Source organism: Myotis nattereri (genome assembly GCF_964212035.1).
Source record: "Myotis nattereri genome assembly, chromosome: 13".
NCBI lineage: Eukaryota > Metazoa > Chordata > Mammalia > Chiroptera > Vespertilionidae > Myotis > Myotis nattereri.
The window spans coordinates 54416174-54488262 of NC_138088.1; the positions used below are offsets into that span (position 1 = coordinate 54416174).

General features: G+C 40.9%; 1 protein-coding gene across 1 annotated transcript; it reads right to left on the reverse strand.

Annotated features, from left to right (window-relative positions):
- Window positions 1–421: 421 nt before the first annotated feature.
- Window positions 422–60345, reverse strand: PDZD8 (PDZ domain containing 8). Its single transcript, XM_081104800.1, has 5 exons — window positions 59252–60345; window positions 39937–40062; window positions 31560–31662; window positions 6380–6542; window positions 422–2979 (listed from the first exon to the last, which is right to left on the reverse strand). The coding sequence occupies exons 1-5, from the start codon at window positions 60121–60123 to the stop codon at window positions 782–784; spliced, it is 3462 nt and encodes a 1153-aa protein (XP_080960926.1). The 5' UTR covers window positions 60124–60345; the 3' UTR covers window positions 422–781.
- Between the last annotated feature and the right edge of the window lie 11744 nt (window positions 60346–72089).

A 72089-nucleotide genomic window follows, 5' to 3' on the forward strand; every position in this document is an offset into this window, starting at 1 on the left:
TCTCCACAAAATTCTTTACCAACTGCGTTCTATATTTACTCTTTGTTACATTTTGTTTGCAGTGCAAGCTCTTCAAATCAACCACTATATTCTCACTCTACTTCATCTACACAAAAGCTTTAGAAAAAAATTTCACAGAGGCATTGGAAGCAAGCAATATATGTAAAGGTTTTTTTTTTTTTTTTTTTTTTTTTTTACTAAATCAGCGTAACTGACTAAAGCCATAGTGTCTGCTTTCGTGTTACATTTGGCAAAAACAAAAAGCACCCCCCAGGACCCCAAAATAATAAAAATCTCAAGTAGGATGACAAACTTCATAACACAAAGATTCAAAAACTGTTCCCTCAATGATTGCTGCTGTCAATTTGGGCATGCAACAATCTGTTACAACCGTGATAGAAATAAAAACATTACAAGAATCTGGACAGTATCCAATTTAACACTAATTCAAAAAAGAGAAAGAAAAATAGCACAATGAGACAACAAACATAAACATGAAAAGTCAGCTTACATAATTCCATAATTAGAAAAAGTTAAAAATAAATTAGTAAAAATAAATTCCAAGTATAAACCCAAAAAGCAGAGCTATAAATGCAATCTGAAACAACCAATTTAGTGAGCTGGTCATGTTTTCGCTGGAACAACCTTTTCATTCTTATTAACACAAGCAAGTAACTGTGGAGAAGCAGGCCGAAGTGCATTATAAGGGGGTTTAAACATGGTTTTATCTGTGGTACTTTAGATACTTTTCCCCAATTGCTTGAAAGATTAGACGGGTCTGTTACACAGACTCAGATGGGCCGAATAAGTCATCTGAAATGCTGCTGAATGGCTGAGCGTCTATTAGTTGGGTTATTTCATTATCAAAGTCTTCTTCTGGGTCATCTGTGTACTTGCCTATTTTTTTGGGGTGCTGGTCTAAGGTCAGACTTTCTAAAGATTCGATATCTTCGATGCCTGCTCTGTAGTGGATCATCAGAAGTGTCAAAGCTTGTAGTCTTTCACCTGATTTACCTAAAGCAGCAGAAAGAAGAGATTTTTTCCTCGTATCGGTTGTCTCTTTTTCTTCTCTAACAAGGGAATTGTTATGTTCCAGCTCTTGATCAATTTCATTCTGCAGTTTATCCAGCATGAACTCGAGTTTCTGGATCCTCTCCTCTGTCGGCAAGCCCCTGTACAGATCACGGCCAATTTCTTTAACTGCAATGAAGACGCTGTCATCCAGACCACCCTCCTTCCTTACTAACTTTATTCCTGTGCTGTTTCCCCGTTTAGAAGGACTGTTTGGACCACACACCTCTGTGTCGCTGCCTTCATTGTCCGACGTGTTGGGGGTGTGTTTTGGTGAAGGTTCTACTAGATCGGTTCCTGGTTCAGAGAGGCGAGTTTTAGAGACTTGACGCAGGTTCAACAGACGAGAGCTAGTATTGATGATGTGCCTCGTCAAGCCTGTGGTTCTAGTGACGGACTTGCTAACTTCAGCGTCAGTACGGGCAGACAGGCCCAGGAGGGTCTCCTGTCCTTCCAGCCTGAGGTTTTTCAGGGTCCGGTCTATCCGCCTCTCAGTCGCTCCACAGAGAGGAATCTCGGCGAGACACTTTTCCTGGCATTTCTTATGGCAAACATAAGCACAGATCATACACTGGGAAGCGGCTTTAGTCCAGACTTTTTTCTTGCAGTAATCACACCACGTTGGGTTCTGGAACTGAGTGTCCTGGAAACTGTGTTTATTTTCTGTTAAGCCCATCTGTCCCACTAAGGGCTCCTCTTTCGGCAGGGCAGAAACCTCTTCGACCAAATGAAATTCTTTTTCTTTTTCCAAGTTAGTAACTAGGTGGTGGTCCACTTCTCCTTCTTTCAAATATTTGAAGTGAATAGTAATGTCACCAAAGCAAAATTTGTCATTGAATCCCTTTTGCATACTCAGATTGCGGAGTGCGGTTCTCGTGACCATGGCCTTGGGTGTTGGGGCTTCCAGTCTGAACTTGGAAAGGTACTCCATGTTTGATGTAGTGAGGCATCCTAAAGCCACCTCTTCAAGTTTCAGGCTCACATGCCCCAAACAGATGAGCCCCCCCAACTTGAAAGGATCCCTGCACCACAGGGCGAGGTTTAAGTACCGGTGGCAGGCTTCTATGTCGAAGAAGCAGGTGGCTCTGGCTCTTGTCCATTTCCCTAGCTTATTACGATAGTGAATTTCTGAAGACTCCCACGTTTGAGGGTCATCCGAACTGTCCTTAGGAGGGCAGGAACTTTCTGCGGGCAAGTCTTTCCCCACTTCCTGCTTCGCTGAAGACTGCTTAGATGCAGCTGCATCTTCCATGTGATCCACATTTTTCGCTTGCTTTTCAGCAGGTTTATCTGCAGGAGGAGGTGGCAGTGCCTTTTCTGGCTTTTCAAGAACATCTGGTTCCGCCTGACCTGGGGCATCTGCAGAAGGCAAAGGAGCTTTCACTTGCGGTCGTGGTGGCACGGGTGGTTTGAGAGTGGATCCCTGGGTGGGTTTTGACACTTGTGCTGGGTCTGTTGTCTCAGAAGGTTTTGGGGCTAAAGGTTTGTTTCCTTCTTTGGATGGGAGTTTGGGTGGTGGTGGGTGACTTCCTGTAGCTAATTTACGATTTAAAACTGGTGATATCGTTCCAAGGGGTCTAACAGAAGGTGTCGTTGGAGTACGTTTGGGACTAAGACTTGCTGACTGTGCCTCATCTTTGAACTCATTTTGTGCTCTGACATCACTCGCCAAGTCTTCAAATTCCAAATCCAGGTCTCTGCTTTCAGTGTCTACTGCCAACCCAGTGTCCTCTTCATAATGTGGTTGGCATGAGCCTGACAGAAAGTTTTCTTCCAGTTGACTGAAATGATCCTGCAGCGCTGCACTGTGGTGGCCCTGGCCCACAGGCCTCTCATAGTACACCAGGACGCGGTCGCCGGCCTGCTTGATCAGCTTCAGCACCTGCAGTGTAGATGTGATTTTCACACCTGTTTTAAAATTTTGAAAGGGAAATACAAATTACTGCAATGAGAATGACCTAAATTGCTATATATAATTGCCATTAACTCATGATATTTAACGAAAAGTAATAGGGAAACCTCCAAAATATATGATTGGCTTTTGGATGCATCTGTGTGCCGATTCTCAAACCCTGGATATTCTAGAAATGTTTACTTATTCAAACCAAATGATGACACGAAAATCCTTAGAAGGGTGCCAAGCTGGCAACTCCCAACTGCTTCCCATTCCTTCCTACGTTCAAATGACACTATTTCTCAGTTTAAAGTGAGCAGAGTGACACCTAATAAGGATTTTATTAATGGTTAAACCAGACTTAGAATGATGGGAAACTGATTTTATTGCAGGAAATCCCAAAATATACCAGGGATTACAAGCAATTGGGTCAAAGTAAGAGACTGATGTTTGAAATAAACTGCAAAATACTATATTATGAATAATGTACTCTTTTACAGATTCTTTTTAGTAGCTTTACCCATTAAACTAATCCTTTTCAGGACCAGAAAGAATAAGGCAGGCATAAGTTGCTTTACAGTTAAACAAGTTGGTTACTATCTACACCTACATTGATAATACCTATCTTAAGTTTTCATTTTACTATTTTCTAATAGGTGCTACATTAACATAATTCAAAATTCAAAGGGTACAAAAGATGTATACTAGAAGAGATCTCCCTTCGACCTCTATCTCCAGCAATACTCTTCCTTCCCCAAGACAATCAGAGCCAGCAGCTTCTAGTATGTTCTTCCAGCTAGCCATCTTCTAGGTGTATCATTACAGGCTCTATTTGTTTCCTGCCCTTTCACTACCCTCCCCCAAACAGTACTTACCCAAGCTATCCCTTTCTGTAGGACTTAGAGAAAGGTGAGACAGGTCTTTGCTTTCCAAAGGTCTTAGGGCCATCCTAAATAAATCAAAGTAACATCAGCCCCATCTAATAACCTGACTATAGAGTTCCTCAGCCTATATCCTCTCCTACTTCAGCTGCCCAGGAAGTAAGACCTTGCTTTAGACCTGGTTATCACTGGGAACTTGACCACAGCAAATATCTTTCACTTGGAAATTAATTTCTGGTCACAATCTCTTATTTCCCACCTGTGACAATTCTGTCTGCTCACTGAACTGTTTCAAGGTAATTTCCAGACCTAATCATTCCTCCTTCGCTCTCCTGACCCAGATGGTTCTCCTGATAGCACTTGCTTTTCTCCTTGACCTCAGTCTCAAGATTTCAGTGATGTTCACATCAAGATTTTCTATTCTCTTGCCCTGGACTTTTCCTCTTCTACATCTACTTGTCTTTCTGATTCCCAGCTCTGTTAGCCCCGCCACCTCCCTTTTCTCCTGAGATGACTACCTGATCCAGCCCAAAGTTATCGTCTCTGTCTTCAGCATAGTGTTCAGTGCTGCCTTAGCATTCTGTTGAATGGTCTCCAAACAACTGAGTTTCTAAAACACCAGCTTCAAACCTCCCCCAATCCCCTGAAGTCCACCCTTCCTGCTTTTTCTTCTGTGGATGACATCACCTAGTTTACTGAAAAGATCAACAAGAGGTCACCTTTTCTTCCTGCCAGTCATTTTTACTATTAAGCTATCTCAGAGAAGGGAGTATTCCTTTCGTTGTACTCTGAATCCTACTCGCCCCCTAACCATCTCCTTCAGCCCTTTGCTCCATCAATTATCCTTGCTCATACTTTTATTCCCTTCCTCCTGCTTTAAAACCATTTTCATGACACTGTACTAACTGGGCTCAGATGATCCCTCCTCTGCTTTTTCTCCACCTAATCTGCCCCTTGTATGCAAACATTCCCATGGTTTTTTCTATCATTAGTTTTCTCTGTCTTTCTGCTCTCTTCCTGGATTATATCCATTTCAGGAGTTTTAGCTATCGACTTTTCCTTGTTCCCTTTTGTCCTACATTCCCAACTACCTCTGGGTATCACCACCTTGATGTTTCTTTGACACTACAAAGTCAGTGTAGTTAAAAACCCTCTTTGACCTTCTCATGCTCCTGTCCTCACTACTACGTGAGAATCAATGTGCCACCCTCTGTTCACCTGACACAGATCCAGATAGTGGACTCCCTACTCATCTGTCAGTTCTGTCAAAGTTCCAGTTCACTTGGTTAATCCACCTGAGGATATTTTTTTCCGTTGATTTTTAGAGAAAGTGGAGGGGGCGGGGGTGGGGGGTGGGGGGGGGGAGAGGAGAGAGAGAGAGAGAGAGAGAGAGAGAGAGAGAGAGAGAGAGAGAGAGAGAAAGGAACATCCATGTGAGAGACACATTGATCAGTTACCTCCTGCACACGCCCGGACCCAGGCCAGAATGAGGTCTGCAACCCAGGTACATGCCCTTGACCAGGAATCAAACTTGGACCTTTGAGTACGAGGGCCAACACTCTAACTACCAAGCCAAACTGGCCAGGGTGGGATTCCTTTTCTTTTGGAATATTTCTAATATATGCAAATATAGAGGAAATAGTAAAATGAACTCCATTATTGAGTTTCAAATATAGCAACCATTTTGTTAATCTTCTTTCAACTGCCACCAATCCCATTACTAAATACTTAAAAAATTATTATAGAACCACATAAATGAATTATAGCTATAAAAAATTAATGTATATCACACCTGCCCCTTATCTCAATAAATATATTTTTACAAATGGTAGATATATTTTTCCACTCAGCATACATTTATATTGCTTAGATTTATTTTTGATAATATTTACTACTTGTGTAATTAAAAACAAAAACCTTTCAAAAAAGTACATAAGAAAAAAATTAATTTTACACCCTAGCCAGTGTATTCTAATGGTTAGAGCATCAGTCTGCTCACCGAAAGGTTGCAGGTTTGATTCCCAGTCAAGGGCATGTACCTGGGTTGTAGGTTTGATCCCCAGTTCAATTGGGGCATGTGTGGGAGGCAACCAATCTGTGTGTCTCTCTCACATCGATCTGCCCCCCCCCCCCACCTCTTCTTTCCTTCTACTTTCTCTAAAAAATCACTGGAAAAAATGTCCTTGGGTGAGAATTAAAAAAAAAATTAATTTTATCCTGTAGGCAAAACAAAAACAGGGTGTGTGAATATTAAAAAATGTATACTGAATTGTGGTTTTCAGATGGGAAAGAGTAACTGTTATGTCAAACAAGTAACAGCTGAGGTTTATTTTATAGCTTTGTATCCTAAGTGTCATATGGCATGTGTGTTTTAAATTAAATTTTAAGGCTTTTTTCAGATTTTTATAATAAAGTTACTACTTTCTATTATAAAAGTAATGTGCTTATGAAAATAAAGGAGAGAGGAGAACTCCCACAGCTACTCTCTACTTTCTCTGTAAATGTAAACTATACTGCATATTAGCATAATTACCTCCAATAGCAATCAGTCGATCTCCTCGCTGAAGATCAGCAAGTGCAGCAGGTGAGTTTGGGGCCACAGTCTCAATGATGACGTGCCCGGCATACCCGTCAGTTGACTGGACAAGACGAAGAGTAAGTCCAACACTTTGTAAATTCCCTTTAATTAATTCAACCTTTGATAAAGAGAAAAAAATGAAGATATTTAATGGATTCAGAGTAGAGAGTGAGAAAACATGAATGCAGAGCACTACGGTTGATGCTGACTTTTGTACCACAATGACTAGTACAGACAAATAGGAGGAGGAAAATCTTTGTTGTGACAGTACACACAACACAGATACACCTCAGAGGTGTACTGAATGAAACGAGTCAAACATAAAAGACGCTATACGCTAGGATTCAATTTGTAGTAAATTCTAGAAAAGCAAAATTAAAGTGACAGAAAGTAGATGCATACTTACCAAGGACAAGAGGTTGGGGGGCTGAATATTGAAGGCAAGTAGCACAAAGTTTTCAAGATGAAAGAAACATTCTATACCTTGATTGGGGTGAAGGTTATGTAACTGTATACAATTACCGAAATTCACCAATTGCAGTTAGTGAACTTACTGTATTTAAATTATATCTTATTAAAGCTATTAACAATAAAGCAGCAAAACCTTGACTATGCCATTTTTTGTCTAAAGATACATAAACATACAGGCCACTGTTGAGCCATTCAGACAGCCCTTGGTTTTCCAGTGTACTTGAACCCTCCACCCCGATGCCGGAGCGGCCACCTTTAAACTTCGTTTGTTTTTAACTGTTGCAGGGATTAACTTTTTCCCTCTGGATAACGCATCAGTTCTGAATATATGAAATTTCAGAGTGTTTGTTGACTTCTTACCATAACAGATCAGGACGTCAGCCCATTTTCCTTCCCCCAATTATAGTAGTTACATCGCTGTTTTTAGTTGCTCAGTGTCGCTATAACTTTAGTACCTGTACATCCCTGTGTCTTATTTCATCAACTATAGACAATATCCCTCTTGATATTAGGACTTCTATCCTTCCCTTGTTACATCTTCTCTTTGTACACTTCTACCTTCTAAACGCTACCATCAAAGTTGATAGCTATTTTACTCATGTTCTAATTCTAATAAAGCCATCAAGGTAGGTGCTTCTAAAGGCTAAAAATGACTAAATATTATTTATAGCTCATTTTCTGTCTTATATAGCCTTTTGTTTTTCTTGGAGGTTTTGTTTTCTTTCAACAATATAGCTTTCACTTTAAATGCAAAATTTACATAAGTACTGCTTCTGCAGTTAGCTCTCAAATTCATCCATCCATTTGTTTGCATATTAAGCACCCAGTTGAAGGGAAGTTTTCCCCAACCCCACTCTACCAAAAAGAAGCCAGTTAATAAATGTACAAGGATCAGATTAGAGAAATTGCCCCGCCCCCAAAGTTAGAGGGTCTGGTTTAGATTTTTTTAAAAAGGCAAAAAACCCAATGTAGTGTTTGCATTTTGATGAGATCCTAGTTTAGGGGAAAAGCTACAAAAAACATTTGTGGGACATTGGGGGTGTTTTAATAGAAACTGAAAATTAGTGACATTAGGGAAATTTTAATTTTGTAATGTGTGGTAACGATTATGTAAAAGTCCTATACTTAGAAGGTCCATACTGAAATATTTAGGGGTGACACATAATTTCTACAATAATCCTTGCCTATGATTTTAGGCAAATGTTAACTTCTCTAAATGTGACCGGTAAAATGAGATATCCATAGTAAATGTGGAGCTATGAAAAGCTTCAGTGTTTATTACTATTTAGTAAGACTAAGCACTAGTCAAAAATGGGGATGCAAAAGGAAATTTAAAAAGCAATGAATGAAAATATACAGCTAAAGACATGAGGCAAACATGAAATAAACATAAATTAAGGACATTAGAATACTTAAACTATCATGTCATTCAAGTATTAATTTACTTTTATAGGATCAAGATTGGAGAGAAGCTAAAATAATTTTATGATTAAAAAACTATCTTATTAGAAAAGACAAAGAAGGTGACTAATGTCAACATTTAGTTCAAACACACTAGAACAGCTGTGGGCAAACTACGGCCCGCGGGCCGGATCCGGCCTGTTTGAAATGAATAAAACTAAAAAAAAAAAAGACCGCATCCTTTTATGTAATGATGTTTAGTTCACACAAACACTCCATCCATGCTTTTGTTCCGGCCCTCCCGTCCAGTTTAAGAACCCATTGTGGCCCTCGAGTCAAAAAGTTTGCCCACCCCTGCACTAGAAGGATAATGAACTCAAACATGGTATTTACGTCCAAATAGTAGAGATGATACTGATATTGTTAAATATCTACTTTTTTCACAAAATTATAAGTTTTCATCCCTTTAGAAAGTTTCTCCTGTGCAGTAGACTAAAGACATATCAAATGAAAGGAAAAAGAAGGGGCCATAAAAGGAGAGAAAACATTTTTTTATGGACAAATAAAAGCATAGTAAAGAAAAGATGAACATGAAACAATACTGTCCTTTGGGTTGCTGATCATGAAATCTTTAATAAAAGAGAGAAGAGGTGGGGGAGGGGAATGAAAGTGAAAACAAAATGTGGTAACAAATAGTGGAATAGAGTATGGATGGGAGGCTTTCAGTTAAATCATCATGCAAACCAACAATCATCATGCAATAGCTTCCTTTTTCATAAGTCGATTGGATGTTTTTAGGTTCTACAGAAATCTGGGGGCTCCCCTGTTCCAAAAGGTAAATGAGGATTAAGGAAAAATTAACGTCTATAGAACTTGTCACTCCAAATCTTATTGTTTCTGTTAGAGAATGAAGAAAACCTGGTTCCTCTGTGTCCCAAGGAAGGATAGAGATTTCTGTCGCAGAGGAGGTAATAAATGGGCTCACAACACCCCTCCCCTTTGAAACAACTATTGGGCGGCTATGTCCATGGAATTTGCCTGGAAGTTTTAGGCCAAGTCCTTCAAGTCCAGATCTATGGCTATTTAAGTTATATAAACTCCAGGGTCCTGAGGCTGCTCAGAGCACAAGGACCCTACTTTTGTCAGAGGGTTGGAAGCATCATGGCCAGTATCTAAATATTAGTTAGAATTGTTTCAAAGAATAAACTATATTCTAAGACTGAAGCACAATGTACCACAGGCATGTATGGATAACAAACAATGTAATGGGAATTCGGGGGAGTGAAGACTGCCTCTGGGTGAGTGGTCTGGGAAAGGCTTCATCTAAAGGAGACACATATAGGTTATATCTTAAAGCATGAGAAGAATTTGAACAAATAATCTTGGAGTTGGGCAAAGTGTGGGATGGGTTAGGAGCAGCTATCATTTGTAGGCCATGGTAACACTGTTAGAGCAAAGAGATGGAGACAAGAGTTCAGGGCACATTTGAAAGATAAAACCATCATGATGATACCAGTTGAAAGTTAATGGGAGAGAAAATTCTTATCAAGATTATGAGAGAACATCACTTTCACCGAACATATCAGAGTCATACATACTGATTAGCTAATAGATAAAAGTTCCCACAATGTTTTCTTGCAATAAATGTATAGAGTTTACAAACATCTATTAATATCTATTTGCAATAAACATGTTCCTTAAATTTGTATTTTGTGACATGACTGATATTTTATAAAAGACACTAGTGGCCCGGTGCATGGATTCATGCACATTGAAAGGAAATTAATTAGAAGAAATATTTTAATATTGCTATTCGCCCTTTCTCTATAATAGAAGTGTCAGAGATGAAAGAAAATTAGTAAAATGTATATGAAAATATATATTGATTAATAAATAAACTATAACAAAGACATGATATAACAATAAAGACCTGATATAAAAACAACATTGATAAAAACAATGACTGATAAATTGATTAAACTTACTTTAATATCTCCCTGTATACCACATTAAGAGTAAAAACACTTTCAGAGCACTTGACCAATTTCCCTTGCAACGAAGTATTTACAACTTTAACGTCACATACTGTTCGAACTCGAGAGAGAAAGCAACATATAACTGACCATGTCCGAAAACGGGTTCAGGTAGGAATATTCCTACTCTGTGTAAAGTTTGTCCTTGTGATTCATTAATAGTCATCGCAATGCTGGCATCATGGGAAACTGTCTTCGAATTAATTTAAGTGGGAGGCTAGTGTCAGACAGGGACAAATATTGTGCATGTGCGAGTCAATGTTTATTTTTAAATTGTCAGTGCGCATCATATGTACTGGTTGGCCGGTCGGTCAGTCGGATATATGTCCAGTCGGTCACTTAGCCTTTTATATATATAGATGAAATTGATAATACTTATTCAACACTTACTATAAGCTTACTAAACCAGGCACTGTTTGCTAAGCTCTCCCCCTTTAATCTTCAGTAGGGTATAGTGGGAATAGCCTTGCTTATATAATACTAGAGGCCCAGTACACAACATCTGTGCACCTGGTGGTGGGGGGGTCCCCCTCAGTACCGCCTATGCCCTTTTGCAGTCTGGGAGCCCTCGGGGAATGTCTGACTGACAGCTTAGGCCCACTCCCCATCAGTTGGACATCCTTACCACTGCTGCAGAGGTGGGCTGCTGTGCTCACCAGCCATCAACCCGGCTTGTGGCTGAGCAGTGCTCCCCCAGTGTGGGGGCACACTGACCATCAGGAGGCAGCTTCTGCGTTGAGTGCCTGCCCCCTGGTGGTCAGTGCGTGTCATAGCGACCGGTCATTCGCTGTTTGGTCAATTTGCTTATTACCCTTTTATTATATAGGACTAGAGGCCCAGTGCACAAAATTCGTGCACAGGTAGGGTCCCTAGGCCTGGCTGGTGATCAGGGATGATCTGTGGGGCAACTGGTGGGGTGATCAAGGGGCCCCCACTGGCACCCACCTTGGCCAGCCTGGTGCTACCTGCTCGCTGGCCCCGTCCCGCATTGCTGCCGCCAGTCGCCTCCTTCTGTGGAGCGACCTGCAGGGCAATCGGGGGCCCCCCACTGGCAACTGCCTTGGCTGGCCTGGGGCCTGTTCCCGAGTGTCTGCCCCTGGTGGTCAGTGCACATCATAGCGACTGGTTCCATCAGTCGTTCTGCAGTTCGGTCAATTTGCATATTAGGCTTTTATTATATAAGATGGTTCTGCTCTGCCTCATGAGACGGTCCAGGGGCATACACCTGAGCCAAGCTGGTTAATCAGACTTCCTTCCCACATGGTGGGGATTTAGATTTAAAGATTCCTTAAATGGAATAGATAAACGTAGCTGTAGGCATCTTCTTACAAACTGGGAAGTGGAGAAAGGCATCTGCAGATGAATAAAGCACATAAACAGCTAGGAGCAGAAAGGAAAGAGGCCTGACAGGGATTTGGTCTCTGGTTCCGGTTTGTTTCTAAGGACTGGCTACACACCTGCTAAAGGCTATGCAGAGCCTAATCCACACAACCTTGAACAGTGGCCCTGACACCACCCATGGTGCCCATGAAACTACCATGGTACCCTCAGAATAAATATCCCTTTTTTGCTTAAGCTAGTTTTAGTTGGTATCTGTTTCAAACAGGTTCTAGCTTACCAGGCACTGTGTTACAGACTGTTACATACAAACTCTCATTAAACTCAAATTGCTGTATTTGTCAAACTAGAAAGCTACCAAAACATTATAAAGGTAAAATACACTATAAAGGATGTAAAGTATTTTCTCTGTGGCTTTGCCTGTGTCAACTGGCCTGAATTTTGTTGAAACCAAAAGGCAGCTTTCTATTGGAGTAAAAATACCATTTCTAGCATTTTTTGATACAACAAAGTTTATCAATTGTGAAGAATTTCTGACACATACTAAGCAGCAATTACAAGAGCCGAATCATGAGTCAATACACACAAGATTGCAGACCCTGCATTTAACTTTACCAATAACGTCAGTCACAGGTTAAAAACTTCTAGCTGTATATGCACATCTATCTTGTGGAGAGCAATTTAGTAAAAACACCAAGATTGCCTTTAAGAGCTCTCACACACTCTGACATCCCTTCCAGTCTTTCTTGGGCCCAGGTGGGATACCTTATTTTCACCTGGGAAAAAAACAACATCGATTTTTCAATCCCTTCCTAACATGAACACAATTTTATACAACAGACAAAAAGAGGATGTATTTTAATAACATATCAATAGAACTCTTTTACAAACTATTCTCTCCTATACAAGCTTGTTACATTGAGCAAAAAAAGAAAAACCCACAGCAACACACAAAAACAACAAAACATAAAGAGCCATTAAGTGAAAGACCTGAAATTACTGTGTCCAGGTATACTTTTGAGCATTCTTTCATTAAATAAGTTTCTGAAAAAGACATTATGAGGACTATTTTGGTAAAGTAGTAGGGCAGGGAAGGGAGAAATAACACACTAATTTGAATACATATGTACCTGATGCCAGTATAAAACTGAACTTTTAACAGCAGGCTTTTAAATGCAGATAACCATTCCCAGTCTTCCTGGCCCATAATGTAAATCAATATCTCTCCTATCAGAATTCTCTCTCTCTCTCTCTCTCTCTCTCTCTCTCTCTCTCCATATATATATATATAATTATAAAAAAAGATGCCCATAACCTTCAGACACATCGGTGTATTCTCTAACATCTATCCACAAACTGATAGCATAGCAACATTTTCAGAAAGATCAATGTTGACCTAAGAAACACTTTAACGTAACCCATAGCAAAGCTACCGAGAGAGAAAAGTTATGGACAGAAATGCACTACTTGATCCACTCATTCAAATGCTTAAGGCACTGTGTGCTGGGTGTGGGAAGTAGAGCTGTGAACATCACAGATGAGCTTCCCTGGCTTCAGCAGGAAAGCTAGGCATGAACAAATAATTACGATAATACTTGTGTGACTGTATAGAGCAGAGAAGACATTCCTAAAAAACATATTTAACACTGAAGGATGCGTACAAGAGCTAATACAGCTCTTTTCAGGTGGCCAGGACTGGATGACTTCAGGGCAGTGATGGCCTGGAATAACAGAAGAGCTTCCTATAGGAGTTTCCTTTTTTGAAAGCATGGTGACACATTTTTGAAAAGAGCTGTGTTAGTGTAGTTTCTCTTCCCTGTTTAACCTTGTTATCCTGGGTCTTAGGTCAAAATAACCAAAACTCTACATGCTAAGTATTTCCAGGTGACTAAAAATCAACGTTCTGATGGGCCACTGTACAGATCATCTTTACTTAGCTTGCTTTGGGACATGGCAATTACATTCTGAATATTAAGAACCTAGGCAATTATGGTTAGTGCAGTTAAAGATTTATCCCCAAACTCTGAATTACAATGGACAGATTAAGATTTCTAAAACTAGAACAACTTTTATATTAAACTAGAGGCCTGGTGCATGAAATTCGTGCATGGTAGGGTCCCTAGGCCTGGTTGGTGATCAGGGCCGACTGGGGCCTCCCAGCTGCCGGCCGGGGCCTCTCTTCCCTGGCAGCTGGCCAGGGCCTTCCTTCGTTCTGTGCTGCCCCCAGGTGGTCAGCACATGTCATAGTGAGCGACAGAACTGGTCTCCATGTCAAATTCCCATGGGAACACTTCACATATTAGTCTTTTATATATACAGATTTGTACATATTTAGATCAAGATCAAACATAATAAAGCATGACATAAATTCTTTACATTGGCTAATGGATGGACATTAAATGCTAGAATAGTAAGTCTCATTTTTATGAAAACATTAAATAAGATTTAATTATATTTCAAATGTTAAAGTGAGCTTTATTTAAATGTGCTTATTTGACAGTTATTGACAAGTTAATTGGAATTCATTTATTATACTTTAATTTTGACAAATATTTTGAATATTTTAGAAATTACTTAGGAAAATATAAAAAATATTTACTTTTATAGTTTCAAAATTAACTTTAATTTACATTTTGAATGAAAATATACTCATTATACATATAAAGTATACATTAACATATTTTTACTAAAGTATGCATTGATTACAATCACATTTTATACCTAGCCTTTTAAATTATTGAAAATAAATGAAAACCGTATTTTATTTTCCAGTTACAAAAAAACCATAGCACTAAACATTTTTAAAAATTTTATCATTATGACAGAATATTGGTCAAGGTAGATGGCTACAACATACTTTATTTAACCACTAGAGGCCCGGTGCATGAATTTGTACACCAGTGGAGTCCCTCAGCCTGGCCTGTGGGACGGGGCCAAAACCAGCTCTTCGACATCCCCCGAGGGGTCCCGGATGCGAGAGGGTGCAGGCCAGGCTGAGGGACCCCACTGGTGCACGATCAGGGCTGGGAAGGGCTGTAAGAGGCTGGCCAGCAGGGAGGGACCGCGGGAGGGCTCCAGGGCATGTCCAGGTCTCGCTCAGTCCTGATCGGCCGGACCCCAGCAGTAAGCTAACCTAACAGTCGGAGCGTCTGCCCCCTGGTGGTCAGTACACATCATAGCAAGCGGTTGAGCAGCCTTAGCATATCATTAGCATATTATGTTTCATTGGTTGAATGGATGACTGGACACTTAGCGTATTAGGCTTTTATTACATAGGATAAATTATCAAGCTGTTGCAAGGGGAACTTCTATGCACAACAAGCTCAGCACAGAATGTGTAAGAGATGTAATTTTCTGGCCATTTTATTGAACACCAGATATTGGATCAATGTGATTATGGTTACAGGGCACAAATTACTGCCAGGCTAGGGACCAACAGCTTACTGTCCATCTCAACTGGAAGCAGCAACAAGGCTATTGAAGATCCAGGGCCAGATTTCATATATTACAATCAATCACCTTTAAAAATTAGAACCCAAATTGATGATCATACTAACTCCATTAGTGCCATGATAAACACTGACAAGGAGATGCATATGTCCTTGTTCATATTCATTTTCTCCCCTGCTCGACCTCCTCCTCTCTTCCTTTCTCTCTCCACAAACAAGCTTGAGTATGAAATAACCTTTAGCTCAATTCTGAAGTGAAGGAGTTAGAATTCTAGTACTATTACTCGATTTCTGTGTACAAAGCACATTTTGGTAAGTTCTAATTCTGAGAGCATTTAAAATCTTGCTTCCTAGCAATGCCATCGGTTTGGCTAAAAAAAATAAAACTTCAAAAAATATTTATAATTCTAAAATGTTAAAACAATTTCTAGGTTCTAGAATGAAAAAAGAAAACACTTATGAAAAGAAAGAAAATACTGCGTCTCTGAAGGGTCACTCTGTATCAATCTAACCTACTTTTCATTAAAAGCAGTTTTAACAGCGCAGAAGAAGCAAACTGAAATATTTCATGGGACCTTCAACTAGTGGGTACCTATGTACTGTTGCTTCCATAGATGCAGCTAAGTTCTTAATCATCTTCCATTTGGTCCGTCACTCTAACAGAAAAAAGGAAATACTATATTTATTAGCTATCTTCTTGGAAACTGCCCCTTATCAGCAGACTCAATTCGGATGTACATGGCTGTCCAGGTTCTCCCCCCTGCCCCACAGGAAGTATAACTCTTGAAACAGACATATGGTATCTCTTGGTCTAAAAATTACTATCAACTCCCACAGAACTTTTCAAAGACCTGCCATTAAAGTTTAATTCAAAAAGGTTTAAGTCAGAACAGTTCTTAAACTCATAAGCCAGATAAATGAAAAAGAATCTGTTAGGTAAAGAGAAGTGCTGCTATAGGATACATTTTCATGCCCCTGTCCTAAATAATGGCAAAAATTATATTTTTAAAAAAGAAATCTTTAAGGGACATATTTAAACAGTACATACTAAATATATCTTAAATTCTCTCACATGGACTTTACATGTAAACATTTTTTTTGTTAGCAGAATAATTCAATTTTCAGTAATCACCTCTTAGTGGATAGTTAAAAAAACAAAAACAAAAATACTGAAATCAGCCCCTCCTCGGGAGTAGGGAAGATTCGAAATTCCGTTTTACAGAAAATCAGCAATGTCTGGGATGGCTTGTATTTAGCGCTGGGTTTGCATTCTGGCTCTAACGTTGGCTACTTTTGTGTGGTTGCAGGCAAGTGATTTAGCCTCTGTGAGCCTTATTTGTAAAAAGAGGGTACTAATATCCCACCACACCAGGTTGTTGTCAGATTAAAGGAACTATGGGCCTAGCTGGCGTGGCTCAGTGGGTGAGCACTGACCAATGCACCAAGATGTCGCTGGTTCAATTCCCAGTCAGAGCACATGCCCAGGTTGTGGGCTCAATCCCCAGTAGGGGGCATGCAGGAGGCAGCCAATCAATGATACTTCTATCTCTCTATCCTTCTTCCCTTGCTCTCTAAAATCAATAAAAACCTTTATGAAACTATGGGAATGAATATCTAACCCAATCCAGGCCCTTCCATGATCTCTCTTCAGGTGAACTAGGAAGACTTCTTTCTGTGTGAAAACACAAATGAGGCCCCTCAATCTTCAAAACAGAATGCCAGCTTAGCCACCCGAGTGAGCACCTGGTCTCTAAAGCAACAGGGTGATAATTAGGACTGCATCCTTTGGTCGCTTCATCTGAGAGATAATAAAGACATAGAAATATACTGAAAGGTCAAGTCCATTATACAAATATTGCTGACTTAAGAAGTCTAAAGAATAAAAACGATCCTCTGCCCAGGTTCAAAGGCTGTTAGGAAAGTAATCACATCCAAATGATTACCCTGCAATACACTTAGGTTTCTCCTTTTCTCTTTTTAAATCTGATTGAAGTCTCCACTAATGTTTTGATTTAAAACTAATTTAAATTTTATACAACCATTTCATGAAATATAAAGCTCTGAAAAGTATGCAAAGTCTGAGGTTGTTATGGAAACAACAGGGTCGAACACTCGCCCTTTTCAATTCCTTTGTCAAGTAGAAACAGCTCTGATTCTGAATCACCAAGTCAATCTTCAGTTTCATACATTATTATCACTGTATTTCTACAGGGTGATTTACATCTTACTAAGGAAGTGTGAGGGCCTTAGGGACAGACTATTTACTTTCAAGATATAACTTTTTATAACTTTTTGTCTTGAAATAATTTCAAACTTACAGAAAGTTGCAAAAATAGTACAAAGGATTTCTTTTGATACTGAATCCAGATTTCCCAATTGTTAACAAATTGTTACATTTGCTTCTCTCTCTCTCTCTCTGCATTGTTTTCTGAACCATTTGAAAATAAGTTACAGACATGATGCCTCCTTACCCCTAAATATTTAAGTGTGTATTTCCTAAAATGGGACATTTGCTTATATAATCACAGTACGATTATCAAAGTCAGAAAATTAACATTGATACAATACTATTACCTACTCTGAAGACTTATTCTAGCTGGAATTCAATTTAAAATTATATACGCATTATTTTTTTGCAAAATCTTTGACCAAGGAATAACTTAGATCAGGGGCTGACAAACTATAGCCTATGGGCTGTTTTCATTTAAAAAATTTATTTATTTATTTAATCCTCACCCAAGGGTATGTTTTTACTGATTTGTAGAGCGTGAAGAAGGGAGAGAGAGAGAGAAAAAAACATGAATCAGTTTTTTTCCAGTACATGCTCCAACTGAGGATCAAACCCACAACCTAGTTGTGTGCCCTGACAGGGAATCGAACCGCAATCTCTTGGTGTACAGGACAACACTCCAACTAACCGAGCCACCCAGCCAGGGCTGTGCGCTCTTTTTAAAGAAGTTTTATTGGAAAACACCCACACTCATTTGTTTGTCTGTTGTTTCTGGCTACTTTAGAAGTTAAAACAGCTAAGTTAAGTAATTGTGACAGTGACTGGCCCACAAAGTCTAAAATATTTAATATAACCTTACTAATGTCACCCCAATAAATCAAAGTGTGCCAAACCACAACTAAAAAATAAATATGCATGAATATACATACACTGACATTACAGATTTCTTTACAACACATAAAAATTGCAAAAAGTCTAAATGTTCATCAATGAGTGATTGGTTAAATAAATTGTTATACACAATGGGATATAATGCAGACATAAAAACAATGACACATGTATATAGAGACAGAACATAAACATACCCTGTGAACAGTGTGTATGGTTAGATTTACAAAGTTCTTCTATAAAGTTAATAGTGGTTTCTCTGATTAGTGAGATTATGGTTGACTTTTGCAATTTTCTTTATAGCTTTCTGAAGTTTTCTTTAATTGGGCAAAAAATATATAGCTCATGCCAATTTCCAAACATATATCACTTTTATCTTATAGAAATTACAATTTTGTTAGAATATGCAGGTTTCCTCAAATTTAACAAATGAAATAGCATCACAAAAATTAAATCTCTATTTCATGATACCTACTTCCTTATGCTCAACGGTTTCCTACTTAGACTTATAACAATAGTCTCAGTGTTGCTCAATTTATGAAAGAGAATTCACACATCATTCATTTAGAAAACAAGCCATCTGTCCATACTCTAAGGTCACTTGATAATCTTTAAAGAAATATACTGAATTACCCAGAAGTAGTCTTATTTGCAATGATTAATAAAACCTTATCTCCTCCAATATAGAGCATACTGTTTATATAAAACAGCTTTCAAATATAACCACCTATTTGTTTAGTACAACCCAATATCAATGTAAATCAACATGCTTACAAATGGAAAACACAGCTGTCCCCAAACCTACTGTAAACTCTATTCATGTTCAATATTTATGTGGAGAAACACTCAACACCTCATGGAAAGATGATTTATAGGACATATGAATTACGTGTTGTTGCTGCTCTTTCCACTTGTCTGTTTGAAGATAAAAATTTCCTCCTAGTTTTACTTTGGCCTGTTCATTTTAAAGTTCCTTCAGTTACTTCACATCCTATCCTATACTAGTGTAATAAAAGGCTAATATGCGAATGGACCGAACAACAGAACTGAACAACTGGTCACTATGATATGTGCGGACCACCAGGGGGTGCGTGCAGAAAATGGTGGGCATTGGCAGCAGAGCACGGAACATGGTGGGCCTTGGCCGCGGTGGGATGGTGGAGCAGGTGAGCAGGGGTGCCAAACCAAGGTGGGGTGCCAGTTGCTGTCATTGGGATGAGCTTCTGGTCATTACTGAAAATTCTTTGCTCCCGCGCGCCATGGTCTTGCTGCTGGCGCCAGCCCCAATCACCCCTAAGGGCTTCTCTACCTCCCCCTGCTCCTCAGGGGTGATTGGGGCAGCAGCCACCGCTCGCACCTGCTGATGGTGCCGGCCCCGCTCACACCTTCAGGCAGCACTGGAGCTGCCATTCACACCTGCTGCTGGTGCCCAGTGCCGGTCCAGAATGCTTGGCGCCATCAGCGGGTGCAAGTGATGGCTGCCAGCCCCAATTGCCCCTGAAGGCTTCTCCACCTCCTCCTGCTCCTGGGGGGCGATGCGGGCACCCACTGTTGGTGCCGGCCCTAATCGCTCCGTGCCATCAGCGCGTGGGAGCAGTGGCAACAGGAGTGGGACTGCTGGCAGACAGGGGGCCGGGGGCCGAGACAGGAGGGGCCAAGACCCACCCTTGCCCACCACAGCCTCGCGGCTCACAGTTCCTTTCAAGGTGCATGAATTTGTGCATTGGGCCCCTAGTTTATAATAAAATGCAAAGGTGAGTACTAGAGACCTCAAACACTCTTTATTCCTAAGAAGTTCTCAATTTATCTTAAACTTTTCTGAAGTTTAAATGTTTGTTCACACTTCATACTCAGCTGAAATGGACAACAGCTAGTTAAACTCTATCCTTCTTATAAAAGCCCTTAATAAACTTGCTGATGTTCTTAAAAATCACTATTTGGACTTCTTGTCTTTATAAAAACAAACAAACAAACAAAAAACCTCACACTGTCCCATGATTGAGGAAACTATTCCATTCCTGTCCTCTTCACCTTATTGCAGGAAGGACTTAAAAGGAAGCAGGGGATTTATAGAATACATAAAACATCAAATAGCACTAAAAACACAGGAGTGTGGCATTTAGGTCAAGTTCAATAATAAGCTACTATGTGCCAGATACTGTGCTGTTTTATAGAATTTAACCTTTATACTGTTACTATTATCTCTACTTTAGAGATTATGAAATAACTTGTTCATAGGCACAGAACTAGTAGGAGAACCTGGATTTGAACCTACCATTCGTGGAGATGACATAGTAATTAAGAACACCAGCTCTAGAGTCACACTGCTTGGGTTTGCAGGCTGTCTTTACGACCTGCTAGCTGGGTGATTGGGGTAAATTACTTTCTTTGTGTCTCAGTTTCCTCCTATATAAAATGGAGAGGATAATGGGAGTTGTGTCTGTTTTCATGGGGTTGCCATAAGAATTAAATGGTTAATGCATATAAAGTCTTAAAATCATGACTGGCACAGAGAAACTGCTGTCTTGTTGCTCCTAACTTCCACTGGCCTGAAGACATGTGAGCAGGAGTTGTATACTACTGCATGATCTCTAATAACACCTCTCTAACATTTTCCTAAATTGCTTATTTCCTAGTTCTGCATCCTGCATCTGAGTGTATGACTCAGAAAATGAGCTATTTGGCTAAGTGGGTTTCTGTGGGAAGGTGCTGCTGTGCCTTGAATAAGATGTTTTAGTTCATGACAAAGAATGGACTGAGTAAATCAGTTTTTCTTGCATCACAGAATACTAGACGGTCCTAAGAAACAGAATCCAAAATAATATTTAGAATCTTACTACTTCATTGTAAAACCTTCTGTTTCTTTTTGTTGTTGTTAATATTTTATTCACCTGAGGATATTTTTCCATTGATTAGAGAGAGTGGAAAGGATGAGGGAGAGAGAGGGAAAGAGAAACATCCATGTGAGAGAGCCGCCAACAACTGGTTGCCTCCTGCACACTCCCTGATCAGGGCTGGGGATCAAGTCTGCAACCAAAGTATGGGCCCTCGACTGGAATCAAACCCGGGAACCTTACGTCCATGTGCTGACGCTCTATCCACTGAGGCAAACCAGCTAGGGCACCATCGGTTTCTTTTTATTCTATCTCAAAAAAGATCTAAAAATAGAGCATATACCCCCAATAAAATGTTCAACTTACTAGATGTTAAAACTTCATATTAACAGCACTGAAAATATATTTTTTAAAAACCAGTAGAACAAGGCAGCACATGAAAAAATTCCATCTCTGGACTGATCTCTGATAATCACTAAATCTCTAACCCAACATATCTAGAATGAGACTATTCTTCCTCCCTCTTCATGGCTCCACTCTTTCTGACTTTTTCTCTCACTCTCCAAGCCCCCTACACATTCCAGTTGTATCGAATTTGCATGGATTCTATTTTCCATTTTCATGGCCAACAATCTGGTTTGGACTCCCACTTGCCCTCACCTCTACTATTTCAAGTCTTTCCCTTGTCAAATCATTCTTGACTTTACCCATCTGCTACTAGATTGGGCAAACATATTACTTACTAGGGGGCTAGTACACAAATTCGTGCACCTTGAAAGGAACTGTGGGCCGTGAGACTACGGTGGGCACGGGGGCAGGTCTCAGCCCATCCTCCACACCCCTGCCCGGCCCCCTGACCCCTGTCTGCTGGCAGCCCCACTCCAGCCACCGCCACTCCCATATGCTGACGGCGCAGGTCCTGCTTGCACCCGCTGACAGCGTGGAGCTATTGGGGCCAGCGCCCAGCAGCGGGTGCAAGTGGTGGCTGCTGCCCCGATCGCCCCTCAGGAGCAGGGGGAAGTGGAGAAGCCCTCAGGGGTGATCGGGGCAGCAGCTGCCGCTCGCATCCACTGATGGTGCTGAACGATCAGGCCGGTGCCAGCAGCAGGTGCAAGCATGGGGCAGGACTGCGGCGTGCAGGAACAAAGAATTTTCAGTACCCACCAGAGGCTTGCCCCAGTGACAGCAAATGGCATCCCGCCTTGGTCTGGTGCCCCCACTCACCGGCTCCACCATTTTGCTGCGGCCACCGACACCCGCCATGTTCCGCGCGCATCCCCCGTGGTCAGCGCATGTCATAGCGACCAATTGTTAGATTGTTCCACTGTTCGGTCTATTTGCATATTAGGGTTTTATATATATAGATTACCTACTATATGTTGGGTCCTGACATTTTAATACACAGAATCTCATTTATTTCTTATACAACCATATGAAGCATTTTAGTCCCATTTTATAGAAGAATGAAGTACTGTACTTGTGGATGAGATGGGTTTGGGGACTTTAACTAAGTTCATGCTGCCAAGAAGTAATCTAGCTAAGACTCAAAGTTCAGAGCCACGTCTGTCTAAAGATAGATTATGAAGAGGTCACTTTCATTTCAAAAGCCTCCATTATTTCTACTATCTTGAAGTAATAGTCAAACTTCTTAGCCTAGTATTTAGGTAATTCTATAACATGGTCCATTCTTGTTTTGCATAGCCTTCCTACACTATGGTATTCTTTAATCAACATGGACAACTCACTGTATCATAAACATACTCAAATATTTTCCCTCTTTTTTTGGGTTTACACCATGCCCTCCACATCCTACCATCTCAAAATCATACATGTACTGTGAAGGCTTGGCTCCTTAACATATTCTTTCCTGATTTTCCCAAAAGAATGCTATCCCTTTCCCCTCCCCACCCTCACTGGAACCTCAGACTATTGTATTCTTAAACACTCTTAGAGCACTCATATGCTAACAGTAACATTGAAACTCACTGTACTCTTGATATTTTTTCTTCACTGCTTATCTCCCTTGAAGGAAAGGACCATATCACATTGCCTTATATCTCACAATAAGTTTCTTCCTTCTTATACTCAGTGCCTTACTGGTTTAATATAGAGAGTTGATGTTTCTGTATTTTAACCTAAGCTCCTACTCTTCACACAGTATTTGAAAATCATACTAAATACACTTAGAAAATATGAGACAGAAAACTGCATTCCTCATTTTTTACCAAGACAAACTTTAAGAGTAGAAATACTGAATAGGATTTACTACTAAAGCTCAAAAGCATTTAGTTTAAGAAGCCAAATTATAGAACATTACATGTGGTCAAAATTTATTAGGTCCCTACTGTATTTGCAAATATTATCAAAGTGAACTAAACCAGAATTTTCATAAAAACTGACATTTTCAAAAAAGCTTTATTTGCTTTAGTCTTTCTCTTCCTTTGATAAGATTAAGACTGTAAATGGCAAATGGTTAAATAGAAGCACCAGAATGCTATCTGCAAGGCATCTGGCCTTAGACAAACATGCCAAATGCCAACTCGGAAGCATCTCGCCTAATGTATTTATAAATTTCTGTGTCTCAGATGTTCTTACTTGAAATCAAAGTTCTTTAGGGAGCTCTTTTAGACTCTTTGTATGTACATTCAACAATTCGTAGATAGATATGGACAGCTATTCGGTAAGACTTCTAAAACTCTCCAAAGCTAAAAGGGAAATAAAATTTTAGATCTCATAGTTACTTTATTTAGGCTACATTAAACTACACACATACATAATTCATCAATTGTGATCAGCATCATAATACTGTACCACATTTATAAACTAAAATCCTCACTCTAAAAACCAGGTTTAAAAACATTTTTTAGATCTGCCCATCCTCCCACCCACCCATTCACCGACCCATCCATAAAAATAAATAAATAAATAAATAAATAAATAAATAAATAAAAAAGTTTTTTAACAAAGGGAATATTGAGTAAATTTCATTCTGTGGACTTCCTCAACCTAAACATTTTTATTTGGTTAAAACATTTATCAGAAATAGCTGTCAGGGAGAAAGCAGACAGCAATGTGACTAAGCCTCATTGAAACTTGAATGTCTGAAAGAAAAAGGACTGAGGGTAAATGGAGCTCATGGCCTGATAATCAGTTTCAGTTTTCCCAGAAACATTCATTCAATACACACTAAATGCTAAGTGCTGTGAGCCAAAACAGTCATGGTATATGCTGTAAAGGAAGATATTGGTGGAAGTAACACTGATCACACTGTCATACAATTATAAATGTGAATTCCCAACTGTAGTAAGTATTATCAAAGAGTTTTATGCTCACTAGGGAAAACTTTCCCAGAAGAATGATGATGGTTGGTGCATCAGTTAAGATCTGATGAAACAGAAACACTGAAGCATTGGAAACAGAGGGACTCAAAAACAGGGAAATGGCTAGTCAGTGAGAGAAGAACTGAGAACCAAATAGGGGACAGTGAAGCAACTCAGATACTAACAACAGTCAGAAGTCACACCCAACCTTGAGCTGGAAGGACAGAGGGAGGATGTATATCAGTAGAAGCCAGGGCTGAAGCATCAGGAAGAAGCTGGAAGCATGGTGGGCCTGTCCTGTGAGAAGCATGGAGCCATGGAGGAGAACAGTGGCTGCCAGACTTGTTGTCCAAGATGGAGGAGAAAAGGAAGAATACCCTGGTTCCTAGTCCTCTCCCCTTTCTCACCAAAGCTTCATGGAGGCCAAACCCAGCCGAAAGTCCGCTGACAGTGAAGCCCTGGAAATATAGCCGGTAGAGGTAAGCCTTCTCCTAACATAGTGCAGGGGAAGGGCCCAAAAATGTTTGAGGGAAACAAGCTAAGGCCTGGCACAAGCAGAGGTCTGAAGAATGGGGGTAGGGATAGGTATGCTTGGGGAGAAATGTGTTGGGGGGAGGAGGCCCATGCACAAAGGCTATGCAGTGGACAGAGTATGGCATGTATGAAGGAGTGAAAGATGGCCAGCCCAGCTAATGCAGAATGCAGGGTAGACGTAGGGCTGGCGAGATAGGGACCAGGCCAGAGGTGGCTTTGTAGGTCACATCAAAGAATCTGTCCTTATTCTAGGACAGAGGTGGGCAAACTTTTTGACTCGAGGGCCACAATGGGTTCTTAAACTGGACCGGAGGGCCGGAACAAAAGCATGGATGGAGTGTTTGTGTGAACTAATATAAATTCAAAGTAAACATCATTACATAAAAGGGTACGGTCTTTTTTTTTTTTTAGTTTTATTTATTTCAAACAGGCCGGATCTGGCCCGCGGGCCGTAGTTTGCCCACGGCTGTTCTAGGAGCTACTGAAACCATTGAGATTTAAGGAGGCAGTTTATAGAATCAGATATGTATTTCAAAACAATCATTTATCCTTCTCCCACCTCCCAAGACATTCACATAACAACTACAATGTGCCAGAAATTCTACTAGGTACAGGACACACATATAAAAAGAATATAGTATATCTGTGCCTCTGTAAGGTCTACCAGCAAGTACGTAGTGTGCAGTATTATTAAAGACCTTTTAAGTATCCTTCTTTTAGCATTTATCATCTGATTATCATGAGGAATGTGAAATTTATCTTCACAGACTTAACTCCTTGCTCAGTAAATTTGTTGATCATCCTACTGTTTTACTTTTTGCATTTATATGCTTCCATTAATCATTTACCCACCTTTGTCTTTTCAGCTGAAGATCACTAATTTTTTCCCACCCATTTATCTTTATATGGCTATCTCACTTCCAAGGTAATTTTAGTGCTTTTTCCCCACCTGATTCAACTGTTATAAATTTCCTGCATTATAGAAACCTGAAATGCACAAATAACTCTCTCTGAGAAGAATTTCATGGTTTTTAAATAAGTATATTCATTTTATGACAACTACTCTCATGAAAAATGGAATCATTCAGGATATTACACCTGGTCAAGTTTATTGTTTTCCCAAATTCTAAAGACAGATCTATCAGGTGATTTGGAAAGCTTTGCTATGGATCTTCATCAAAAGCTTTCTGAAAGCTGAAAATGCATTTACTATTTTCATTTCTTCTACACACTTGTTTAGCATCTTCATATTAGACAGGAATGATTTCCCTATATTATATATTCTCCAAACTGATTACCTTCCGTCTGCCAATTTTTCCTCTTTTCAGCTGCCCTAACCTTTGCTCTGGAGGTAAAGAGAGACTCACTGGGCTCTATAAGGCAGACTACCTCTGAATCAAGCTCAGTCTTGTGCAACTGACCATATCATAAGCTAATCTTATGATGAAGGCCCTTCTATTTAAATCCTATTTCCCCTTAGTTTCAGAGCTCTCCTTGACTCTGTTCTAAAATGATTCCACTTTCTCCACTCCCAAACTGTCTCCTAATTATCAGAATACCATTCACAGTCCAGTTTTTGTTAGGAGCAGGAGGATTTAATGGAACAAGTATAGATTCTACAAGCAGAAGACTACGGCTCTTTGTATATGGCAAAAATATGTCATACTCTAGGCATCATCTCCTCAAATAGCTCTTTAATTGTAAGAGTGTGTTAAAAAAAATTGAAGGAAGCCTGATATAAACTATTTCTCCTTCAGAATCAGATCCTTTCAAAAATGAGGGAAGCAAGAGTGGAGAGAAAGAAAGGTGCTGCCAGAGTCTAACAAAAAGATAAAATCCAGCCCTAGCTGGTTTGGCTCAGTGGAAAGAGCATAGGCCTTCGGACAGAAGGGTCCTGTGTTCGATTCCAGTCAAGGGCACATGCCTGGGGTTACTGTAGGGGATGTGCAAGAGGCGGCTGATCAATGGTTCTCGCTCATCATTCATGTTTCTATCTCTCTCTCCCTCTCCCTTACTCTCTGAAATCAATAAAAATATATTTTTAAAAAACATAAAGTCTAGAATCTAGGAGATGAATTCTTCTGACTTCATAATTTTGGGTACAGCTGACCCTATTTAAAGCCCTTAGCAGGGAACTCTTTCCCCTACCCCACGTGGGAGTCTGTACTTGTTCTTCAATAAATTTCCACCTTTGCTATAAAAAATAAAAAAATAAAGCCCTTAGCAGTTGCCATTTCAAATTGCCAATCGGAAGTTGCCAACTGATACCCTATAACCCTCTGAAAGGAATATACTCATTCTAATTAAGAGTTCCAAATTACCATTTAGAAATTCTCCCCAATTGTTAGCTGACTGTCCTTCAGGGATTTATTACTTCTTATTTTTCAGGCAGGTCTGATAATATCATGACATCTAATGCCTTTCACCACAATTCCCTCTGGTACCTGCATATTAAGCTACACAAACCTGAAGTGCTTCTGCTTCTATTTATACTGAACACATGCCGGTTTCAGCATCTCTTCTGCCCATCCACTGTGTACTATATCCCAAGAACCCAAAAGATACTTCTCTAATTCTGTCTCCATTTCAGAACAAGAAGAAGTCCATATTCTTCTTTCTTCTCTGATAGTAACATATTTATGCCAATGTACTGACTTAAGAGTTATTTGGATTTTTAACATTCTGTCTCTAATCACAGGAGGAAAGACTAGTCTCTTATAAAGGACAATTGCTTTCAAATGTCTGAGTGCAAAGGGAGTAGGCTCAGTATAAAATAAACATTAAAAAGCTTGTTTTTAAACTTAAAACTCATTTCATCGTTTTATTTAAAATGGAGAACAAGGGAAAGAGCTAGACAGAACAGCTGGGTGCCAGCTGGTCCCAAGGCCTTTCCTGCTACCTCAGAACTCCCAGATTCAGAGGAAAGTAACACTCAGGATCTATTTAAAACTGTGTGTGTCTATGTGATATGTATATGATCTGTTTGTCTTAGCATTCACACAGTAATGATTATGTATCCTTTAATATGTCAGATTAATTTACTGTGAATTTTATTTGATAAGCACTATGAATTTTATTTGATAGGCACCATAAATTCTAGAGATATATAGTTGTCTATAGAGTTTCCAACTGAAATATTAATCATTGCCTGAAATGAACATTTTTAAAAATCTGAACCTGAAATTTATTCATTAGTGAAAGGGAAGCAAATTATCATCACCAAACCTGCATATTGCTATAGAATGAAAATAAACTTGCCTTGTCTCTTTTGGTGAAGGTGAGCACATTTTTAGTATTGACTTTGTCATCTCTTGCAAGATAATTCTCTAATGTTTGTTTAAGCCTAATATCTAATTTATTTGCACCTCAGCTATCACATTTAATGGGATTCTCATGAGGAATCTTTGCTTATTATTTTTAAAAAATAAACACAAGTACCTTATTTATCCTATGAACTCTTTTATTTTGCAAGTGAAATAAGCAAGGCAGTGACCAAGTGTCTGATTTTGCCCCAAACTTGCCTTGGGTTTCTAATAAGGTAGAAAGTAGGATTTATGCAAGCTATTTGTTAAATTATTCTTTTCAATATTCCCTGATACTCAATTTAAGAAAAAAATCCCCTTACAAACAAAAATTCATCAAACAGATTTAAATTTTTTCTTGTGGTATGACAGACTGTGGACCGACCACCTAAAATGTATTCATAACCCTTTTCTCTTAACTTCTTTTTCTACAAAGGCTGAAAAACAAAAGCGAGTCTCCATACTTCCTTGCTGGTAGTGGAGACCATATGACTTAGTTCTAACCAATGAGATATAAGTCAAAATCCCTGGGTGGAGCTTCCAGTAAAGAATTTTAAAAGGACAAAACCTGACTGACATGTGCCTCTGGCATGCCTTCTATCTCATCCTTTTTCTTGAAAGGTGGATATTTAGGGATGCACCGGATAGTTTGCAACCATGAGAATAAAACCCCCATGCTAAGGATGATGAAGGAGGAAGCCAGTAAGAGCCAGCTCCTTGATTATATACTAACTAAGAGCTTATCACACAAGACAAGTAAGTCTCTTTTTTGCTTAAGCCACATTCATTAGATTTGCTAATACTTCCAGCTAATGCATTACAACTGCTCCATCTCCACCCCCAACATTTGTGCAAGTACTACAAATCTAAAGCTTTCCATCTGTTACTGATCTTCCCTATTAATGGCATGATAAAGTGCATTATAATGCTTTAAAAACTAAAAGATATACTTAAAATATGAAAGAAATTAAGTTTCTTTCATTCTGTACACTAAAATTAGTGACTGAGTAAATTTTAACATTTAAAAAAACTAACTTAAACCCAAAATTGTATGTATAAAGATAGCTTCCAAAAGCATTGAATACTTTAGCATACTTATTTTTAATGATACATTTTCCATCCAAATTTATAATATATTCCAAATTTTCAAATCCTATCCAACAATGTTTTATGTAGTCTTGAAGAGCACTCTAATTCTCCTCCCTGGTTATTAAATTCAGACATATGTAATTTAATGCCTGAAGACACTTAACTGTTGTTGACATTTTCGGCACCAGATGTAATTAGTAACCTAGAAATTATTTTTCCAAAACTAGCTTTGACATGTGCTAAGATCTAAAATTATGACTCAAGATTAACGTCTTACTAATTTTTGTTATAAAATATTAAAGCTGTCTAATCTGATATAAGGGAAACTGAAAATGCCAATAGCAATGGCAAGTTATCACTATTTCATACCCAGACAAAACAATAATGCTTTTTCATGTATTTATATATTTCAGAACAAACTGTAAAGCTGGTTATTTTATCCCTCTGGGGAGCTGCTTCAAATTGACTGAGATGTAACTTAAAGTTAAGGCATGCACAACCACCAAAAAGGAGGAGAATTTCCTAAAAACCACTATTTTGACCATGTCATTTTCATGTTCAAAATATTCAATAGCTCCCAAATACTTTCATAAATTCAAACTCTGTGGGTCAGCCCATCCTCTTTCCAGCTTTACTTCCCTCTACATTCCCACCCTGATCAAAATTACTCTACTTATTCCAAAATAATTTCACACTGCTCAATGTTATATAAGGGTATACACAACAGTTATTACATGGAGACCCTGGAAACAATTTAAAAGTCAAGGATACAGCTACAAAAATACCACATAACCTTCAAAAGTCAATATGCTTAGGGGCCTATTTAAAAAAAGAGTTGTGACTATTTTAAAAAATGCTATGAAGAATAATATATTATTCTAGAAATACCAAAAAGCACATTACTACTACTATTAAACAACTATGTAAACATACTTTAAAAGTACCTATCCACCAATATACTGAAGACATAATAGAGAAATAGTTTTCCTAAATATTGGCTATACTGCTACCAAGAGCTCAATGTGATAGAAACAGCTAAATATCTAAGTTATTAAATACATCTTTAAAGAATACAACTATAATTTATTTCTACAAAAACCTATTGATGTGTTAAATAGATCTAATATTTAAAAAGACTAGAAGTAACCCAGAGAAGTTTGAGAAGTCCAAGAAGCATTCTGGAGTTTTATTATTACCAAATGCATAATATTTCAATATATGCTTAGTATATGAAATAACTATTCTTAAAAATCAAGAAAGGCTACATGTTCTTTTATGGCATAAATTTTTTTTCAACTTCAGACATAAAATCCTGGGATTTTATTTCCAATGCACAACTTCACAGGCTTAATATAGCAATTCTGTAGACAACATTTTGATAAATGCTCTAAATCTTTAATAAACTACTAGATTTATGCAAATTCCAAGAAATGTATCATAATTCCTATTAAAACTTCTATGGGAAACATTCAGAAATACCAACTCAAATTTGGAAAAAAATTAGTGACAATTTTAATTTATTTAAGAACTCAAAGAACCCAACAAGTCCAATTAAAACATGTTGAGTACAAAGCAATTTTTTGTTTTTTTTTAATTCCAGCACTTAAAATATTTTAAAAGCCTATTTTCCCCCCAAAGTTTTACAATTTAGGTGACAATCTCTTTTGAGATATCAAAAAAGAAACCAGAACATTAAGTCCTTCACACACCAAAAGTATATCCCAAACCTATTCTTTCCATTTCCTCAGCTACCACCTCCTGAATGCCTTCCCCTGGATGCCTCCTGATCTCTACTAGGTTTACTCTCATCCTCCTACAATCCTTTCTGTGTACAGGAAGAACAGTTTTGTTTGTTTTTTACAAAATGTACACAAGATCTTGTTACTCCCTATCTTAAAACTATCCCACCACAAAGAATAAAATCCAAAATCCTTGCCATGCCCTATATGAGTAAGCTCCACCTCACTTATGGCTAGACTAGCCTTCTTTCTGTTACTCAAACACACCTGCCCTCACTTCTTCTGTACAGAGGGAAAATTAGTCAGGTTAGATATCTTATGCAAGCAAGCAATCTGAATACTATAGTTTTATGGGATCCATTTCATTACTGATGTTTTATTATAAAAAGATGAATAAAAGCTGTTCATAATTATTTGCACATGACCAAAAATAACTAAGAATATAGAAATATTAATAAAAGCATGCTTATAGAATACAAACTTTAAAACAATGCAAATCAATTTTACCGTCTTAATAGAACTCCTTTGTTTTTCTTCCCAAACACCACTGCTCAACTCAAGTGTGCAATGAATATTTGCCTCTCTGTCATAGGATCCAAAAATGAGTAACCTGCAGTATAAAAATAAAACAAGATTATTGTACCAGTTATGTACATTAAAATTTTTCTTTCAAATCATTATACCAAGAAGTAATAAATTACTGTTACTATTATAATTTTGGTAACAGAAAAACTTAAATCAAATACTTGGTATACCCTCTAGTGGAAAAGTGAAGTAAAGCTAAAGTTAGGTGAAATTCCAGGACAAGTTGTTCTTCAGTGGCTAAATCAAACAGAAAGTAATTTCTATTAATGAGATATAGTACAAAAAGTTGCTTGTGAACACAAATACACACACACTTCCATCTACTAATGTGACTGAATTTCTTTAAGCCCATTTCTTCCTTTGAACAATTCAGGGGAAATACAGTATGTAGTTCTTAAAGCCGTTCTAAGAGTAAAAGAAAACAAGGCATTTAGCATAATGCCTAACAAATACTAAGTACTCAATAAATGTTTTTTATTTCTATTATCTTGAAAACAATTATCAAGGAATAACTGCATCACCTAATTTTACTGCTTAATATTCAGATTTTAAAAGGAAATTGCAGGTCCAATCTTGAGATCATTAGGCAGTTTTTATTATTGGAGGATAAAATGTTACCTACATGGTCCAACAACTTCTACATTATCTATCTTCTAAATCAGAACCTAAGTCTGCCAATATGTTTTAGTAGTAAGCTTGAGAACAACTTTAGCTGTTAATCAACATCTTTATTACCACTCCAAACTTTACCTCTACATGAATATCATGGGGGTAGGAGTAAGATAATGAAAGAAAAATAGATAAAACACATCAGAGCAATATGAGAAAATTGTTTCCTAAGGTTGAGACCTCAAGCAAATCATGTTTATGCCTCACAAACTGGCTTCATGAGCTAAAAAGCCTGAACAAAATCATGGCAAAAAGAAATCCATAAATTTAAATAAATTTTAATCTTAAAAGGAAATTTAAACAGTACTCAACAACCTACTGCCAAAAACATAAGGAGATTCAGAATTATAAAATACTAAGTTTAAGAAAATGAGAATTTTCATTTACCAAAGCTTTGCTGCCACCATCTGTTCAAAAGAGCAAAGTACCTAAGTAAGGGTCTTGACTACTGTGCAGAGAAGTCTAGCAGTTTCCAAATTCCCAATAGATATTAAATCTTCAGGTTTCAGGAACAAGAAAACACAATTCTTGGATTGTGCAATAGTTCTTCGGATTAGACAATGGTTTCTAAAGATAGGACTAAAAAATAGATAAATGGGACATCCTGAAATTAATATTGTTGTGCTTCAAAGGATACCACCAACCCACAAAATGACAGAAAATCCTGTGGACCTGTGTCCTTGTTCAGGACCTTAAGTCTCAACAGGAATTTATAGCAATGCATTATGAGGACCATCAAGCTAGATCTGGAAGGGCAATTTTTTGTTGCTTTTTTTTAATTCCAGCACTTAAAATATTTTAAAAGCCTATTTTCCCCCCAAAGTTTTACAATTTAGGTGACAATCTCTTTTGAGATATCAAAAAAGAAACCAGAACATTAAGTCCTTCACACACCAAAAGTATATCCCAAATCTATTCTTTCTATTTCCTGAATATGTAGTAACTCCTCTGAGTTAAAAGAGGTCAGTGGCTGGCTGATTGGGATATAATCTCTGCATAAAAAATTGAGGTGCTCTAAATGAGAGGGAATCTATTGCCAAGCCTCGCAGATACTGCTCCCATCAGAGAAAAAAATTCCTCCGGAACCTCATATCCTTCCATTTTTAAATAGGAAACTGAGCTCCATCATAATTTTATAAGACCAACATCATATACGTGGTCCATTGTTGACCAAAATGTCACTCTGCAGCATATGACTGTACAGTACTTGACCATACACCCTCAATCTTGTGTAGTGTAGAGGAGACTGCAAATAAACCCTGAATTCCTTTTAGTAAGTATGTTTCTGTACTTGTAATAAAGCAATTCTGCAACTATTTGAGATGTTATTATAGAACTGAGCAAATGAGTACAAGTGCTGATGTTATTGGAGCTAGGGTTCAGAGGATATAAAAATATGGGAGGAAGAAGAATGAACCAAGGCAAGGAACAACTCTAGGATAAACTAGAATTGGAAGTATTGGGTGAGCTTATGATTTCTAAATTGTGTATGTGTATGCATATATGTATAAGTGTCTATACATATATGTATTTCATAACTCTGTCCCCTGAAGGGACCTCTGAGTATATGAAGTAGCAGTGAACAACCCAACATCCAGATCTTGATTTTTAATATCATTCTCTATTAAAAGGAACCAGGGCTCTTTGGTAAAATAGCTGATTCTAGGACTATGGCAAAGATACAAAATAAACCTAGAACAGCTTGTTATACCAGAAAGTAATGAAGAGCTAAAAAAAAAAAAAAGACAGGCTCATGTCACAAGCATACAGAGCCAAGTTTGAAGGGGTACCTAGTGGCCAAATCAAGAACAGTTCACAACAAAATAATTAAGAATGGTAAAGAATTATAATCATTGAAAAATACAGGAATCTATGAGTCTGTGCCGATAATAGATTAATTGGGGAATAAGGTAAGGATCTTGGTAATAGAGTAGAATGTCAACTGCTGTAGTTTTCTGTATTTGTGTTACCATTACACATTTTTTTAAAGTGATGTATTTTTGGAACCCAGTAAAATAAGACAGGCATTCCAAAAGCTGCTGAGAAAATACAGGCTTTAGAATAGTGCAAGTGTGATTCACTGAAGAAATGACCTTAATTAGAATCTTCTATCTATAATTAGGACAGACTGTATCCTAAATATACCACTTTTGAGTACAGAACTCTCACACCACAAAACCGTATAGGCTTTGCTTTCACTGACTATAATCTTTGTTTTAAAAATATAACTGGTTGATAAAACCAGCCAAAGAAAAACAAGAAAAGAAAATGTATTCATTACTTCATTAATGTCTTTTACAGAAAGATTATATGACAAATCCCTCCTAGAATTTGGGGCCAAATTTTTTTCTCCTAAAGAACATGCACAGTTTGTCAGAGAATGAAGGCTAAGTTATCCATTAAGTTTACTCTGCTGCCAGAAAACTGATCTTCTATTCCCTATATGGTTGTTTTTAATTTATCTTTTCTACTTAATTGCACATGGGCATTGTTTTCTTTGCAAAATACTTCAAACCCTTTAAGACTATAAATTACAAATTTAAAAACAGTTTTTAACAATATGATTGAACATTAATGTGCAATAATTAAATCTTCTAATAGAAAAACTACAAATACATAAATTGAGGTCATTGGGAACTTTAAAAATCAACTTTAGTTCAATGCAAAAAAATGCAGTTAGAACCAATTTTTATAAACAAAATTGTGTTTCCACCCCCAAACTTGTAATTGGGATGTTCAAAACTCTACTACAGATAATTAAAAAAGAACCTCTCTTTACAGTCTGAGACCCTTATAAGTTAATAAAATTCAAATTCCAGTTCTCACAACCAATTATGCAAAAAGAACAGGTCTGTCTAAAGATCTGTTTTCCTCTTGGTAAACACTATAATGATTACATTAAGGTATAATAATAGAAGCTACAGGTACTGAAGGCCTTCTATATAGTAGCCACTGTGGTTTATTTACCTATTCTGAGCACAATTACTGACAAGGTAGTAACCTTGCCCATTTTACAGATGTGAAACTTGTCTAAGAATACCTAACAGTAAGGATACACAGCTAGGATGTAAAGACAGCACTTTCTAATTCAAAAGTTGGTATTATTTCCACTTCATGTTGCCTCCTGAAGCATAAAGTTTCCAGTTGTACAATAACTCTAATCCTATCTAATAAAAGAGAAACATGGTAACTGGCGTACGACCGCTACCCTTCCCATTGGCTAATCAGGGCAATATGCAAATTAACTGCCAGCCAAGATGGCGGCCGACAGCCAGGCAGCTTGAAACTACCATGAGGCTTGCTTGCTTCAGTGACGGAGGACTCCAACGTTCCCCGCCTGCGGCTGCAGGCCTCTGAGCTGCAACTCTAAGCAACTATGTAACAAATATAGAAGCTAAACAAAACCCCAGAAACCAGCTTTAGTCCGCCGGGGGGCTTCAGCCAGCAGGATCGCAACATTGTAAGCAAAGGCCAGAAAACTACTTTCAGCAGCGGAAGCCTAAGAGCTGGAGCCAAGCCTCAAAGCTAAAGCTGGCCCAGAATAAAAAAAGAAAAAAAGAAAAAAAGGAGCGGTTGGGAGTTTCAGTCACCCCCAGCCTGAAAACAGCCCTCAGCCCCAGACTGGCCAGGCACCCCAGTGGGAACCCCCACCCTGAAGGGTGTGTGACCAGCTGCAAACAGCCACATCCCCTCACCCAGGCTGGCCAGGCACCCCAGTGGGGACCCCCACCCTGATCCAGGATACCCTTCAGGGCAAACCAGCCGGCCCCCACCCATGCACCAGGCCTCTATCCTATATAGTAAAAGGGTAATATGCCTCCCAGCACTGGGATCAGCAGAGACGAGAGGCCTCCCGGCACCGGGATCAGCGTGACAGGGGGCAGCGCCCAAACTCCCTGATCGCCCTGGGGCTCTGTGTGTGACAGGGGGCGGAGTCACAACCTCCCTATCCGCCCTGCTCTGTTCGTGACAGGGGAAGGCGCCCCAACCCCCTGATCAGCCCTGCTCTGTGCCTGATAGGGGGGAGCTCCCCAGCCCTCTGATCGCCCTGCGGCTCTGTGTGTGACAGGGTGCGGCGCCCCAACCCCCGCCCCTCCCCATGGGCCCTGCTCTGTGTGTGACGGGGTAGAGCCATAACCTCCCCATCGGCCCTGCCCTGAGTGTGACAGTGGCGGTGCCCCAACCACCCCTCCACAGGCCCTGCTCTGTGTGTGACGGGGTAGAGCCATAACCTCCCCATCGGCCCTGCCCTGAGTATGACAGTGGCGGCACCCCAACCCCCTGATCGGCCCTGCTCTGTGGGTGATAGAGGGCGGCGCCCCAACCCCCTGATCCGCCCTGCTGTGTGTGTGACAGGGGCCGGTGCCCCAACTCCCCTATCGGCCCTACTCTGTGTGTGACAGGGGGGAGCTCCCCTACCCCCTGATTGACCCTGCTCTGTGGGTGATAGAGGGTGGAGCCCCAACCCCCCTGATGGGCCCTGCTCTGTGCGTGACGGGGTGGCGCCGCAACCTCCCCATCGACCCTGCCTTGAGTGTGACAGGGGGCGGTGCCCCAACCCCCCAATTGGCCCTACCCTGAGCGTGACTGACAGTGGCATCGCAACCTCCCGATCCGCCCTGCTCTGTGCATGACAGGGGGCGGCGCTCCAACTCCCCAATCGGCCCTACTCTGAGCCCGACCAGGGGGCTGCACCTAGGGATTGGGCCTGCCCTCTGCCACCCGGGAGCAGGCCTAAGCCAGCAGGTCGTTATATCCTGAGGGGTCCCAGACTGCGAGAGGGCACAAGCCGGGCTGAGGGACCCCCGCCTCGCCCCCTAGTGCACAAAATTTTGTGCACTGGGCCTCTAGTATTTTCAATAAACAAGTTTGTTTTCTATGAATACTTCTAATTTTTTTCCTCACTGGCTAAGTTCGCTCTCAAAGCTTTACAACAGGCAAGTTTGATGAATGAATGAATAAATAAGTAAATCTCCTTCAAGGCTATCTTTGCAGATTTGGGGATGAGTGGATGAGTAGGTAGATAGGAATTGACAACAGTATAGTCAAGAAATTTTGTGCAAAGCTGCCCTTCAAATGGTTAGAAGTTGCTATGATTATTTTGGAAAAGGTAATCCATTTAGTATAATTCTGATGCCTGTGGATCAGTAAAAAAATTCACTGCGGGGAAAAAAAGAAAGCATCACTTCAAAATTTCCTTAGACACAGACCACTTGAAAAATGTCCTAAATATTAACATAACATAATTATATACTTATTTTTTTCTTTTTATTCAATTTATTGGGGTGATAATTATATATTTAATACTTTGGCTTACCATAATATATTAGCTTAGCTACTTCAAATTCAGACTTGTGTAGAACCATGTTTTATTACATATGTCATTTTACTGTACACTGAAATTCCTTTTTACAAAATTTACAGATTTAGTCTTTCTTTGATAAAAGAATTCCTTTCAACCAGCTTTCTGACATACGGTGCACAATAATGAGTCACTCTAAGACAAACAAAAAATATTTATCATATTATTATTAAGGTATTCAAAATTAACCTATTTATTAGCAAGGACATAAATATATTAGGTACAAAAATATAACCTCTGTATTCAAGCACTTGTTTTTATTATGAGTTGGAAATAAAAATAGAAGTGATAAGTACCAAACAAGTGGTACAAGCAAGTGTCACAGAAATGTAGCAAAAGGACAGAATGCTTGTACTTGGAACGGTTAGGAGATACATTAAAGATGTAGCTTTTGAGGTGAACCAAGAAAGGCTGGTTTCAACGAGCAGAAAATGGGGTAGGGCCTTCAGTAGAGAAACAGTGGGGTGTACACACAAGGGCCTTGGTACTTTAAAATATCTAAGGCAGGGAATGGTGAATTGTGGTTGTCTATGGGCCAAATACAGCTTACTGCTTATTTTTGTATGGCCTGTGGGCTACCAGTGGTTTTTACATTTTTAAATGCTTGGGGGGGAGGGGGGAAGGGAGAGTTATTTCATGCCACAAAAAAATTATGAAAGTCGTATATATATTCATAATTATACATAAATATATATAATTTTATGAAGACACAACCATGCCACACCCATTTGTTAACCTATTGCCTATTTCTGACTGCTTTCATACTACAAGGCTGAGTTGAGTAGTTACAACAGAAACCATGTAAATCACAAAGCCTAAAATATTTACAATCTGGCCCTTTAGAGAAAGTTTGCCATCCTCTTGCCTTACAAAGACCTGTGTGGCTGAAGTGAAGAACTGTGAGTGAGGGGCTGAGCAAAGAAGTTAGAAAGGTCAGAGGGGTATTTAGGCCCTGGCAAGGATTTGAGTCTGTATTCTAGAGTAATGGGGGGAGGCATTAAAGAATATTAAGAGAGTGACAATTAGACTTGCATTTTGAAAGTATCATTCTGGTTGTTATACTGATAACCACTGTTAGGAAATAAGTGTGGACAAAAGGGGCTCTGCAATAAATCTAACTGAAAGTAACTTCACAGGTGATCTAATCATAGATTCCTAACTGGGCAGGTCATCGTGGATAGCTAAGCCTTAGACCTATGAAAAGGTTTATCTTTGCCTTAAGCAAGCCCTATCCATTGTTCTTGTGCATTTAGGTTAACACACCTTTGAAATGCCAGAGTAACCCTGTTTTTTTAGACCCCTCAGAAGCATAACCACCCTAAAGGGAGCACATAATCTTGTTAATTATTCTTGTCCTCTCCCACCTTCATATAATCTTCCTTACATTCCCTCCTTCATTTCAACTGTACAAAAGACTGCAAAACTGTCATTCTCCGGAGCATCTGAGATCTTGCTTCTGGCATGTCATTAGTTTGGCTCAAATAAACACTTATAAAAATTCTCTACAGGTTTGGATGTTCTTATGTCAACATAAGTAAGAAGGCTAGTGTAGTAAGCAATTCAAGAAATATATGAACACAGCTTAGACCAGGGGTGGGCAAACTTTTTGACTCGAGGGCCACAATGGGTTCTTAAACTGGACCGGAGGGCCGGAACAAAAGCATGGATGGAGTGTTTGTGTGAACTAATATAAATTCAAAGTAAACATCATTACATAAAAGGGTACGGTCTTTTTTTTTTTTTTTTTTTTTTAGTTTTATTCATTTCAAACGGGCCGAATCCGGCCCATGGGGCCGTAGTTTGCCCACGGCTGGCTTAGACTATGGGGCTGGTACAATAAAATAAGGAGGCTGGACTAGATCCTTTCAGAAAGCTCTAAAATTCTAAGCATCACAGGGGTTTCCAAGTCTGATTTTTCACTTCTAGAGTATTTTCAATTATCACAAACAATTCTCAAAACTGTTATGCTATGAACACCTATAGATATAAGTCAGGTATGCCAACAGAGTATCATGCTCTAAAAAGTTTGGGAATCAGTAAAGAATAAATGCCCCCCCCCCCCCATTAGAATGTGTGTGTGTGTATATGTATATGTATATATTTTTTTTCAAACTGGAAAGGACTACTGTTTTAAAATTTACGATGAATTAATTTACAGATAATACAATATAAATCCACACAGAGGGAGAATAAACACAAATACTGCCTAAGCACATTTTACTGTACTTTCTTTCCCATAATGTAGGAATGACAAAACAAAGGCCATACCTGCTGCATTCTAACAATGTAACTTTAAGACGGCCTTCAGTAAGTGCCCATTGTTGTATATGGATATGGTCTTCTTCATCTTCTTCAAATCCTTGCAAGGTTTGGAATGGAAAAAATGGCTTAAACCTGAAAAAATAAAGATAAGTCTAAATTTTTGAGTAATACACACCACAGTTTAAAGCATAGTAACAAAGCCTACTTGTAGGAAAACAACACAAAACAAAACAAATACCAAACACTGGCCAACAAAACCAGCGCTTACTACATGCCTCCAAACTGGCAGCAAATGTTGCCTTCTCTGCGGCACCAGACCTCCTGGCTCTTTGGCATGCCCTCACTGACAAGGCAGGACACTGAGAACAAAGAAAGAGAAAATCTAGAGTCTCTAGGTCCCAGCACAGCTGGTTTCTAGTGAGGCCTCGCGCCTTAGCTTGTAGACAGCCATTTTATTGCTGTATCCTCACATGACTTTTTTTTTCTGTACACACAATTCCTGGTTTATTGCCTCTTCTTTTAAGGAAACCAGTCCTATTGAATTAGGATTCCATCCTTATGATCTCATTTGAACTTAATTACCTTCTTAAAGGCCCTCTGAAATATAGTTACATTAAGGGTTAGGGCTTCAAGATAGGAATTTTGGAGGATACAATTCAGTCCACAATAGAACTCAAATGTAACTCCAGAGCCTGGTCTACAGTCCCTGAGGCTGATTTGATTACCATCCTGTTTTCTGCTGGAACATATACACTAAACCCAATCTGAAGGTCCCTGACAAGAACCAAGGTTTCACAATCCCACTCTTAGATATATCCAATAGAAACGTGCACAAATGTTCAACCTTAGTACACCATAAGTGTCTATAGACACAAGCGGGATGGTTGCCATTTTGGACGCGTGGCAGGTTCACCAAAAGATTTGTGCAAGGATATTTATAATAGCACTAATCCAACAGTCCACCAACAATAGAGGAATAAACTGAGGTCAGTCACACAGTGAAATACTCTATAGCAAATATAATAAGCACTCCACATATATATATATACAATGGATTAATAAACTACATCCACACAGTACACATGGATTAATTTCATAAATACACTATTAAGCTAAAGAAGCTAATGAGTGCATATGGTATGACTCAATTTATATGAAGCTCAAAAAGAAACAAAAAAACAAAACCAAAACAAAACCCAAAAGAAATGGTGTATAAGTCAGGATAGTAGTTACTCTTAGGCAGAGTAGTGTCGAGGTAGTGAGTAAGTGGCATATGAGGGACTTCCTGGTTGCTGGTAATATTCTATTGCTTGTTCTGAATGCTGCTCTGTTCACTTTGTAAAAATTAATTGAACTGAATTTTTATGATTAGTATACTTCAGTAAAATTTTAAAAGAAAAAACATTTAATTAAAAAATGTGAATTACTTCAGTAACATTTAAAAAAATATAGTGTTAAATTACACACAAGAGTAGCTAAACCATCTACTCATATGTGGCTCTGAGAGAAGCTTTTTTAAATATCTAAAATAAGCTTTTGCTCTAAGATGTGTCTTCAAGACTGCTCTATGAGCACCCTGAACACATGGCAGCAGAAAAACTGTTTGCAAATACTATGAACTTTAGAGAAAAAGGGTTTACTACAAACCCAATATAAAAATATTCTGAGGTCTCGCCGAAACTGGTTTGGCTCAGTGGATAGAGCGTCGGCCTGCGGACTGAAAGGTCCCAGGTTCGATTCCGGTCAAGGGCATGTACCTGGGTTGTGCGCATATCCCCAGTGGGAGGTGTGCAGGAGGCAGCTGATCGATGTTTCTCTCTCATCGATGTTTCTAACTCTCTATCTCTCTCCCTTCCTCTCTGTAAAAAAATCAATAAAATATATTTAAAAAAAAATATTCTGAGGTCTAAATCCTTTCTTGACTTCAACATGGGCTTGTGTGTCCTTGGCAAAGTACTAAGACTGTTAGGATTTTTAGCTCAATAAAAGAGAAAACTTTCTAATAATTAGAGCTAATAAAAAAACAAACACAGCTAGCTCATTGCATTGCATGCCTTCTATCTCTGGAAATATTCAGGCAGAGGTTGTCAAGGAGGGAAGGTGCTGTGAAAATAACACATTTAGAATCTTAATAGATTACTAGAGGCATGGTGCACAGAATTTGTGAACTGGTAGGGGGCGTGGCCTGTGGGGATCAGCCTGCTCATCCTGGTCAACCGAGTGGCTGTGGACCTGCCCTCTGAGCATCTGCTCCCTGGTCCAACATCTTCCGTGGAGCCGGAGCACTTGCCTCTCCATGGGACCCGGTCAGGGCCAGGCCCAGGGACAATAGCACTGAGAGGCGGCAAAGTAGGCCTCAGTCCCACGAGGCCTACAGGCAGCCACGAACCTGCCTCCCAGCCTCCGGGGTCAGCTCTGAGAGCCCAGCAGCAGCGCTGCGCAGCCTGCAGGTGTCCACAGGAGGAGGCAGGGAGCGAGAAGGAGGTGGCGACGATCGCAGCCCGGGTTCCTGCCCATTGGCCTGGGGTTTGCAGTGGGAGCAGCCACTCATCCCGGTCAGCTGAGCGGTGCTCCCACTGTGGTAGCTCACTGACCACCAGGGGGCAGCTCCTGTGTTTAGCATCTGCCTCCTGGTGGTCAGTGCATGTCATAGAGACTGGTGGACCGGTCATTCTGCCGTTCGGTCGTTGGGCTTTTATTATATAGGACAAGAGGCCCAATGCACGAAATTCGTGCAAGAGTAGGCCTTCCTTCCCTTGGCTGCAAGCACTGGCTTCCCTCTGGCACCCGGGACCCAGGCTTCCCTCGCAGCCTGGGCTTCGACCAGAAGGGCATCTGGTCTAATTAGCATATTATGCTTTTATTATTATAGATAGGATAGTCCCAATTCCTAGAGATTTGTTTCAAAATAATCAGGAGAGGAGATTGTAGGGAGATATAGATGATCCAAAGTGGCCACAAGTTAATTATCTGGTTATGGATAACGGGGTTTTGAACTATTCTCTTAATTTCTGATTAAGTTTAAAATTTTCCATAATGAAGAAGTAGAAGGTTTGTACTCTATACTAAAACAACCTGGGTTTTCTCTTATTTCTCTTCTAGTTTCCTTAGCAACATCATTTGATCTTATTGCTTTTGTAAGTTTCATGTATTAATGCTTAAAGTAAATTAAACACCTTTTCTTCAAACTTTGTTCCTCCTCTCCTGTTTTATCTTATTGGCACCACTAATTTCATAGACACTTGGAAACCTGAAGTTACCTTTTACAACCAATGAGTCCCATCCACCTCCATTCCCCTCCGTAATATTTCTAAAATGTCTCTTCTGCTGTTCTTCTGTGTTTCCCATTGGCCTGGTTCAGGTTTTCATGATTAGTTAGAATGTTGTGACTTCTGAAATTACATTTCCTTTTCTTAAAAAGAATATTTTTAAAATAAAAGACAAACATTTTCTTTCTCTTAATAAAAAGCTACCAAACATGACTTACCACATCTCTAAGACTTATAAGCAAACCACATCTATATTAGAGAGTTCACAGATGTAAAGCACTTAGTAAAGATCCTGGCATGTAATGGGACACACAAATCCTGGTTTTCTTCTTTCTCCATGCTCACCTTTTGGCATACTGGCTTCCTCGCTGAAGCTCTACAGATATCGCACAATACCCTATATTCTGTCCCTTTGCTATTTCTTCCACCTACACCGTACTTCCATCCTATCTCCCTGTGCCTAAAGCTAAACTGTCTTTTAACAGTCAGCTCAAACGTCATTTAACAACTTCAGCAACTATGCTTACTTAGGAACAGGGAGACCAAAGTTAGGCACTCAGAGACACAGTCCTATTTCAGGAATACAAACAACACTACATCTTGCCTAAGGAAGAACGTAGAACAGGCAGCTATAAACAGGGAATTGGGAGTTCTGTGTGGTTTTTGCCTTTCAGTCTCACATAAGAAACTAGCACACATAATAAACCAAATATATAAACCGAATCAATCAGGTGACCAAAATGTTTCTTCATTTATTGTTCTTTAGAGGCATCTCAGTATTCCTTTAAATAATGAGTTCCCCTGCTGCACTTAAATATAATTACAAAACCTCAATTAGCCATAATTTTATCATGCACATTATTATGTAAAGTACAGTACACTAATACAAAACTAGATGTAAGCTATAAAAAAAAACAAAGTATCAGTGGTTCAAAATACTCTTAATTTCCTATATGTATTGGTAAACCATGAGTCTAAATTTCAAATGTTCAATTTTACTTAGACAATTCAATTGATATTACATTAATAAGACAATTAATACACCAAGCTCCTCCATGCTTACTAAGGTTAGTACTGTCGTATTATTTCTCCTAAGAGACTGATTGCTAACCACTCTGATTCCGTAACTAGCCCTACATGGTAAGCTCTTTTCACTGTTCAAGTTCTATTTCAGTCACCCCTCTTTGTAAACTGTCCCCCCTTCTCTACCATCTGGTAATTGCTCCCTCTGTGTTCTAAAAGCACTTCATACACATTTCTATTATGCTACCAATCACCCTGTTTACATTCCTGTCTCTCTCTAGCTCTCCCAGACCACTCCTTCCTCCCAACTAAATTGTGAAATGCAGGAGGAAAGAAACACATGATAGGTACTGAACGGTGGTTAACAGCAGACTCTGAAACTAAACAGCTGAGCTTGGAATCCCATTCTGCTGCCTCCCAGCAATATGACCTCAAATATATTCTGACGGTAAGCCTCAGTTTCCTTATATACAAAAGGAGGATACTAATTACACCTCTACCTCACAGTGCTGTGATCAGAATTACATGAAATAATAAAAAGCTCGTAGCATCCTTCACTTCTCAGTTTCTTCCTGACAAGGCAATTTAAAGAAGTGTTAAGCACACACATTTTAGAGTCAGTACTTGGTTTTGAATTTTGGTTCTAACACTTACTAGCTTTGAGACCCTGGGCAAGCTATTTGGACTTTGAAAGCTTCAGTTCATTCATCTGTAGAAGGTAGTTATTATAAGGACTAGAGACCCGGTGCACCAAATTCATGCAGGGGGGCGGGGAACCTCAGCCCAGATGCACCCTCTCCCAATCTGGGACCCCACAGGGCATGTCTGCCAGTTTAGGCCCGATTCCACAGGGATCCCTGCGGGATCGGGCCTAAACCAATGGTCAAACATCCCTCTCGCAATCCAGGACTGCTGGCTCCTAACTGCTTGCCTGCCTGGCTGCCTGACTGCCCCTAGCCATTCTGCATGCCTGCCTGATGGCCCCTAACCCCTCTGCCTGCCTGCCTGATCTCCCCTAACCACTCACCTGCCTGCCTGATCGCCCCTAACCACTTGCCTGCCTGCCTGATCACCCCTAACTGCTCGCCTTCCAGCCTGATCGCCCCTAACCGCCTCTGCCTCGGCCCCTGCCACCACGTCATCCAGAATGACGTCTGGAAGGTCATTTGGCTGTCCGGTCTAATTAGCATATTATGGTTTTATTATTCTAGATTAGATGAGAAAGTTCATATAAGCATTTGGTACAGTGGGGTGCTCTAGAAATATTTCCTATCACACTTTCCATTTATCTATTTTAAGGCTGGTCTCCTAGAGACATGTTAGGCAGCAAATGCCTTCCCTTCCACAAAGAATTGTTTCAGAACTCAGCATTCACCATGTATGATGCTCAAGGTTATAGCTGTCTGTCTTCCTCAGATTTCAGATTCCACATGGGCATAATTTCAGTCACCATACTAGTTAATTTTTAAAAATTGTGTTCTTCTTAGGATATCAAATTAACAATAGGCAATATGCCTCCCTGCCCTAATTATCACCTTAGTACCTGAGCCATTAAGCTTTATGACTAAGGATTACATTAAACTGAATATTAAGAAACTGACTTACAGAAACCAATGGAGAATTGTTCTATTTATGGAATTCCTTGGTGTGCACTATGCTGACAAAGTCCATACTTGGGAGAATGATTTTAATTTCTGTACTCCTAAGGAGAAAAAAGTATTCCACAATAGTTATTAAACTAAGAACAAGGATAGCAAATACTGCTACAAAAAACCTCACCCCAACTCTCTCATATATCCTCTAATTAATAAGAAATGTCCACTTTTAACTCCTAATTCTGCATAGAATAATCAATATCTAAAATGCTTCACAATTTTCTGAAGTGGTTTTACATAAACGCTGAACAAAAGAGTGATAATAGGGCTGCAGGTCCTCATAACAGAACTTAATAGCTGGTGACTCAAAGGTGAGTCAATGTTAACTGATAGCCTGTGCTCTAGAGATAAAGTATCAAATGAGTTGCTTAGGGAACCAAAGTAATTCTCTTGACCATATCTGATAAATCTCATATCTCTTTATTTTCAGCATGACCCAATCACATGAGGGCCTCTGACCATAGCCTATGATCAATTAAATTAAAATTCTCAGTTTTCACAAAATTAAAAAAAAAAATAGAGGGGAGGGGGGACAGAACCATGAAAACTGTTTTCAAATCCAAATTCCTTCTATTCCTCTTTACCAGCTCCTCCAACACATGCCTTTAAATAAGTGAATATAAAAATTGCTACTTTATACAGTTCTGTAAATTACATACTTTCATACCCCCGATTCTCATGACTCATAACAATGTACAGACTTATTTTATATATGAAGAAACTAAAAGGAAGTTGAAGTGGCTTTCCATGATCACATAGTAAGTGGTACAGTCAAACTGCACTGAAATACGCAACCTTGTGCTCCTTACAACACCAAGGTATACAAGCAATACTATAAATCAACTGAAAATTATGTATCTAATATTTATGAAAGCTGACTTGGCAAGTGAGGCAACAGGAGCACCTCTTTTACATATAGTAAAAATAAGTAAATTTCAAGTTAGACCAGTTCTCAAATACTTTGTTCACAGAATCCCTATACATTTTTAGAAAGTAGTAAGGACTCCAAAGAGCCATTGTTTATTTGGGTTATTATCACTAGAGGCCCTGTACATGAAATTCATGAACTTGGGGGGGGGGGGGGAGGAGGAAGTCCCTCAGCCTGGCCTGCACCCTCTGGAGGCGGGGAGGGAAGGAGTCTCTTAGCCCAGCCTGCGCCCTCTCACAGTCCAGGAACCCTTGGGGGGGGGGGGGGCGTTTGACTGACAAGGGGAGCGGGCCTAAGCAAGCAGTCGGATATCCTTAGTGCTGCAGCAGAGGCAGGAGAGGCTCCCACCACCGCCACTGCGCTTGCCAGCCGTGAGCCTGACTTCTGGCTGAGTGGCATTCCCCCTGTGGGAGCACACTGACCACCAGGGGGCAGCTCCTGCATTGAGCGTCTGCCCCCTGGTGGTCAGTGCATGTCATAACAACTGGTCAAACGGTTGGACACTTAGCATATTAGGCTTTTATATATAGAAATATTTACCACATTAGAAATTTTAAATGATAGCACTTTTAAACATAATAACAACACAAGCTCACATCCCATTAGCCACTAGGATGATAACATAAGTACACACCATGTAACTCCTGGAAAACTCCAACGTACACTTGTGAGAGAATGAAAAGGTAAATAATATTTTTGTATAATTATGAGAATAGTTTTGACTTGGTAGACACCCAAGCCCAAGGGTCTTGGAGAGCCAACAGAATCCCCAAGCCACACTTTTGGAAACCATTGACGTACCAAGTCTTAGCTATGGCAATTCTTAAATTCAAAGTTGTAACCTATTAATCTTACTTTAAGTATATCATTTATTCCCTCTCAGCACTAATTTTCTTTAGAACAGTGCCCAGTGACAAAGACGATATCAAACATTTACTCAGTAAACGGAATCTCTTCTAAAGTCTAGTGGATGGAGGAAGAGAAAACATCTTAAGACAAAAGTATTACCTCCCTACTATGGTAAAGACAATGAACAATAAAGTATATAATACAGAGGACTGGTCTTCTAAAGCCAGTTAAATGTACCAAATGGACAAGAACTCCATTCTAGGTATTAGGTAAGGAACAGCAAAAGATCTGAACAAGAGAAATGAGAAAAAGTTAATACTTTAACTGTCCAACTTTCTCCTCTAGCCAAATAAAAGTAACAAAGCACCTTCTTAAGTTAAATGATTTTTAATTTTATTTGTACTAGTATCTCTGCTTCTCTTAGTTTTTAATTACCTAAAGTCGAACTTATTAAACGAAAATATTTTAAAGATGATTTGTACCTGCATATTTGCAAAAAATTCCTGCATTTGACCTATGCAAAAGTAAAAAAGAAGTGAATAACACTACCTTACATTTACATAATTATTTTCTCTAAGAACTTTAACAGCTTTAGATTTTTACTCAGTCTCAAAAATAGTAAGTTGCACAATTTGTCCAAGGATACACTAAATCAACAAATCAATAGTAATTCCTGGAATAAAGCTGAAGTTCCTCATGATATAATCCTATTGTTTCAGGGCAAGAGACTGAATTACTTTCAAGAGAAACCTTAAGAGCATAGAGTATCCCCAAGGCTCCAACAATTATTATCATAGAGTCTGTTGACTGACAGGAATCTTGGAATAACTGAGTCCAAATTCTAACTCTATAGTACTAAAAATTTCAAATATTTTGAGTAATTTATCTAAATATTTTAAGTACGCAATTTACTAAAAAATGGCCCATAATTTAGACACATAATTTGGCTACAAACATATTTTAAATTCTTCCATGTCAAGAGTTTGCAATTCTAGTCTTGATTAAAATCTAAAGCTAAATACTGAGAACTGATAACCTTTTCAAATATTAAAATAAACCAGACATCACCTGTCCTAAATTTTACAGAAAATATTATATTTAATGGTGAGGACAAAATAAGATTTTCAATGCATTATAAAATTACAATGAAATTAACTATAATAGAATAACTCTTACTTTAACCTCAGCAAGTTTCACAGAACTAAAAGCTTTGAATTATTTACTTGTTTAAATGACTAAGAGCTAGGAAGACTGTGTAGTCAGCAACCACAATCATCCCTAGTAATGAGTATGTGTATAATCTGGCATTCAGGAACAACTGATTACTGTGTGCAAATTGGCATGTAACACAAACAGCAGATACGCTATTTTGTAGATATTGATATCTGTATGAAATAGTTGTATCTAAGAACAATACAGTTGCTTTTCAAAATATATTCTTGTAGCCAGCTACTAAACAGAAATTATATCTCCCTGTTATTGCTATTTAAGGTTTTACAGGAAAAAAAAATAGTAGTCACTTATACAAATTATATAGGTAGAATATAGAGTTGATCCTAAAAGAAATACCAATTTGTAAATATACTTAGGTCACACATACCTGCTCTAAATGGCATATAGCTTACCAACAAACCAAGTACACCTAACAGGTACCTAATAAAAAATAATAAACCCAACGAAAACACTTTTTTTCTGTGCTAATCACAGCATTTTTATTTTTAAGTACATACCATCAAGAACTAATTATGCTGGGAAGAGGGAAATTTTCTAGCTCTTTTACCAATAGAATGCAAATCAAAGCACAGACATTTCAGTACTCCATCCATCATATCATCAGCTTCATTCTCCATATAATTCATCAAGAAATCATGGGCATAAATACCCAATGTCCATGATTAGATAAAAAAGAAATACATTCCGCTGATTACATAAAAATTGGTAATCATGCACCAGACCAGTGAAAATAAGTTTTATTGCTATTCTATACTAGTCCAAGGAAAGTATTACCTACAGTTTATCGATACTGACCTTTCCTAGGGATGTGGAATTTAAAATCAAGGCTCCTGGAGTGTCAGAGAAGGTTGCAAACACATTCATGTTTTGTTTTTGCTTGTGTGTGGAAATGAGAAGAGGGGAGAAGGCCTTCATAGGTGCCGCACAGACCTTGAAGTCAGCATTGTCAACCACGGGAGTCTTCAATCAGCATGTGTGTGTGCACGTGTGTAGGGGGAGGACACTCCTCTTCAGTACTCATTTTACAATGAGAACTGTAGTACATACCATCAACCTGTCTTTATGACAACCATAAACCATTAAAAGGTTAAATAAGCCCAGCCAGTGTGGCTCAGTGGTTGAGCATCCAACCCTGAACTAAGAGATCTCAGGTTTGATTCCTGATCAGGACACATGCCTGGGTTTCGGGCTTCCTCCTTAGTGGGGGCTGTGTAGGAGGCAGCCAATCGGTGTTTCTATCTCTCTCCCTCTGCCTTCCTCTCTCTCTAAAATCAATAAAAACATATTTTTAAAAAATAGGTTAAATAAGATATGTTTCATATATTTTGTTTAAGAAATTTAAAGAATATGAGTATTCTTTAGCTAGCCTGAACTCAAAGTCCCAGTACTTCAGTTATGTGGCTGAATTCACTTTGTGAAAATTTATCAAGTGTACACTTGGGATTCGGGCAGTTTCTGCATATACACACACAAATACACATGCAAATGCATATATATTATAGACCAATAAAAAGCTTGGGGGTGGGGGGACTGCACATAAAGTACTAATGTGTTTTATAGTTGAAAGGTGATATTTAGGCAGGGACCTGAAAAGTGATGGGGTGAGCTCCTTGGCTATCTGTGGGAAAACATTCCTGAAGAAGGACTAGCAAAGGCCTTGTGATGGGTGCATACTTGGAGTGTGAGAACAGCCAAGGAGGCCAGAATAGACTGAGAGGAAGAGTATAGAAGACAACATCAGAGAAAGAGAGACTACAATGGCCAGGAATGGAGTAAAGCAATGAATGAATTAGACCCATACATATTGCTGGAGAAATGTCCATGTTATACTTACAGACCCATTTTGGAGGGTCACATTTATATTATGTTCCCCCACTTTATTATTAAGGAGAAAGGGAGGAGGAGATGGAGAGAGTGGGATAGAGGGAGAGGCACCTCCTATATATAAAAGAAGCTTGTGTATATATGTGTTTCAGAGTAGAGTTAAGTGTACACCTCAGACTTAGCATTTTCAGGGGGATAAAAGTAAAAAGGGGAGGACTACATTTTTAACTTCTTTATGCTCCTAAATACTATTATAAAATTTGCAAAAACCTAACCAAAAAATAAAAAATAAAAACTAAAAAATCTGAAAAGAAAAAACCTAGTATCTACACAAAGATATAGGTAGAAAAATGTTTATGGTATCATTATTTATATTTATGAGAAACTGAAAAACAATCAACAAGAAATTGGTTAACTTATGGTATTTCTGATCAATGTAATTAATTCTAAGTATCTATTAAAACAAATGAAGTAGATATATTTAGAAAACCCAAGATATAGTTTTAAAAAAAAGCAAGATATATATATATATATATGCAAATGAGGTCAGGACTCCCTAAAGGTCATGACCAGCTCAGTAGGAAGGGCCGGGTGCAACCCGAGCCTGAGAAAACACGCAGGTGTGGCCTGGAGCCTGAGATCAACACAGAGGGGTGCCTGCTCTGAGCCTCCACAGTGTGGCTGAGGGCAGGCCCCCAGCAGGTGGACGTGGACAGACACAGACACACACACACACACACACACACGGCGCCTGCTCTGAGCCTCCATGGAGCAGGTGGGGGTGGACACACACATGCACAGGGCACTTGCTCTGAACCTCCTAAGCCATCAGTAGGACATCCTCTGAGGGTTCCCGGACTGTGAGTGGGGGCAGGCTGGGCTGAGGGACCCCTCCCGCCGTCCCCCGTCCCCCCCAGCCCTGCACAAATTTCATGCACCAGGCCTCTAGTACTAACATAAAAAGCAAGGTACCAACTATGATTCTGTTCTTATAAATTTAATAAATTAGAATACATTTAGAAAAAACATGGATGCACAGTCTCTAAATTTAAGTTTCCTTTAAAGACATTACAAGAGAGTTTTCACTTTAATATTTCATATTTTCTAACTGAATTTTTTCAATGAGCTTATCACTCATTGAAAGGGAAACATTTGTAATACATTACCTAGGCTAATGTCTAACATCTATCTAGTAAAGTGTCTGAAATATCTCTAGAAAAATGTCTGGCAAATGTAGCATAATCAATAAATATGTATATTCAATTGGTACTAAAGGAAAGATACATTTATTCAGTAGGTTTCATATATGAGACATTTATTACACCCTTTTAGATAGATATTTCCATTTTATAGATATGGACACTTAGACTAAGGGAAGATAAGGCCTTAATAGTGCTGAAATCAGGTACACATTACTCCAAAGCTCTATTACCAGAATAGACAACTTAAGTACTTCTCTATAGTCTTAACCCAAAAGAATGAAGTTGTTCTCTAGTACTGGCAGTCTCTACTTGGCACCTGCAGTTCTATTTATCTGAAGGTAAATAATTAGCACACCTCATTCTTCCCTGGTACAAATACAATAAGTATGTGGTTTTATGCCAGTCTTAGCAATGTGGCAAGAGAGATTTAAAAACTACTCTGTAAAACTTCTGCCAATGACCAGGTAGTTGCTTTATGACTTTCCAGTGAAATGTGATGTGCTCTGATGCCATGCCAAAGTTGTTAGTTCCTGACTCTAGCAAAGAACAAAGGAATGTTTTAATAGCACTGGTTTCCTGGTGACATTGTTCTGAGAAAATGAAGAATGTGATGGGAAGAAATGTAGGGTATTTAACTTCTAAACAAGGTATTTAGTGGTAGAAACTCCTACCAGACAACTGATTCACTATGTCTCAGCATGAAATAGGGAATCTTAATGGGGGAGTGGGCGTGACAGGTCACGCTTTTTGGGGCAGAGAGGTTTTAGAGCTTCACAGATAAGAAAAACCTAAAGGAGTTCATCACCACCAAACCAGTATTATATGAAATGCTGAAAGGTATCCTTTAAGAAGAGGAAGAAGAAGAAAAAGGTAAAGATACAAATTATGAACAACAAATACACATCTATCAACAAGTGAATCTGAAAATCAAGTGAATAATCTGATGAACAGAATGAACTGGTGATTATAATAGAATCAGGGGCATAGAAAGGGAGTGGACTGGCTATTCTTGGGGGGGAAAGGGGTGAGGGGGATGCGGGAAGAGACTGGACAAAAATCGTGCACCTATGGATGAGGACAGTGGGTGGGGAGTGAGGGAGGAGGGAGGGGTGGGAACTGGGTGGAGGGGAGTTATGGGGGGGAAAAAGAGGAACAAATGTAATAATCTGAACAATAAAGATTTAATTAATAAAAAAAAAAGAAATGCCTGAGCTACACAAATCCTGTATACATTCTATAAAGACCAGCAAAATTATGAAGAGCCTAGTTTTTAGTTTAGCATGTTAGCGTTAGTTAGATGTATGACAACAAAGTTGAATCCTTCTGTCTCTGTTTACTACTCAACCTGGAGTCTAAGAACCCTAGACAGATTTTGAGGGGACTATAAATTTCATGAAATTAAATGAAAACTTCATTATGCATTTTCCTGCAGAGTATCCAGTTTTCATTAGCTTTTCAAAAAGAAAGAACTCTCAAAAAAAGGTTTAAGAGTACCTTTCAGTATATATGCATATGTGCTCCTTTTTTGGTAGGCATTTAAGCACAATTTTTTGTTTTAGGGTTTTATTAAAGAGTTTAGAGCAAGGGTTAGCAAACCTTTTTTATAAAGGGCCAGATATTTTAGAATCTGTGGATCCATATGGTCTGTCTCATATTCTTCTTCTCTTTTAAACAACTTTAAATGTAAAAGTTTAAAAATGTAAAAATAATTCTTAACTCATGGTCCTAACACCAGCTTGTGTGCAAACTCCTATTTCTGCAGAAATAAGACGGCATGGGCTTTGGGAGTCTAGATCTTTTTTTTTTTTTTTTGAGACTTTCAGAAAGTCACTTACCTCTTATAGGCCTCAAGTTTCCACATTTGTAAAAATAACCAACCTCTCCTGCACAGTAGTTTTAACTATTAAGATAATAAGTGCATGGAGCTGCCCACACCATATCAGGCATATAGTTAGAAACTGATTTTATTATCTTTGCCTCTGCCTTATACAGACTAGAGACCCAGTGCATGACATTTGTGCACTGAGGGGCGGGGGGTCCCCTCAGCCCAGCCTGCACCCTCTCACAATCCGGGACCCTTGGGGGATGTCCGCCAGCAGGCAGACATCCCTCTTGCAGTCTGGGACCCCTTGCTACTTACCACCAGCCTGCAACGGAGGCTGTGCTCACCAGCCATGAGCCCGGTTTCTGGCTAAGCAGTGTTCCCCCTGCCGGAGTGCACTGACCACCAGGGGGCAGCTCCTGCATCGAGCATCTGCTCCCTGGAGGCCAGTGCACATCATAGCAACCGGTCCTTCCACCATTCAGTCGATCTGCATATTAGCCTTTTATTATATAGGATCATTAGTAATATTTGTTAGTCAATATTAAGTGTTTGACCAGGCATGTTCCTCCAATACCACTGACTTTATAATACTCTCCTTTGGCTATTTTCAGGAACAAACGGGGGCTTTTTTGGAAAGCCAACAGACCTGTATATTGCTGATTAGAAACTAACCGTCTCCTCATAAGTATTCTCCCTTCAATGTGTAAATCAAATTTCTAAAGCAAAGATTTAGTTGATAATTCATTATTTCCCATCTAAATGTTTTAAATGCCTAAATCACAATAATTCAAACCAGCTTTAAGAAAACCCAACCTGCAAGAAGTAAAACCAGCAATAAAAATTTATTGGATTATATTTAGGCACCAAGGAACCTAAGGTCACAAAATATTATACCACACATAGTAAGCAGGTGGTTTGCCTTAGCAGAGATACTGATCCCTGCTCTTCTTGTTTCTCATATATCTGAAGGTCTTAAATATATCCAAATGCCATTTTAATGAGCTTTAATTGTTTGTTTTCCCCAGAAAGACTAACCATATTGAAAGCATGAACTGTGTTATAACCATTTTTATCACCTTCACCATACCCGCCCCAACACTAGGCACTGGTAGTCTTCAGGAAGTAGCTAATGAAAATAAATGACTTTTAAAAACAACTTCAGACTGGCTGGTGTTGCTCAGTGGTTGAACTTCAACCTATGAACCAGGAGGTCACGGTTCGATTCCTGGTCAGGGCATATGCCCAAGTTTCGGGCTCGATCCCCAGTAGAGATGTGCAGAAAGCAGCTGATCAATGTTTCTCTTTCATTGATGTTTCTATCTCTCTATCCCTCTCTCTGCCTCTCTCTAAAATTCAATAAAAATATATTTAAAAATAAATAAGTAAATAAAAATGCTCAGTGCAAGTTCCTTCAAAAATATAACGTTTAAAGAGGAGTAGACATTATAACTGATTAACAACAGTAATGCTCTCCATTTAGTAAGAGTCTCAAGTTTATATGAAGATATGCCAGGCAAGTACCATAGTAAGCAGATGGGAACTATAAACTACTAGAGGCCCGGTGCACAAAAATTTGTGCACTGGGGGGGAGGGGGTCCCTCGGCCCAGCCTGTGCCCTCTGGCAGGCCGGGAGCCCTTAGGGGATGTCCACTTGCCAGCGGGGAGCAGGCCTAAGCTGCAGTCGGACATCTTTAGCGCTGCTGAGGAGGCGGGAGAGGCTCCCACTACCACCGCTGTGCTGGCAGCCATCAGCCTGGCTTGTGGCTGAACAGAGCTCCCCCTATGGGAGCGCACTGACCACCAGGGGGCAGCTCCTGCATTGAACATCTGCCCCTTGGTGGTCAGTGTGTGCCATAGTGACCAGTCATTCCCAGTGGTTATGTTGTTATGATCAATTTGCATATTACCCTTTTATTATATAGGATGTTTAAAGCTTCCTGCAGCTATTAGCCTCCATCTCTCCATCCTGTTATTGCTATGAGGAATGCAGTCCTGGTGCCACAAGATCTTCCAATTTTTTATAAGAGAAGCCAGAAATTCAAATCAGGAAAAACTTCCATTTTCAAATGTTGGCAATTAAGAAACAAACAAACAATAAAACACTGTACAGTGCAGGCCAAATAAAATGTATCTGCAAACTGAATTTGGCCTTACAGTATGTAACCAGTGGTAGCTACACAGCAAGAATACTCTAAGACCAGAAGCCTCAGGAAGAAGTTCAAATATCTGCATCCCAGATCTTAAATACCCTAGGACTATTATACTCACATTTCATGTTGAAGACAGATTCTCCATGTAGTCTTTCTCTCTTGAAGACTAAATTTTGGGGTTAATTTTGTAAAACGGCCACTACTTTAATTTACTATTTTAAAATACACATTTTTAGGAAAAAAATCAAAATAATTAGTATTGTGGTGGCTGAATTTAGAGTTATATTAGTTAAATTAGAATTATAATATGTAGAAATGTATACATATTAAAACTAATTTAAAAAAATATAATGTTTTACAAACTGTGTTAATTGGGTAAAATGAAGTGTCAATCAGCTGGGTCCTTAGCACCAGTTGAGCTCCTTTGCATCTCTACATGAGATATCAGGAACTGGCCATCCTGATGGGCCACCTTTCCTTTAACAACATGAAAATGGAAAAACAAACAGAGGGAAGCAGTGACAACAATGTTAATTGGCAAGTTATTTCTGTTACATAATATATAATAACAGTGCCAAAGGATTCTAAGACTCAGTACAATTTTCTTTACTGTTTTACCTCTACTAAGTAGATTAGGTGGTTAAAAAGGATAAACTAGCAAGACCTTCTATTTGGAAACAAAATCTGCTGGATTAAAAAAGAAATGCTATATGGGGCAGTGCCCAAAGATGTAATCCCTTGTGAACAAGGTGGGAGAGTTTAAGATAAAGGCAGCCTGGTTTGATCAGAGCTGGATGTCACCACTTGATAGCTGTGTGACTTTAAGCAAGTTATTTAACTACTCGGAGCACTATTCCCTCATCTATAAAAAAGAATAAACACTAGATACTTTAATTCTCTTTATGAAAATTGTTATACATCTTAAATATGTTTTAATTCATTCTCTTAGCTGAAACTTGAATCCATCCACAACACCAGTTTAAAAACTTCTGGTAGAACAGCTACACAGACAAGAGATCTCAACATTACTCAAAACAGTCCTTTTCAGCCTCACACTTCTATATTTTTCTCTTACTAAACTAAAATCAATTTCCTTGTGACTTCAACCCCATCAATCAGACTGTAGTTTAAATCTTACTAAGTATAGCTAATTCAAGCTCCACAAAGGTTGAGGCTGTTTAGTATTGGAGCCCCAGCACCTAGAACAATAAGCACATAGTAGGTGTACAATAATAGTCACAGGTTGAGTAATACATTCTGTGTAGTAATTACTGATTGATCTTTGAAATGCCTTCTAATACAAAGAACACAAATGTGTACATTTCTGGAGGTGATCATTTAATGTTTAAGGTTTAAAAGTTGAAATATATATAACCAAATGCATGCTGTTTTTTAAAAATCCTTCAGATAAAGTAAATGAAAGCAATTTAGCTGTATTTCAAATGGTGAGGCTATTCAATGATAGACGATAAAGTTCCTTCAAAGTAATAGACCTACTATTAATGGCTTCATAACTCCTACTCATAATTTCCTTCAGATTTAACTGAATTCTAAGTTTTAAAAAAACCCTATTCTGCAAATAACCCCCAAATAATAAGTCAAATTTTTTATTACCTGAGTTGCCCAGAAAATATCAGCATCAATATTATGATAGAATATCAAAATCTGCAAAAAGTTTTCTCATGACTTTCTTAGGGTCACACTACTATAAACCTCTCACTACTTAAACACTAGAACTCATTTATAATTTAGTCACTTATGTTCCAGAGCTTAAAGCAGGTTCCATAAACTATGTTCAACTTCACAGAACAAGAAATCAAACACGGTGAACAACCAGTTCACTATCCTCTGCAAATCTATGGAAATATTTCCATAATATAGTAAACTTCTGCTACCTGACCGTTTTAGTTTTAAGCTGTTACTCTGGGCTATTAGCCTGAAACAAGTCATAATTAGTAAGGGAAATCTGCCACATACACAAGTCAATAACCCATCCTAAACCCAAACAAAATATTTCTGAATTAACTTGGCCACTGATGCTTGAGACTGATAGAAAATTAGTGATCTACATTGAAATAGGCAACTTCCACTAACAGCACTAGGCAGGGCAAATACCAGATGGCATAATCTATAATAATAAAAGGGTAATATGCTAATTAGACCGGACAGGTGGAGGACCTTCCACCGTCATTCCGTATGTCCTGGATGAAGCCCCCACAGTGGGGGCCGATGCAGAGGCTGTTAGGGTCGATGAGGCAGGTGAGTGGGTTAGGAACCATTGGTCAGGATTGTGAGAGGGTGCAGGCCAGGCTGAGGGACCCTCTCCCTTTCCCCCTCCCCTTGTGCACAAATTTCGTGCATGGGGCCTCTAGTTTTATGATAAAGGACAAAACCCAAAAAAGTCAAACATTTTAATGAACACAAAATTAAAGGACAGAAAGTGAAATTAAATATTCAGCCATTTTTTAGAAGAAACAGCCATGCATGACACTTTATACTCCAACAACAACAATCCTTTCCAGACCAAAGTGTGGCCCTACAAAACTTCCTTTTCCTTTCCACTTCTCCCTAGAGCATTAAAAACCAAAACAAAAAGCCCCCAACACCAAATACACAAAAACAAACCTTGTACATTAATCAACACAGTATACTACATAAAATTAAGCCACCAGAAACAGGGGAGCTTTAAAAGTTAGAAATCACTACCTAGCACGAAAATACTACCTGCGGGTGAGTCAGGTCCTGTGAGAGGAACTCACAGCCACAGGGGTGACACACGCGGGGCAGAGCGTGGGTCTGTGCGACAGAACCGATGCCCAAAGGGCAGGTAACATCCAGACAACATGCACGGAGAACGACAATACGCATCCCAACTCGCTTTCCTGGACAAGCCACTACCCTCTGCCCTGAAAGCTGTCACTGCAAGAGGCCTGCCAGTGGCAAACATAACAGTCCGGGGCACCAGCACATCCTTCCTGCCCGCACTTTGTGACCAGGAACAATTTCTCAACGTGGCCGAGGCGATGCTGCAAAGTGGCCTTCACGCAGCAACCACATAGATAGTTTCTCAACAGCCCCAGAGCCAACTCCTGGGGACGAGGGCGGCCTGACTTCCCTTCCACCCTCCCTAGGCTGCCTCCGCCCACCGACAGCACCCTGCGCGCCCGAGGATACGCAGAGGGGTTCCGAGCCCATAGTAGTGCCTTTCCAGGAAAAGGCGTGCGCCCATGGCCTTGATCGAGGGCTCTGCCCAGGGTTGGGGAGACCCCTGGACCAGCGGGAGCTGGGGAGAAGCCCTGGCCCTTCCCGCTCCCCGCAGGCAGCCCCAGCCCGGGCCCCCGCAGCGAGGCCCCCGCCCCTCACCTGATCTTGTAACTCGGGAGCGTGTGCTTGCGCTTGATGACTTTCTTGAGCTGGTTGACGATGATGGAGGTGAGCTGGGGCATGGGCCGCCCTTCAAACTGGGAGCGCACCTCGAAGTCGATCAGCGGGTCCTCCACGAAGGAGAAGAACCAGTGGGTGAACGGCACGCGGGTGAGGACGAAGCGCAGCCTCCCCACCACCCGGGACAGCTTGACGAACAGGTAGGCGGACTTGCCGAAGACCAAGTCCACGTCGATGGCCAGGTGGAAACCCCCGTGGTACTCCACCTCCGCCTCGAAGGCCAGCTCCTCCGGGGAGGCGGCGGGCAGCGCCTCGCCCTCGGGGCCGTCGGGCTCGCCGGCGGCCGAGGGCACCACGGGCCTCAGGAGGCGGATGGTCTTGATGAAGGGCACGGTCTCGCCCAGGAACACGTCCCGCAGGCTCAGCCCCTCCAGCAGGCGCCCGGCCGTCTTGGTCTGCAGCAGCTCCTCGAACTCCACCTTGATCTTCTTGGTGACCCAGCGGCGGGCCAGCGCGGTGTCCCGCAGCTCCCGGAACAGGAACAGGATGGTGGCGTTGAGGAAGTAGCAGGTTTCCCGCGTCGGCGGGGCGGGGGTCTCCGGGGTCGGGGTCGGGGTCGCGCCGGCCTCGGGGGGCGCGCCCGAGGGCTCCTCAGCCCCGCCGCCGCCATAAAGGTACTCCCGCAGGGCCAGGCCCGGCACCGGCCTGATGTAGCGGAAGCCGTCGCGCGCGCGGGCGGCCTCGTCCGGCGGCGGCTCGGGCTGCTTGCGGTACAGCAGCAGGAACTGCGTGAGGAGCGTGAGGAAGGAGCCCAGCACGGCCGACGCCAGGATCATGAGCAGCAGCCCCATCCCGCCACCGCCTCCGCCCGGACGCCCCGGGCCACCGCTCCCGCGCCCACAGCGCGGCTTTCTTCACGCCGCCGCCCCCGCTGCCTCCATCTTGAGGACATCGGGCGGCGGGGTCGGGACGAGCTGCTCCCTGGGCCTCGTCCGGCGGCTCCTGCCGGCGCCGCGCGATGCCCGAGGCTGCAGCCGCCCGCGGCTCCTCAGACGCTCCCGAAGGCGGCTGCTTCAGCGGCGGCGGCGGCGGCCGCAGGGGGCGGGAGGGGGCGGGAGGGGGCGGGACGGCGCGTCCCTTCAGCCCTCGCTCATTGGACGAACGTCACGTGACGTCGGTCGCGTGCGCGCTCCCGGCGGCGTCGCCTGGCAGCCGGCGCCCGGGCGCGCGTGCGCGGGTCCCTCTCCGCCGGCGGAGCGCTCTCCCAGCCCCGCCCCCCGCCCCAACGTTCCATTCCCCCGCGGTCCACGTGGCTGTCACTTCGGAAGCTACTGTCGAAACCGGAAAGGTTAGCCGGGGCCAACCGGTTGGAGGGTAAGGAAGCCCGGCGGAGATGGCGTGGCGCGTGTTTGAGCCCGGTCACCCCGTTATCTTCTGGTGCGCCCATCCCCCGTCATTGGCCGCGGTCCCTGTGGGTTACCTCTGCTGCAGGGTGGCTCTTCCACTCGCGCCCCTGAGCTGTGGGTTGGCGGCGGTGTTCCCCGCGGGACAGTGCTACCCACAGAGGCTCAGAACTGGCCATTCGGGGACTTCCTAAGCCCAGGACTGCCTGCCTCGGAGACCGCTGTCGCTGTCCAACCATCCCATCTGCAGACTCTCTGCGTCCACGGGAAGGGGGGGGGGGGGGGGTCCTGGGAAGGAGGGACCGAGAAAAACAATGTAAGACTCACCACCCAAGTAGATATTCAAGATTTAAATGAGAAGGAACTGAAAGAGCTGGGGCAGGAGAGGTGAGTGAGATGAATTTGTCAGACGATTGGAAGATGGATCATGGCTCCCTCCCTGTCAAGCTCTGGCAGTGGGTGAAGCGCCCTGTGTATTAATTACCGCCTTGAGTCCATCCGCGAGGCAGTTGTTTGCCCCCAACCATTTTACAAAATGCAAACAGTGCCGCACAGAGGCAAAGACAAGTTGCCTGGGGTGACACAGTGGAGTCTGGTTTGTCTAATACTAGACCCCAAGCCCTTGGTCACTTCTCTGGGTCATGATACCGAGGTTGCTAGAGTTGGAAGGGGGCTTATTGGTTCTCTGATGCACAGGAAGGGGAAGTTGGGGTGGGGTGGGGGCCCAGGAAAGACTTCCGGGAATTTTGCCCAGCGGAGCACCTTGACCAAAGCCATAGAGGTAATGAAGCCAGGTTGCCCAGCAACCTTGTTATTCCTTATGCCGTCTGGCTGTTTGGTTGTTACATCACGGATGCTTCTGCGGCTCCAATCACGTGGACATAAAAACACTTCTACCTCTAGTCCTACAAGGGTCAGATGTTACATAACCTCAAAGTCATACCGGTTGTGGCTGGCCCTGAGGAGCTAGGGCAGGTCTCTCACTAGCTCTCCAAGAGTTTGAAGCCAGTGTTTGTTTAGACTCTGGGTTATTCTAGAACAAAAACAGTTTGGCCACATTCTGACCCAACTGGAGCAGGTGCAGAACTTTGGAACCAGGCCCATCTTATCTTCCTCATGCCCAGGTGTAAGACCAGATGGCTCGTTTACTGCGAAAATGTAAGACAGGTGTCTGCTGAGGAGCTAGGCTCAACCCCCACATCCCACATCCTGAGAAAGTCCAAGGCCCTACTGGGACTTCTGGGAGCTCGAGGCACCTTCTGTCCTCGTGGTCACCTATGGCTCCTGGCCTCTGCTTCGGGGCCGCTGCCTCCGTTCTCCACTGTTTCAACGCAACTCCTCGGTTTCCACCAAAAACCTAGTTTATAAAACCTATGCACCATTGTAGAAAATGTCCCAGAAGCTGGAGATGGCGTGGAGCAAAAGAATTATTCCTCATGCTGCTGAGCTACAACAGCCTCAAACTGTATACTGACCTGTCCTACATCTTAAAATGGTTTTCCACCACCTCCTCACCCACAAGGGGGAGGTTGTTCATGGGAGGGGGTCTTCAGTTTCCTTTCCTCCTCCCATTAGTCCTCAGATTGATTACCTCTGGGAATCTCAAATCTTTGAAATCCATTATAGAGGCAGTTGATTCCCCAGCAAACCTTGTCTCCTAAGGGCTGCACTCCACATCCATGCAGGAGCTCAGAACACCTTTTAGGAAGATAAAAATATTTTTCCTTTGTGTTAAAAATGGCAGCATTAATTGAACACTTACAATAATAGCAGTGATATTTATAGAGAATTGACTGTGTGCCAGGCACAGTGTTAAGCATTTTATGTGGTGTATCCCATTTAAAAATCAGAATGTCAGTGAGTGATGAGTCTGTCCCACCATCCCACCGCGGCCTGGGTTAGCCGCTCCAGCCCCCGCTGGCTGACCCCATCACAGCCCACCTGGGCAGTCCATTCCATGGTTTCAACCTGCACATGTCCGCCAGCGTTGGAGCTTTGCTGCTTTTGCCTTTCACTAGGTCATCAGCTAATCCAGGGTTTCTTAACCTCAGCACTGTTGCCATTTGGAGCTGGAAATTCCTTTTTGTAGGGGCTGGCTTGTGTGTTGCAGGAAGTGATGCTGTGTTAATAGAAGCTCAATTGTTTTTCATGGCATTCCCTGGAAGAATATCAATTCAGCAGCCCCCCCTTTTTTTCCTTTAATATTAATGCTGGTTCATAGAAACTCCAGAGTCTGAGAACTTTGGCCTCAGCTCTGAAAAGCCATGATTCTGCATAGGTATTTGAAGGAAGAAGGTTCTTAGCTTTCATGCTGACCTTTTAATGAGGTTTAAATGACATCACTGAAATTAAGCTGCCCCAGCAGCCTTCATGGGAAGTATCCATTTCAAGCGTAAAGGCTGCTGAATACTGGAAGATGTAAGATAAGCATTCGCACCAACTAGAGAGGCATGGATCACTTCTGCTACTAAACTCTGGATCAAGCCAAAGCATGTAAATATGGAGAGTTTGGAAGTAGGATGCAGGAAAACCAATTTGATAAAAAATGTATTTATACATTCCTATATAAAATAATGCAAATATTGCAGAATATGGTGAAAAGCAGAGAAGTTTAGGACAATTGCCTAAAAAATGATACATTAAACCATTTTGTGAACTGTCAGAATTCGAATTCCACCGTGTTTTGAGCATCCAGCATGTGCCAGGTTCTGGGGATACTGAATGAATAGGACAGAATCCCTGTCTTTGGGGCTGCCTGTCCAGGAGGGTGCAGACACCTGCATAACTAATGTTAAGAGTGTATTGTGCCTGGCGACAGCGTGGTTCAGTAGCTGAGTGTCTATCTATGAACCAGAAGGGCACGGTTTGATTCCCGGTCAGGGCACATGCCTGGGTCATGGGCTTGATCCCCAGGGTGGGTCCTGTCGTGCAGGATGTAGCCAATCAATCATTCTCTCTCATCGATGTTTCTCTCTCTCCCTTCCTCTCTGAAGTCAGTAAAATTATATATATTTTTTAAAAAGAGTGTATTGCTGCAAAATTTGCAGCTGGTGATCTCAGAAACCTGGGAGAGGCGTCTCTCTCTCTCTCTCTGTCTGTCTCCCTGCCTCACCTTTCCTCCTTCCCTCTCATTCCTCTGGACCCAACTCCACGAAGAATCTTATCTCTACATCTCTTTGCAAGTCTGTTCCATTTTCCTCCGTAAGGCTCTTGGTTCCCACTTCCGCATAGCCTCAGCATGCAGGCAGCTTTGGAAGCACCAGCTCTACACCCAAATCTCGAGGATCCTGTGTTTCTGGTGCCTACTGTGACCTGCTATTTCAACTTCCAGTGCTGGAGGAGAAACCTTATCCTGTCATTTTTCCCCTCCGGTCTTGCCTCTTCTGGGCTGCTAGTGGGTGGAGCAGTTTCTCCAGTGATGGGGAGATGATTGAGAATGAGCATAGATGAGCAATTTCTAGGTCAATAGGGGATGAAGGGTTAATTCTGGCTGGGGAAGGTGGGAAGTTTCTTGGAGCAAATGGAATTTGCATTGGCCTCCGATAATTAGAAGGGCCTTTTAATCAGAAGGAGGCCAAAGCTCAGAAGTCGGAAATCCAACAGAGGTTAGGGAAACTGACACCAGGGTGGCTGGAGGGTGGCTTGAATAGGGTCATTGCAGGAGGAAAAGCGATAAGAGAGTAAAGTTGGATTGAGCCAAATTATGTAGGGTTTGAATGTCAGGGCAAATTTGGCTTCTATTTTGCAGTCTTTGTAAAGTCATCAAAGGTTTTTAAGCAAGAGCATGACTTTTAACTCTTTTCCTTTGACCATCCAAGTCACACTGTTGCTAGAGTGCTCTTTCTCCAGTGCCAATCTGAACTTGGCACTTCGTGGCTAAAAATTCTTCAATGGCTCCCCACAGCTGTATTAATAATAATGGCTATCATACATCAAGAGCATAGTCAATGGGAAGCAGTGTGCTCGGCGTTTCAGAAGCACTTACATTCTCACAATTGCCTTTTGGGGTAAGTGGCACCATCTCCATTTTATAGATGAGGAAACAGACACATAATCAGATAAATAAGCTGATAAAGGTCACTACCTTTGAAGAGATTTGAACAAGTGCTGTCTGACCCCGAAGCCTCTCACTTTAGGGCAATGTTATCTTAGGATACAGTCCAAACTCATTAACATGGCAAACCTTGCTCTTTGTGATGCTCTAGGCCAGTGGTCAGCAAACTGCGGCTCGCGAGCCACATGCGGCTCTTTGGCCCCTTGAGTGTGGCCACGAAGTTTCAATCGCACTGTACGTGCGCGCCCACATGTGGTATTTTGCGGAAGAGCCACACTCAAGGGGCCGTAGTTTGCCGACCACTGCTCTAGGCTTTGCTTATAATTCAGCCTCCCCCCACCTTCTGTGAGAAATGCTCACCTGTCCGAATTCAAATAAGGGACTCAGAGACAGAATATATGGCCGAAGTGAGACTTTTAATACGTTCTAGAGAGCAAGTGACCGTCTGGTTGCACGGGCACACAGGCAGTAGTGGCCACACCCTATTTATTCAGTCCCTCCTCCGGTTCCTCATTGGCTAAGGATTATGGGGTCACCTGTTTCCTCACAGTCACCTAGGTCTTATTGTCTCCCACTGGGCCATTAAAAAAAAAAAAAAAAGGGCTGAGGCCTTTTCTAGTTGTCTCCCTGTCGCCTTGGGTGTTTCCACCATGATACTGGCTCATGTCCAAGGTTCTTTGTTCTCATATCCTCTTCTCTCCTCTCTACATTCTGTTGGCCCTGGGGAAATTCAGTAACTGTTTCCATTAAAAGTTGACTATACTGGAGATGGATCACAGAGACCTATTTCCTATACCATCAAAGTACATTTGGAGTTTCACTGCTTTTTACCCACATTCACCATCCTGGTTCAAGCACCATCTTGGGCCTGGATTACTGGAGTAGTCTCTTAACTGGCCTCTCGGCTTCTGTCCCTACCACCCCGATGTCTGTTCAAACACAGAAGCCAAAGCGACCAAGTTAAAGCACAAGTTTGATCATGTCATTCATCTGCTCAGAAACACCAGTGGCTCCTGTGGTGGGTGAAATAATGCCCCCTCAACCCCAAAGGTGTCCACATCCTAATCCCTGTGAGAATTCCCCATGACAGAGGGGAATTAATGTTGCAGACAGTTTGCTAATTAAAGGTTGCTAATCAGCTGACCTTAAAATAGGGCAATTACTCTGGATTACCCTGTTGTGCCCAATGTAATTACAAGAGTCCTTAAAAGTGGAAGAGGGAGGCAGACGGGAAGATCAGAACGACATGATGGGAGAAAGACTCAACCCGGCGCTGCTGGCTTTGAAGATGGAAGGGGGCTAGGAGCAAGAGATGTGGGCAGCCAGAGGCTGGAGGCAGCAAAGAAATGGCCTGAGAGCCCCCAGAAAGAAACGCAGCCCTGCCAACACCTCAATTTCAGTCCAGTGAGATCTGCTGGAGGTTGGGTTTTTGAACTTCAGAACTGTAAGAATTAAATTTGTGTTGTTTAAGACTCAAGGTGTGTGGTAAGTGGTTATAGCAGCCAGAAAAAATGAATCTAGTTCCCACTCTCAAGCAAGGTAAAAGCCAAATGACCTGGCCCCTGTCACCTCTGGGGTCTCACCTGCCACCTTCTACCTTATTTACTCTTCAGCCACACTGGCCTCTTGCTGCAGCCACCCAGCTCTGTAGAACGAATGCATGATTTTGAAACTTCATTATCCGGAAGAAAGAGAGGAGCGGTGATTTGTGGATGATCCCCAACAAGGGCTTGAAGCCAGGGCTCTTGCCAAGCTACCAGTAGGTTATTATTGCCATTATACTTAGCTTTCAATTCAGCTTCTTTCCCAGAAAGCCTTGTGATTAAATCTCCCCTGGCCACCTGGCAACGTGTTTAAATTCCTTTCCAACGAGGGACTCTTTATGTTGACCGTAATATTCTTTGCCAGAAGAGTAGTTCATTTCTTTCTGTGTGAAATTTAATGACAGAAACCATTCTTTAAAAGACAGAGGAAGAAATTTCCAGAGCATTGGATGGTGTCCTGACCAAGACAGGCAAATTCCTTAGAAGACAAGCCCGGCTTTCCTTCAGCCAAGGAGATTTAGTGTGTGGATTTCTATTTATACCCTGGGACGGGGAGTGAGCTACACGGAAACCTGGCCACATTTCTAAGTATTGTTGGCAATAGCAACCTGAGTGCAAACAGCCCTCCTCTTTTGCTGACCTGGCATTTCTATTTCCAAACAGGAAGGTCTGATTCGTTAGCTTTCGGCCACTCAGCGGAGGGCTCCTGCTGGACATTTGTGCAGAGTCACTTCGGAGCTAGCTGACCAGCCTCCCTGTGTCCAGCCCGTAGGTGTTGCAGGCTGTTCCAGGACTGATCTCTGATTCAGTCAGCTCTGTCATGAGAGCAGCGGTGGCTTTCCCCCACAGCTTGTGGGGACCAGCCTGGCAAATATAGCAGCCCTATCCTGTTCTCTGCATGTTATGTTATGTTATGTTATGTTATGTTATGTTATGTTATGTTATGTTATTTATTTATTTATTTATTTATTTATTTATTTATTTGGTCTCCCCTTGTAGGTTGTGCTCTCAGGGTTTTCATTCCCAGGCCCTACCCCCCGGCCTTAAGGATAGGCATGTGATCCATGTCTGGCCAGTTTATAGTACCCAATCCCTTCTGACACTGATTGTTCTAGAGAGGGTGGTCATGGGACTCAAGCAGGGCCCATCAGAATCCAAACCCAAGGAGAAGACACAGACATTGGAAGTAGATTCTCTCTTCTGCTGGGGGTGGCCAACCTTGGCAGAATGTGATTCTGGGGTTAGTTGCCCAGTGGAAAATGTTTGTGCGGGAAGTTAAGCTGAGTCAAGTAAAGGTGAAAAGTGAATGGAGAGATGGTTCTTGAGATGGCGAGTCACTGGGTTCAAGTGGGGGTAGGCTCTGTGTTCTGTTGTTGTTCTTGCCTTCTCTGAGCCTCCCCCGCTGCCCTTCCCCATGATATGAACCAGTACATTCCCTTCCTGCTGTATAGAAGGCTTAGATTCTATTTCTGTCACTTGCTCCCAAAGGAGTCTGACTAATACAATGGGCTTAGGTAGGAAGAAACTGGTAGGGCCCCCTGCCACGGGCAAGAAAGGGACTTAGAACCCATTCCTGCAGAAATTAATGCCAGTTTCCTCAAAGGAGTCTTTGGAGGGCCTGGCTCTCCAAAGTAATGTAAGTATTTATTTGGCTCCTGAGCGTTCCTCATGAAAATCAGATCCCATTATTTCCTATCCGCTTTCCTTTTAAAACATTTTGATGGCTTCCCACGGTTGTGAAGATAAAGGGCATGATCCTTGACCTCCATGGTTTGGATCAGAGGTCTGCAGATTTTTCCTTTAAGGGGCAGAGAGTAAATATTTTAGGCTTCGTGGGCCATAAGGTCTATGTCTTAACTCTTCAACTGTGCCATTGTAGCCAAATGCAGCCATCAGCATAAGTAAATAAATGAGGGTGGCTGTGCTCCAATAAAACTTTATGAAAATAGGCAGTGGGCCATAATTTGGGCACTTCCTCCTCTGGAAGGTCTGGAACCTTGCCCTCCATTCATATATCCAGCCTCACTGGCCTCCAGTCAGAGCCTTCATGCTCAAACGCACAGGTTCCCCTCCTTCACAGGGCGCTCAGCCTGTCATATCCTCCTGAACCTGTGTATTCTTAACCACTATTACCACCCAGATCACTGCTCAGATGTTGTTTTCTCAGGGAATCGTCCTTGATACCCTGAGACTGGGCCAGATTCACCTGGTATGCTTTCCTAGTGTGCTCCACCTCTCCTCCATGTTTTGTGTCATCGTCGTAATTTTCAGTATTTCATGTTGATTTGCTGTCTGTCTCTCTGTTAGATAATAATTTCCATATGTACAAGGCCCTGTCTGCTTTGTTCAGTACCTAGCATTGTGTTTAGTGTGTTGTAGTGGCATAATATATATTTATTAAAAGAAAAGGGGGGAAGGGAGGGAGCAGAGGAGAGAGATGGAAAGAAGAAAGGAGGAACCAGTCCTCTAAATCTGCCTGTTAAATGACTGAGCATTCAAGAGCAAAAAGATAAATGGATTTTTTTCTTATGTGCCCATTGTTGACATCAGTAGAATGTGTAGACTTAGTAACACCAGCAGTCCTTGTCCATTCAGACATTTGGTAGCCTTTGGTGCTTGCGGCTCTTCCCTGGAGGTGACATTGGATCTCAAGCTTGACTGTGCAGTTGGGGACTTTTTTTCCAGCCCTTTCTCCCAGCATCCTGACCCTCCACATGGCCTTCTGTGTGTCCAAGTTCTCTGTTAGGGATGCCAATCAAGGTCAGCTCTCCCAGAGTGCCCTTTCCTAAAGGTACGCAGACCTCCTGGGGCAGATCCCAGCTCCAGGACATAATGGTTATATGACCTTGAGCAAGCCACCTAAACTCCCCAAACCTCAGTTTCCTCTCTGTAAAATGAAGGTAATAAATTACCTATGACCCGGGTTATTGAGAGGATTTAATGAGGTCATATGTAGAAGTTACTTCATTTAAAGTCTGACATACTTAGTGTCAATAAGTTAACTATTAATAGCTAAATTTTAGAAAAAGAATCATCTGCTTATCTAATTGAAGCAATTGGGCCCATCCTTAAAATATGTGGGGTCCAGGCTAGAGTACAAATGGTCTAAATGTTTAAAAATTATAAATCAAGCTGTTAAATTGAATTTGTCTTCTCCGTCTGTAATGACAAATATGGCTTCATAATGGCAAAATTATTTTAAAAATTGGAAAACTATAGTTTTAAATTACTGAAAGTTGGCAAAATATCAAAGACAACTGACCTTAATTATTATTATACTAGAGGCCCGGTGCACGAATTAGTGCACCAGTGGGGTCCCTTGGCCTGGCCTGTGGGATCGGGCTGAAACCGGCTCTCCAACATCCCCCTAAGGGTCCCAGATTGTGAGAGCGCACAGGCCAGGCCAAGGGACCCCACTGGTGCACAATCGAGGGACACAGGAGGTTGGCCAGCTGGGAAGGGACCACGGGAGGGCTCCAGGGTGTGTCCGCCATTCTCGCTCAGTCCTGATCGGCTGGACCCCAGCAGCAAGTTAACCTACCAGTCAGAGCATCTGCCCCCTGGTGGTCAGTGCATGTCATAGCGAGCATTGAGTGGCTTTAGCATATCATTAGGATATTATGCTTTGATTGGTTGAATGGCTGATGGGCCGACCAGACACTTAGCATATTAGGCTTTTATTATATAGGATGTGTGCTGTTGATGGCCCAGAAAGATTTGGATGAGGATAACATAAGGCATATTTTATGATTTATATATTCAGTATAACTTATTTTTTTGCTTTCATTCCAGAAAAAATTCACTAATTATTTCATTATAATTAAAATATACACATAATTTATGTGCCATTGACAATAGGATCTAAAGGATTAAAATTAACATGTCATTATATTCACAGAGTATCAGATTTGAATATATTTCCATCAAAAATGTAAATGAAAATAAATGTTAAAAATAAGAATTGAATTGAATATTTTAGAAGAAATTTTATTTTTAAAGCATGAAAAAAATCTTAATAATGAATAAAATGTTATAAATAAAATTGTTTAAATAAAGCTGCAGCCCAGCTGGCATGACTCAGTGGTTGAGTAACCTAGGAACCAGAAGGTCAAGGTTCAATTCCTGGTTGGTTCACATTCCCGGATTGTGGGTTCGATCCCATCAGGGGTTGTGCAGGAGATAGCCAATCAATGATTCTCTCTCATCATTGATGTTTCTATCTCTCTCTGTCTCTCTCTCTCTCTCCCTTCATCTCTGAAATCAATAAAAATATATTTAAAAAAATAAAGCTACAGTTTTTATTTGACATTTCAAAAATAGAATTAACTCTAAATATTTTTACAAAAATAAAACTATTCACAATTCCAGCATTCATTCTTTTAACTCAGTTGCCAATATACCAGTAAATCATGTTACCCTAGATTTACAAATATATTTGAGTAATATGAATTTTTTTTTTAGGGGAAAGCACAAGTGCAGTCTCCCACTACCACAAATTATGCAGTCGAGTTTCCTGCATTCGTGGAAATCGCAGGGGTTAGCACTCCAGGATTACAATGGGGTGAGCCTCCCCCTGGGAAAAAGACCTTGGTGATCCTGGTATCTCCCCTACCAGGTAAGGAAGATTTGTTTAATATTATAACATGTTTCTCAACTGCCCACGTGCACTTTTTTGTGTGGTTATGTTAATTCATCATGACTTTAGAAACTACAAATGGAACACAAATAAAAGGAAGAAAAAGATGCTCAGCGTTGGCAGGAAGAACACTGTACTACACAAAAATCTGTGTAACTCATGCTGTCTGAGAGGAAGGAATTGACAAGTTAATTAATCTGCCTTTTCTGTTGCTACAGGCTCCTACCACTTCAATCCCCTGTGCCCTCTGGAACAATGTCTAGCTCAGATGTTGGCAGCAGCAACCCATAAACCTTCACAGCACTGGGACCCAGGAGCCTTGGTTTTGAGGACAAAAGGTAAAATGTGGAAAAGTTTTCCCTGGGGCCTGAGAGGTGGTGGTCCCAAGAATGGATGTTTAGTTTAGGATTAGGGGTAGTGATGTGTCCGTTCTGAACATCAGGTCCCCAGTGACAGAAAAGCATACATGTGTTACTTAATGTGTGTGTGCGTGCATGCGTGTGTGTGTGTGTGTGTGTGTGTGTGTGTGTGAGAGAGAGAGAGAGAGAGAGAGAGAGAGAGAGAGAGAGAGAGAGAGAGAGAATGTGGGGTCCTCTACAGCAGGGACCTCTTTTCTCTGCCCAGGTCTTAGAACAGTATGAAAAGGAATTGCCTGGATGGTTGACTGGTAGGTCTTTTGGGGCATTTGCATTGTCACAAAGACTTCTTCGTAAGCTCAAAGAATTCCTGGGCTGCATGGGGCCTTAGAAGGCAATTTTGAGCCAAGGAGATGTACACTGCCTCTGGCCTTCACTGTTCCTTACTGCCCACCGCCCATCAGAAGAATGGGATTCTACAGCCAAGCATGCTCATCCTGACTCTGCATCTGTGTTGTCTGCTTTAGCTAAGCACCAGTAGAGCCACAATTTAGTAACAGAATACATTTAGCAAGCAAATCTTTTAATTCTTTTTTTCCTGATTGATAGCAGAGTTTCAGGGAAGTACTTTGACAAGTAACTTAATAATAAACACAGCAAAATAAAACAGAACTAATGAAAGAAGGTAAGGTACTGATGTGCAGAAAATCTCAACACTGTCGTGTTTTGTTTTGTTTTTGCAATCAGGAAAAAATTACCAAGATGTATTACTCATAAGTGCCTACTAAAAGCCTTTTTAAAATAAAGGTACTGTTAATGGGCAT

What these genes read in the sequence shown, in the direction of transcription:
- PDZD8 (XM_081104800.1), bottom strand. Translation starts at nt 60,123, where the DNA reads ATGGGGCTGCTGCTCATGATCCTGGCGTCGGCCGTGCTGGGCTCCTTC. An exon ending in ACATTGTTAGAATGCAGCAG is followed by an intron (nt 31,663 to 39,936) that starts GTATGGCCTTTG and finishes TTTATACTGCAG; the next exon opens with GTTACTCATTTTTGGATCCT. An exon ending in AAAGGAGTTCTATTAAGACG is followed by an intron (nt 6,543 to 31,559) that starts GTAAAATTGATT and finishes TCTTTATCAAAG; the next exon opens with GTTGAATTAATTAAAGGGAA.